The sequence below is a fragment of the Lates calcarifer genome, linkage group LG2 (genome assembly GCF_001640805.2).
Source record: "Lates calcarifer isolate ASB-BC8 linkage group LG2, TLL_Latcal_v3, whole genome shotgun sequence".
Lineage (NCBI taxonomy): Eukaryota > Metazoa > Chordata > Actinopteri > Centropomidae > Lates > Lates calcarifer.
In genome coordinates, this window is record NC_066834.1 from 2,009,337 (window position 1) to 2,070,284 (window position 60,948).

The window sequence follows — 60,948 nt, forward strand, 5'->3', positions numbered from 1 at the left end:
ACAGTGGATGTCTTGGTAACTGGCCAATGAGCACATAACGTGTCTATGACTTGAACTGAGTGTAGTTCTCTGTGTTAAGCATTGTTTGTGGTCCTTCAGTGTGCAATGCAGTTTATTGTTACAGTAGCAGGGTTCTTTATGTGTTTTCTCTCTCTCTCTCTCTCAGGAATTTCAAAGTTTTACAATGAAATGAATTGGTCACAGTAATAAGATAGGATCCATCCAATGCCATTCAAAATAGCCTGATGAAATCTCTGGTCTGTGAATCTCAGAGTATTGTGTTGTGTTTTTGAATTTACTGAACACCAGTTATGCCAACAAAGACTTGGTTTTCTAAGAAACGTTTCCTTATTACACAGGATACACAAATAAACCACCCTCTAATTCCTCAATAATTAAAAAATAAGCCTGTGCTCACCATTACATGACTGGGTGTACTGTGATGAGCTCCAAGACCTCAAAAACACTCAGATAGAGGGAGAGAAAAGGAAACCTTTGGAGTTTGCAGTGTAAATCCTTTCATCATAACGTGTTTGAGAGAATAAAGCACTCACACACACACTTTACATGACTTATGACCATTTTCCAGATCATATAAAGTTTTTACATTTCCTACCTTCAGACATCTGTTTCACCTCCTTTTTCATATGATATGAAAATATCTTGAGGATACCTGTACTTTTTTTTATAGTTCTCATCACACAACTAACTCAAACAGGCAAGATATTACAAAATTCACATTTCATTTAAAAATACAGGAAGTGATCTAGATAATTAGCTTAAACTGGTACCTGCTTTAAAACCTATTTCATCTTGTGACTACAAAACACACATCTAGAAATTAGCCTATTAACAATTGCCTATTTACAGCCAAAAGAGAAACAAGGCCATCCCCTAATTCCTTTATCTGCCACCTGTCACCTACACAGTAAGTTCAGTATTCTTTGGCTTTTTAGCCTAGGTTTGGTTCAGTCTCATTTTAAAGGTAAACTTTCCTTATCAACTTTACTTTGGCTCTCTGCCATTTTGTTCTGGACAGGTACTGGAGTGTAGGAGGCCGGAGATTACTGAACATTGTTTTGGTTTATCAGACAGTCAAGCTGAAAGTGTGAGCATCGCAGTGAGGGATGATTCTCAGTGGGATCGACAATAGTACCAACCCTATAACATGATGGACAGACTTTGATTCACTGTTACATAGTAAATTTAGCTAAATCCATTTTAAAGAGCATTATAGTCACCAAATGAATGTAAATGTAAAGACAAGCAAAAATAAAATCAGGAGGAGAATTATCCTTTAGGAAGGTGTCAGAACAAACTAACTCATTCCAGCTAAAGTGACACGTGTTCTCTTCAATGCCATTAACACATTTAATTATTTTTTAAAAGATTTGACTTAAATAGTCTCTGGGTAATTACAGCAAGTATGTCTCTTGTGCAAACGTTATTATTATGGGTAGCTGGCGAATTATGGAACTGAAGAAATTAGATTTTTGCCTTGACACAGGTCTGCCTTTATATGTAATGACCTCCCTGGCCCAAACACACTCTTCCATGCACAAAACATAATGTGCATTAGTAGCGTTATAATGATGGCATTCTTAAAGCACATCATAAAAACTATACAGAAAATCTTTCTTTCATACTCTATATTTATAATAAATGATTCAGATAATTAAGTAGTGCATAATCTGAAAGCTGAAATTACACTTTGTTACTATGGCTGTGCCATTTTTGACAAAATTACTGTGAAAAAAGTGGTGATAATCAAATGGACAATTAGTTTTTAAGTGAGGTCGCATTGCTCAGTGCTCATTTCTTACGTCTACTGCCCACCCCCCATCAGTTCACTGCACCCCCCCTGAATACAAAGCCTCTTATGACCACATTAATGCAACTAATTACCATGTCAATCACAAGTAATGCTTATTAATTGCCCCTCAGAAAGGGGCTATTTCAAACAGTGAGTAGTGCCTTTAAAAGCCCACTGAAAGGCTGACTGTAGGCTAGGTTATGAGAGAGAGAGCCATGTTTCAGAACTACTGCTGGCATTAGTCAATCTGCTGTCCAGATGTCTTCCACAGGTGACAGCTGCAATAGCCTAACAAGCAAATTAATCACGGAGCTTTTGTGGCGCTTCATTTTAGGGAAACTCATTTCGTTTCATAAAAGGCTTCATCTCGTGTGAAAAATGACAAATTGCGGCCATGGAGTGATGTGGAGGACCAAGCAGCCGGCTCTCATTTCTGCACCATGCCTGCAAGGTACTGAAGAATAGAGAGGCACAGAGATAGAGCAAGGGGAGAACTGGGCCAGAACCAGCGACGCAGTAATGAAGCCCAGCTCTGCCCCTGTGGGCTCAAGTTCTGACGAGCCTCACAGGTGGCTCGGTCAGATTAAAACCCAGCTTGGTCGTAACGACTAGGCTTTGAATGAGGGGATAGACTCTGCGGTCTGTCAGTCATTGTCCTGAAATTGCAACATGAAGAACATTTTGAAAAGCTGGCACAACAAGGATTTTAGGGGCTGGGCGTTTTCTTTGATTTAAACCCAGATGGCTTGTTGCACTTCAACGCCCTTTTTGGTTTATATGTGATGTTTTATCCCAGAGTTTAGTGGCGGTTTAGGAATTTGGGGTGTGTGTTATCCAATAAAGAACCAAAGTGTGGAGTATATTTTATTTTAGAGCAGGCGGCCCTGCCTATGTGTTTGGGATAGAGTTGGTAACAGATGCATAAATCTTGACGAGCTGTCTTTCCAAGAATAACGACAGCATCAGTCACTTCACTGCTCAAAAATGGTGTCGGATTTAATGAGAAACATCATTGTTCACTTCCTGTTTTTCAAGTGCTTTTGACCTTTTAACCATGACCGCAATTGTTCCTTAACTCTAAGCTGTTTTTGTGCAGAACTCTACTATAACCAAACTCTAATAATAACTGTACTGGATCAGAAAAAGGAATACACTGACAAATGTTGTTGTCCTGCTGAGACCATTCAGAAAACATTCCTATGTATTGCTCTGAAGGACAATTACAAACTATGTATTTTGGAGGACTCGTTGAGCGTGAGTGGGTTTGAAATTGGACCCATTTAATTTGTACAAACACAGTGACCAGAGGGCAAACCTAAAGTGTACTCCATGTTTAGGGATCAAAAACTGACCCTTGTGTCTATATATTTAAAGGACTGTGGAAATATTTTTATGACAGAACATCATGAGGAATGTCACATCACAACTTAAAGGTATTTCAAACAAAAGCATGGAAAATTGAAAACTCACAATGGCCATACAGAACCAGTGAATTAAACTTTTTGGATTTAAAAGCTTCAGAAACCCATTAATACAAAAAGGAGATAAATCCTTGAAAGCCGTCCAACAAAAACTGTAATTATCATTGTCAGTAGAAAAGAAAAGAGCACAGGGAGGCAAGAGGATTACACTCCTTCACAACAGAGGAACGTTCTGTGTTTATTTCTCTTCATTTGTTGAAAGAAATTCTGGGGTGACAGATGTCAGCAACACTTTATAATTTAGCATAATTATCATGTTCATTCTATTCTGCTGGTGCATATTGTATTCCACCTTCTATTCTTCTAATTCTCACTTCAACTTGTTCTCATAGCGTAGAAAGTCATAGTCCCCCTCTTGAATGTTTGACCATGGCACATACAGGGAGTCTCTCGCTTAATGGATTAACAAAAGCAGATTCCTCGACAATACAAAGAATGTCTTGCGGTATAAATGAAAAGTTTTCATTTCGTGTATCTTGGGTGAAGTCTTCAACAAACTTTCTCAAACAATTTCTACCTTGCTATTCAGAGACTTTTGACCACATTTCTTAAGGATTCTTCAGTGTAGATGCTTATGTCTGTAACGAGTGCATCAGACTTAAAGAAAAACCTTTCGCCTCTCTTTTAAAAGAACCATATTTCTACCACTGACATTTACTTCCTTAAGCCCCTTTCTCTGGTTAATACTTATATTTGAGTTTTAATTTGAGGATTGTTGAGATGAATTCTGTGAAGGCTGTAGTTGAGTTAAAATGTTTCAGAAACATGGTAAAGACCGAAGAAGTTACCACATCTAATCCAGAAAGTTTATTTTGAAACTGAGCATTTTACAGGCAGCCAGAGAGATTTCCTAAAAGATATAAAGATGTATATATAACAACATGACTACTCCATATACATTATACATGCCAGTGAACCTACTCAACTCTGACTCACAAGTCAAACAAAATGGTGTTGTTTAAATATCACCACTTAAGGAGTTCAAGGAGGCAACAGCCAACCAGTAAACGATGGCTGGATCTTGCCTTGCAGAGTACACACTGCCATGGGGACTCCAGACCCTGATGCCCAGATGCAAACGCCTGCCCTGAGACTGAGATACGGCCAACCCCTGACTCTTCAATGTGGCCCCACTGGCAGATACGCTCTTATCAGGACAGGCTGGAGCATACGTCTTCCAAACACAGATATAGAAAACGGGGGCCTAAATAGTGTGATAGGTGAAATTCTTGGCACAGGTGACAGTGTATGACCTGCTGAAGTGCAGTCGAGATCAGACTGCTGCAGATGAACAGGTGAGGGCAGGTGTTTTGTGGACAAGAGCGTGTGATATGTTTCACGGCTTGAATCTCCTGACTTATTATGTGTGTTAGTTTATGAACTTCTATGAAGCAGCACTGAAGGAAAAGATTGACATTTTTACTGAAAGAACACAAGATTGAGTCCATTCCCATATCTGATTGTAAAGTTAGCCAGTTAGCTTAGCACAAAGATTGGAAACAACTCTCCCTATAAACCCCACTGTGTGTCATTTTTAGTCAGATTAAACAAATGAGACATAATGTGTTCATTAGTGAGCCCCCCCGTTTCCCTTTATTTCCCGTCTTTATGCTAAGCTAAGCTAATCGCTACTGGAAGTAGCTTCATATTTATCGTACAAATATGAGAGTAGTATTTATTTTCTAATTCTTGGCAAAAAAGTGAATAAGTGTAAAATTAAAATATTTTAAATACTGTATTAAAGTTGGAAAAAGAAGCTTGATTTTGAGTTGTGTTGCTTTAGGGTACATAAACATGGGAATGGTTTGGAGTGTGTGCCAAAGTACGAGTGACGGGGTGGAGTGAGAAAGAGCAGGACGTGGACTAGTGTTGACTTTAAGATATGGCAATATACAGGAACACACACATACTCAGACACACACTCGGACACTCAACACCCCCCTCCCCTGAGGGCCTAGAAGCTAATTAGCTCCTAAAGCATTTATTTATCACAGATAAACTGTCAAACAATCTCACTGGCACATCCCCAACGGAAATAAGAACTACTCATTAGTTTGTTCAATTAAGCTTTCTTTTCCCACTTCAGCCTGCCCTCCCCACATCACCACTGCTACAAGAATACACTTTTTCATACTGCAAAAGTTGCTCTGCTTAAGCAGATTTCTCATGTATGCACTGCAGTAAATGTGGAAGCCCTCAACATCTCTGTTTGTTTGTATGTGACGCAAAATTAGATTTACCTAAACTGAATAAATGTATGTGGAAAGACCTTAAAAAGATAAGAATGACTAGGAATCCTAAAACAACCCTGGGAGATTAGCTCACAGTTTCCATTTTACTGTAACCGCACTCAGAGAGGAAGCCGTCTGTTGGTGCTGTTGAATAAACTCATGAGGTGAATTCACTTCACATTGCAAACTTTTCCACACGAAGGCCTGTTTGGGATTTATTTTTGAGCTGAATGAACTGAATTCATATTGTTGACTCTGCTGCATTTCATTTATGCAGCATGACAACAAGCTGGGACCAAATGGATCGAACTCGGTGTCGTGACAACTTGGTGTCAATAGCCAATTATTCAGTGTGCTGAAATAGTACTTTTGAGCTTCCATCTGTATAGTATTTGCAAAAAAAAAAAAAAAAAAAAAACATGTTCTTATTTCAGGGTGGATGGATTGTGTTTGATCTGGAGGCTGAGATATGCAGCTTATACTTTCTGATGCAATATAATCTTTAAATACAACCGAGGAAGATGCCAGGCGGCTCACTTGTATTTAATGTTTAATATAATATTAAATGTGCTGTACAGTAGTTTTAACAGTTTGAATAAAGTGCCAGTTTAGTCTTCATTTCTTCGTTGCCAAGAATTGACATATTTCTCATACAGTAAGGTTAATTATTCATTTACGTGCACTTATGTTTTATACTTCATTTTCCAACTATTATTCAGTCATTCTGTGATACACATAAAAAGTGACAAAAGATTTTATTATGAACTGTTCCTTTTCTTGTTCTGACTCATTTCATTAAATCATTAAAAGCTGATTAAATCTTAAGCATCACTGGTATTTGAATGTCAGAGGCATTATAGATTTGTCGAAGTAACATTGAAGTTGTTAGAATCATTTTCTTAAGGTCAAACCCTCATCACAAGTAAAGGTTACAGATATTCCCACCGATTCCTGTTTTTCCCTCGCACACCAAAATACTCAGCAGCACAACAGTCATCAACATTGCATGGAGGCAAACTTCTCTGGCCTGCTGATGAATGCGCTGAACTTGGAGAGGGGTTTTACTTTCCTCAGGCCTGAGTATCTATCCCCTCAAGACAGTATTTCCGAGACACCACGAAGGCAATATTGGGCCCATTCCATCACTCTAATTCACTCCCTGCACATCCATATTTCATTCGGCCTCGGCTTTAATGAAAGTCATGGCAACTTCACCACCACTGGAGTCTCTAAGCGCACACACTGAACAGAAAAAAATCATAAATAAGGACATTGGCCTTCATACAAAACAATATGAGAGGGAATGAGGCCCCAAAGTTGGGTGGAGAAAAGGGAGGGGAAAGGGTGGGAGGATTCAGCTGTGCTGCAGTCGGGGAGGCCATCTGCCTGGAAGAGCCTGGCTATCTCCCATCCCCAGTCCCCACTTTTCCTCCCTCTGACATCCCCCCTCCCTCCTCTGCACAGACAAGTGCCTGTTTATCCCAATGCCCTTCAGAAGACATTAGCACAGGTCTCATGTGCAATCCTGTTATCTTCCACTGGCCTGAATATGCTCAGATTTTAAGTAGGGTTTGCTGTGTTGAGTTGGGCGTCTGTATCCCCAGGAAGCAAACATGACATCCCCACTAAAAGGCTGCTGGGACCCCGGCTGGGTGGGGCGGCTGTTACCTGCATATGCATTGTGTTTATACAGCCCCCCCCTCGTGCTGGATACAACGCTACATTAGCTGGGAGAGCACAGTCTCATTTCCCAGCTTTAGGTCGTCTCTCATGTGACAGTAAAAGTATAAGAGTATAATGCTGCCATTTGCTTGAACCCTCTAATGTTAACTTGCAACTTCAGAAATTAAAAACAAAATGAAAATGGAGAAAAGAAAATGTGACCTTTAACGAAGGAGTAACTTATAACCACACTTGTGATAATGTACAATACTGTTGACAATAACACAAAGACAGAAATAGTCGGACATGATGCCTGGTGTGCATCACTTAGTCACCAACGTTTTTATTCTAGAAAATTATCTTAAAATATTAATTAGGGCTTCTGTCTACAAATCACTCCCTTTTGAAAACCGCGACAACACTGACATCACATGATTTCTGTTTAGATATGTGATGAAAGGAATTTGCTGAGGGATTACACTCTCTGTATATCACGCTCTCCATCTGAGAGTGTAAGGTAAGGAATGACCAACTCTACTTTCCTCCGAGCAATCAGGACCAAACAACCACCCAAACATCCGCAGTGTACTGTAAATCTAATTATGTTTGCCAGTCAGAGAGCTGATATTGCTCAGTGTCTCTAAGAACAATATGGTATCATGTGCCAATTTAATGGCTTCAGTAAATATGAAGTCAGGTGACGTTAGCCTAGCTTAGCAGAGAGACTGGAAACAAAGGCTCTCTTTGTTTTTGGTACAGATGAAACAAATGAGATGTAATGTGTGAATTAGTGAGCTTTAGTGAGCTTTGTTGGTAGGTAGATTTAGATAACCAGCTGGAGGCTGATGGACACAAGAGTGGTATCGATCTTCTCATCTAACTCTCAGCGAGAAACCAAACAAGTTTACTTCTCAAATGTGTGGGTAAGATACTAACATACTGAAACTGGACTACGCTAACGTCGCACAGGAATAGCTCAAGTTAAGCTGTATTTAATGGAAGTATTTTCAAAGCGTGCACCCGTTGCCGGTGTCCACTTCCTGCTGTCTAACCTCTGCTCTCCTGCACGATACTGCAGGTAGCAGCACTCGCTCATTGGATATGCACCATCCCAACTGTGGAGCTTAACTGATTAACACAGCCAGTCACCAGATTAATGAAAGCTGCAAATTATGCCATCATTACTCAATTCATTATTTCTAAATAATTACACCAAACGCACAGGATGAGACGAACACAGCTGCTGTATTTTAGTCTGTCTCTTTTCTCCTTGTTTTAATGGAAAACAAAAGACAGATGGATAGACAGACAGACAGACTGACAGACAGACAGATAGATAGATGACTTAGCCCACTCTCATTTATGTAAATGGGATGGACAAAATAACAGAAACACCTACACCTCTCTCAAACAGTTTCAACAAACCCGAATCATCTGGTATTAAATTAAACAGAAAACGTTCATGTTTCTCTAGTTTTGCTTCTACTAAAAGGCAGCGTGAAACATCCTTTACCTGCATTTGCTGAAATACAGTAAATGTATCAACAACGTTTCAAGTCAATGGTCTAAAAACAAATACAGATGAGTCTATTATCCTATTACAGCCACTCAGAGCGGTATGATGCAGAGAGAGATAAAGAACAGACTGAGCCCATCAGGACATTAAATGGGGCCAGCTCTCTCACTCTCTCTTCTCTGCTTTCACAGGGAACCAGCAGAGCAGAGGAGGTGGCGCCGCTACAGTATGCAGGCCCGGGATCACACAAGGCCTGCAAAATTACACAAATAAATTGCTACCAAACTCATATGCTGCTGCTGTGTACATAATATAACTGCACTCAAATCAAAAATAAACAAAGTCGGAGCGAGGACAAATCATTTTCTGGAAATTAAAGCAAAAACAGTTGACACGTGAACAAAACTTGACATTTAAATTTTTACATCATCTCAAGAGGCTTTCTCATTTGAACCTGTAAGCTATTGAGAATTTTTTAAATTAAGAACAACATCACTATTTCAGGGGGAATTTATACTAAACATTAACACTCTGTAAAATCACTGTAAAAATGTGTCACATTTTGTTCTTGTGTGTGTCCTACAAACACAAGTGGAAAGTCCTGTTTCCTTCAGGTGAAGACTGGCATGTAATGACAGAGTGTTTTCATTTGAAGTGTGGGTGTAAAGGGGATAGTCGCAAATGAAAATGATGGTGGTGGTGGTGAGGGGGGGAGCACATTGCAAATATCCCCTGAAGCTGCCTCTTTAAAGAAGCAGGCTCAGCATAAGGTATTCACTTTGCAGATAAAGGCGTTCTTTCCACTCATAATCAACATATACAGTAATGCATCATTTTCTAGCAGATAGCAAGAGAAGAATTAGCTCAAATTATTTTAAGTTTTTGTTAATTACTTTTGGAGCCTGAAGCTGTTCACTGCAGCAGCTACTGCCTCAGAACTGCTGGAAAGTTTACAGTCGCTCGGTCACATTAGCTGACTTCAAGCACTTATCATCCAACTCTAAAGCAGTGCTTTATGGAGCATCCCGGTCTTTATCTGTATGTACACCTCCAATGTGATCACATGGCTAAATGATATTTCTGCTAACACTCATCCCTTAAATTAAAAAAAGCAGTGGGCGTGCATTTCTGTGGGAATAATCTAATACTCTTGATCTCAATGGGGCATTTATAGAGGGTTTTATAACTCTAATTATCTTAGCCCATTACAGTATATCAACTTTTAGTGGTTCATTGTATTCCCAATATGCATCAACTGGACAGATGCCTCTCTGGCACTGAATATTTATCTCAAATTAGAAGGCACAGAGGCTAAACTTTGGCTGAATGCAGTGCTTTATGCCTTCATAATTACGAACATTATATACCGATTTTGAAGTAGAACAGCACAGATATTGTTGCTGTGGCACACACTCTTTCATTTTACTCAGTCACAGGGAGCTAAAGCAGCATGAAGGCAGCCTTAATGTAGAAAAGTGACACCCATGTTTTCATCCTCCAATCTCAATCAGGGGTTACAAACATTAATGATACTACTGATAACTGGCATGGCAATCTAAACCCAAAATATAAACAGATAAACATGTAAAGACAGAGTCGGGTCAAAGGCTGCGGCGTAGTTTGTATTATTGAATGAAGCCCTTCCCTTTCTTTGAATGTCGGTCGAATGTCTGCTACTACAAAACAGTGAGTTCTAAGCCATTTATTAAGTGTGTATGCACTGCTTATTAATGGCAAATAGCAAGGGTTAAACTGTAGAATCACCCTGCCTATTTAAGATGAGAGGTGAACTGAAATGTTGTTACTGTTTGGAATAATTTTCCGTTGAGTATCCCCTGAAACACGGGGCCCCCGCAGCACAGCAGCCGGTAGCTCAGCCCCTGACAAAGCTGTTAATGTTCTGCAAAGAATGTGCAAATTGCAGAAACAAGTCCAAGTGTGGGCAGAAAACACTTCTGGTACTTAGAACCAGTGATGGAACAAATTTGGTCAAATTGGTAAAGTGCCCAAAGGGAGGAGGGAGATGTTCCACGGAAAACCAATTCCAAGCTTGGGTGAGCTCAGGATTGTTTGGAAACTCTCCAATCTGGGGGCCTGCATTGAATTGCGTGTCAGGCAGAGACTGTTAAATAAGATTAGAATAAGGACCAAGAGAGCAGCACAGGTACCTCACAGGATGGCTGTGTGATGTCGAACCAGTTACTCTTTAAAAGCTGTACATCAGGTGAAGCAGTATTGGAAAAATGCTACACGAGACGACATGTAAACTCACTGGACAGTCGCTGGAAACATGAGAGGTTTTTAGTGCATTATGAGCTCTGTTTGGAACAAGTCCTGTTTCCTGCTTTGATTTATTCCTAGTAGCACCAATTAGGCTTGGCCCACTCCTGGAGGAGTTGAAAAGCTGACGATGGATATGTCATGGGATGGTATGATCAAAGCAGAAAGAGAAACAGAGAGAGAAAGGAATCTCATTCAGTTTCATATTTATTAGGCCTTCAAGACACTTGTATTACAGCTTGTAAACGCAGCCACTTCCAAAAAATGCAGCTTAAATCATAAAAAAAGCAAAACGAGGACCCTAGAATGAAATGAACAGACGCATTAACATCTTTTGATGAGGACTCCAGCGAGCTAATGTGACAGAGAGATCTTGAAGCCTCCTAACACTGACTGATCTCTGGCTCCTTTCCTTTTGGTTCAGTTCATCACGGGCAGTGAATCATTATGTTAGAAACATTTTAAAGAGGTTTTACTCACTGTTATTTTCTGTATTTTACACTGAATGGCGCTGGTCACAGTAATAACCGACATAATGGTAGAGTGGGGGAAATTTGTTCTATTCATATCCTGTTATTCAGACTAAAATGCAATGAGGTGATACTGTATGATGAAATATAGAACACCAATCTGGGAGCTCAAGTACATAAAACAACTGTAAGACAAGCATGCTAATCAAAAACAGACAGGTATTAATATTTCTGATTTTTTTTTACAGAGAACAACCAGGTCCATGTAAACAGGGTCTGTATGTGTTGGAGCATACACATAGAGCATATGTATGTTTTTTTATTATTATTTTATTATATCATTTGGAACTTCATATCTGCCACATTAAACTCTTGGACTATCATTGGCTGAACTAACTCTGCAGATACAGAGCAATGATAGTTCAGAAGTTCAATATTCACCCTCCATTTAGCTCTGGAAAATATCAGGCTACGTTCACCAGGTAGCTGCTGACTTTGTCTGTCTGCTGTTACCTGAAAGCATCTGTATACTGAACCTGGAAATGAGCCATGAATCCAAAACAATAATGTGAAAGATGCTAAAAGGCTCCACAGAGCTGAGAGGAAGTGCAGCGTCAGGTGATCACTGTGTCATTTGAACTGTTGTTAGTATATAAACAGTGATTAGTGCAGCTTTACATGTACAATTTGAAAACATACCACTGATCTGCTTATAAAAGCTAATACTAATAAAATACTGAAGCTGCAAAGCCACTCTATAATCAGAGCTCCTGTATAATGGCTCCTGGAAACTATGTGCAGTGGTGGTCACAGATTCATTGTTTCCTACATATTAAACGGTAGTAGGTCTAAGCTGGGCCTTACACCAGACTCACAGGGAATGAGGGTACAGTTTTGGTTCATGTGAAGTGAGCTCATTGTTAATACAAGGATGTGGAATTAACAGGCTGCCTTTCTTCCTTTCATCCGCAACTTAGTGCTGTTTGACTGAGACAGATGGGGAAGGTAAATCAAGGCAGCTGAGTGGAGAGCACTGCTGACAGCACATTAGAGCCTCTCTCGATGAACTGTCACAAGTGCACAGTGAAAGTAAAGTTTGATCATACGTGGCTGCTGTCCTGTCAGACATCCTTAAAAGCAAATGGGGCCTAAGTGCTGCGGAGCTCTGAATGAGCCTGAGATGACAGTTGTAGCCGGTGCAAAGAGAGGGCATCGGCACTCCATCCTCCATCCTGCAGAAGGACAATGAGGTGAGGAGGACTCTGGCAGCGTTTCTCGCCCCGCGCCCTCACCTCCGCGGTAAAAGCATCTGACAAAGTGTCAGTCTTCCACATCATCATTCGCATCATTAAGAGCTGCGACCAAACTTTTATGCTGCTTGTGCAAAAAAGGTCATAAATCTGTGCAAAGCTCCATATCTCCATTAAGTAAGCACATTTTCCTTACCAAAATGAACAGTTTGATTAAAAAGCAGTTTTACCATCATTATTGAGGATGGCCATCTTTAATGTTATGTGCTTATAGAGGCAAACTTTTTTCCCCAATAGTGGCTGAGACAGACTTAGAAAGACTTAGATAGCTGAATGGACACTAGCAAATATGAGAAGAGGGGATGACATGCAGGAAAAAGTTCTGCACACTGCACACACTGAATGTAGCTTTACTATCATAATAACTAAGAACTATTGCTGCGTTCCTTTTACATCGGAGGTCAGAAAGTAGGAGTGACGTCACCTACGAGTTAACGGCGTTCCAGTAGAGAAGTCAGAAAAACATGGATGCTCACAGAGTTGCTCTTTCATAGTAAACTACTTTTAATTTTACTTTTTATCACTCTTAGTTTAATATCACTGTTTTTGGCACCAATATATCAAGACAAAAATGAATATGTGTTAACTTACTTGGCAATAAAGTCTGATTCTATAGACAACTTAAAAACAAGTCAACACCTCAGTTAACATTAGATATTAAGGCAAACACTTCTCAAAACTCTGTTCAAATTTAACTGATTGAGAAAGAGAGAAACATTAAACCATGAATGTGATCTGTTTCAAACATATTCCCTACTAGCCGTTGTTATTGCTAACAACTGTTAGCAACACCAGTTGATAACAACGCTCTATGTGGTATTTTGCTCATACAAACAGTAAAATTTGCAGAGTCTTCACACCTGTGCACAGATGTCATTATTCAAGTCTCAGTTGTGAGTTAATGCAATGGCAGTGCTTAGACACAGCTGGACACTGGTTCTGGACCACTGAGAGCTCCAGATTTCGTTTTTTGATCTGAGCTACAGCTGCCTGCCCTGACCTCATCTGTTTCCTCTGTCACTTCACACATCGTCCAAGCTGCTCCACCAGCCGACCTCACACTTCAACCTTACTGTTTTAGCTTTTTCATCATCAGTGATGACATTATGTCATAAACACGGTCATATTCATCCCAGTGTTATACTATATATATAACAATCTTTCTGCTCATTAGTTGTAAGTACTACTAAGGAAAAAATTCACCTCCCAAAGTTTCTTCCTGTTCTTTGCTGTTCTCTGGTCTGTTCTGAGATCAGCTGCTGTTGTGGACCCTTTAAAGTTAATTGAGACATTGCCTTGATATTGGCATGATACTGAGACTGAGCTTTACAAACACACATGATATGACATAGAGTAATGAACTAAATAATGATCTTCAGTCATTACTTTACAGGTACTGGTGTTACACATAATAATGTATTATAATGCACTGAAGTAAAACCTACATGTTATAATCAAGATACTGCTATTTACATTAGTTCTTCTGTAGGTCCTGATCTGATTTAAAATAACAACACTATGAGACCACAAGAGTCTGTCCATGCTGCTCCATCTTAATGGACCTGAAAGACTGAAACCTCTTAGAGTTTAAGTTTGTTCTAATGCAGAAGTCACTTTAATTCTGAGTCTATTTGGATTATTCTTGTATTCCTTCGCTGTATATCCTTTTGGACATCATGTCAGACTGGCCTCTGTAACGCAGAGTGGTTACACCACCAAACACAGGGTACGCCACCACAACCAACCGAATGTGACGTCGGAGAATTTAATCACTGCAGCATATTTTCTCCAATCAGATAGAAATAAAAGGCTTAATTAACATCTGTCAGTGCCTCTCACTGAATCAACTCACAGAACACAGCTTTTGCCTAAATGCATACACATAGCTGCAAACTTTTAAAAACATTTTTGTGTATGTTGTTTTTCACTCATTATTCCACTAAGCATTCACAAAGTGTAGATAAATTGCAGATTAAGCATGATTAGATGAAGCTTGATTACAGCTTTTGAAAACCCTAATCTGTGATAACTGGGGCTTAATTTGTCTGATTGGAAAGCAGAACAACTTAAAGAAAACACAATGGGACAGTTACTGTGGGAATAGTCAGAGGCCTGCGCTGATATATCTTTAATGAATAACTTACGGGCCCTTAGACCAGCGGTGGGTAAAGCCTTGTTTACCTCAGCCCAAACCTGCACTCCAACACCGTATGCTACTTCGCTCTTCCATTAGGGTGTGTGTTGAGGCCTGGCGCAGAGGTACTTCTAGCTGTAGGAATTCAGTCCCCCACATATTCTAAAACCCACTTTCACTTGCTTCCCAGTCAGCCAGCATACCTGATCTCTGATGCAAAAGAACACTTTCATAAGTGCCCTGCTGGTGAGGGAAAACACACAAACAAAGAAATATTCAGACATAGATTGAACTTTGTTGTTCTCAACCAATTTGTTTGGTGGGTGGTAGCAGGCAAATGGGTTGTTGTTCTGCACACTTAAAAAATTTACAAGATGGGTGAGTAAAACATGTACATTGAACGAGGGATCATCATTATGATATTAAAAATGTAAAGATTTCTCGAGGCCTTTCAGAGTCCCAGTGTGAGCACGTTTCTTCTGCGCTGATGCTTTCAGTGTTGACCATTTAACACTGAAGTCATAACTGCCCTCAAGGGAGTTTTTCTTTAACAAAGAGGATAACCTAGTTCAGAAACATCGAACAAAGGACAACGGCCACGGCAGAAATGGTCCGCAAGACCAAGTCATTGTAGCTCAATGCTTTTAACGTCACTGTTCCTGAGAGAAACATCACCTCGCGTCTAAAAGTGGGCCTGAACCAGGAGAAACAGCCATTAAGAGCAATTCAGCTGCATGAAAGTAGTGTCTGACAGGTCCTCTCCCAGTGACAGATGCCATTATAACCTGTAAAATGTGATACTGGCACTTTAAGGTTATGTCATTTTACCCTTCAACTCTGGCAGCCCATCTGTTCGATTCTAAGGGCACGCTCCTTTGTTTTAGGTCAATATCAGTTACTTACGAATTTCTAATTTTAAATCTCCTTTGAGGAGATACTGAAGAATATTTTCAGGCTGTGAGTCTGCTGGCCAGCTTGAAATGTGTTTCTCTGTGTTCCATTGTTTTTTCATACATAAAGTATAAGGTTATTATCCTCTCACAACAAAACAAAATCTATTTGCCCTGTTTCTGAAAGCAGTATAGTTTCTAAATCCTTGAATCAAGACTCCATTTCTTGAACTGCAACTGCTTCAAACAAGAAGCTCTGGGAAAAAAAATACTCAAATTTTCATTGTCACCACAGTTCAGATGACAATTATGACAGCCCAGGTTTAATCATAGAATCGGGTAGTTCATTTTCTCAATGTCAACATGAAACCTTGTCAAAAAATGAATTCTGTCTTTCTCTGGGGAGATAAGCAGGCTCCAGTGCACCGGGCTCATTCAGAGGAAAAAAACTTGCAGGTCACAAGGCAGCGACTTGCATGTTTTCTTATTTTTTTTCACCCTCTCGCTCTATCCTCCCCCTCTCCTTTTTTCTGAAAACCACCCAAGAAGAGATTAATCATGAAGGGAAAACTCAACTTCACCCTCTAGCTGCAGGTCACAGTTCTTATTTCGTGTGGAATTGGCTTTCGGAAAGCAGAAGGCCTGCCCGGGGGGCAGGGACCTGATATGAGAGGAATTTGAGAATGAAGCAGAGGGGATTGATTAGCCCACTTCATATCCCACACTCCGTAAGCACAGTCCAGCTGCAATCTAACACACCGCTGAGCTGAATAGACAAGAGAAATTGGATTCCTTCCTAATATTTAACCTTCAAGTCAGCTCTAACAGCTGTTGATGGGTTGCTCTCCCAGGTAGTTACAAGAGGACTTTTTACATGTTACACAGAGAGGGAATAGCAAAGTGGGAATGTGATGACTTTTCTGTAGGTTATTCAATTACAATGGTGCAAAGAGCAGCTAGGCCATTGAAGCACATCATCTGCATGCAACTGCACTGAGGGGTTTAATTTTACACCTCTACAGGCTGTGTAAGTGTGTGTGGGCACACACATATACACCACTCATACTCACGCTGGCAAATGTGCACACACGCACGTGCACAAACAAGCGTACACGTGTATACACACACCAAGAGCAATTAATGCCACAAAAGTTGAGTGTGCGGCTAATGGATGGATCATATACTGCCATAATGACTTACTTTGATGTTGGCTGTCAAAGTAGACCTATTTAGACTCTGAGTGAAAGGCGCTTGAAAATATCCTGTAATGCTTCCATTCTTTTAATCTCTTTTCATGGGCAGATGTTAGAACAAAGAGCGATGGCATCACTTCCTTACCCTTAGATCTCTAGAGTGACTACCATTTAGATTCCTGGTTTCCTTGGTCTGCACTCAAATCCAGATCAATGCATTAAAATACGAAGAGCTGGCCGATAAACGGTGCATCTCAGCGAGTCTGTGACCACATTAGGCACCAATGAATATTTAGCGGCTTCATTTACAGGCCAGTTTGATCATATCCACCCACCATCTCTGGTGCCAGTCTTTGGGAAGTGTTGATAAGAGAGCAGGATGTCATCAGGCTCTTTTCTCAAGTCATTAAGCCATACAGTTTATTCCAAGCAAAGTGTTGCCCATTTGAATGAGCACATTAATGTCTTATGATAATTAAGTGCTTGAGTTGCAGAATTGCAGAATCGGATTCATTAGTAGAGTCACACATTTTTTATTAGCACCTTATTCTGTCCCAGAGCTGCAGCAGTGCCTGACAACATGCAGCTCTCCCCCTTCTCCACAACAAGGACTAGAAATTTAAATGCTGAACTTCCACGAGTAGAGAGGGCGTATTGTAAAACTTAAAAAAAGAAAAAAAAAACAGGTAAATTTAGCTGGCTTTTCATGTTCCCCGCAAGAATTTAGGTCAATTTGCTGAGGCATATTTCAGGCACAGGAAAGCAATCCAATAAAGTAGTCTGGTACAAATCTATAGATAAATGGTGCTTCACATTCAATTACAGTGAGGATTTTATCTTTACTTTTCAATGATTTTGTCAATTAGTCAACACAGTGTTTCTTAATTCATCAAGGACTCTGGCCTAGTATTAGTCAGTGTGTAAGCATTTATTCAATTAGCAAAGGCAGGGGGAGAGAAGGAGAAAGCACATTAGATGACATGGATGTTTTTTCGTTAATACAAATCCACTAGTAAATGAACGATCGACATTCTACTGAGGACGCTTTTCTGTTATTTGAGAACTGGGTTGATGGGAAAAAAAAAAAAAGTCCCTTCCTTCTTGAGTTTTGACACATTGACTATCGAGCAAACACACAACACACCAAACCAATCCACCAGGGAGCCCATGCAGAGACCATGAAGCTATACTCACAACGCAAATTAATTGGAGGAAAAAAAATAACTAATTCTGACATTCCCTGAAGAGGGTCTTTCATCTTATAAATAGTGGCTGCAAACTTGAGTTTGCTTAAGCAACACAACACCACAGATGATAGGATTCGTTTGGCTCGACCCCAAGGGCCCAGCATGACAAAGAACACTTGTTTAGCAACTGCATAACGGGGTCCCAACATGGGCCCGTGACTGTGCCCAACCTCACCTAGAAACCTGCTCCATTTGCATTCTGCCTCTCCAGACGCCCGGCGACAGAGTCTAAGGGGATACAGCGTCCCAGAGATGGCATTGGAAGCTCACACATAAATTAGTCTTTATTCCCCCATCTCTCCTCCCCTTCTCTTCTCCCACTGCTGCTCCTCCTCTCTCCCCCTTTTATTTGTCCCATGGCTTCATCACATCACAGTTCATGCAAAGGAGAGAGTGAAATCCAACTTTAAAATTTTCTCCATCTAATTACAATCTGTATTTACTTTCCTGTGGCTGCTGTGTGAGCCGGCGTATCGGCTTTTTAAGTCTTGAATCCAATGTTTAATTCAGCATTGAACATGTCCTTTGGAATAATAAAACAAAAGTGTAAAATAAAGTTCATGCCAAATCCAAACCAACAAAGCTGAGTCCCCTACTTTAAACTGGACAAAATGCATCATGTTTACAGCGTACTAAACTTTTTACGTCACATGGTCGCTGAATTAGTGCACTTACTTGCCTCAGACACAAATATCCTTTTAATTTCCCATGTGAACATTTCCCTTTTACCATAACACATGAAAATTTTAGTTTCAGATGTGATAATGATGCTGAGAGCATGTGGATTTTCCTTCATGCGCCATAATATTTTTCATTGCACTGCTGTTTCCCTGCTAAAAATGTTTTCTCAAACCCTCTGAATATAATACATACAACCTGTATATATGTGAATTTGATTCTCTAATTTGCTCAAAGTCAAGTTAAAAACTTGACCTGGCCAAAGTGTGCCCTGCCTCTTGCTCAGTATTAACTGGAACAGGCCCTTGCTCTATGTGACCATGCACAGGATAAGCAGATTAGAAAATAGACGTATTCTGGCCAACTGACGTTCAAAATTATAACCAAATATATCACAAACATACGACTCCCACTTTTCTGTTAATACTAAAGGCCCATTAGAGGGGCTCTACTCTACTCCTCATGTTAACAGCACACCTACAGAGCGATGACAAATTAAAGGAAATAACTGAATAATTGAGTGGGAAAACATTAACAATCGCAGATGCTTTTATGCAGGACACACGGGTCACTGAGTGGTTTCATGAGTAATAAAATGAAATGAATCATGTGCCTTCACAGGCAACACTTCTCAACCCAACTCAACATCTATGGATTCTGGAGCAACATGTTGCACGGCGCTCTCCACCACCACCATCAAATCACAGAATCAGAGAATACCTCAGCCCTGTGGTGGAGTTCAGAGACTTGTAGAAATCTGTGGTGGCTCCAAGACACCAAGACACATTATGTTGTTTTTTTCCTTTAATTTGTCAGCCATCTTGTGTGCTCAAATTGCTAGGCTAGCGCCTTTTACAGTGGTTGTAGTGTATTAGCAGCTAGGAAGGTGTTAACAGTGGAGAGTCCACAGAGGAAAGAAACACTCCTTCCAATCTGTCCATCTAATGGGAAAAAAGGGAAGACAGAAGACCACTGTGGTGTTGACTCTGTCAAACACCGCCCCCACCCAGTCCCTGCCTTTCCAGACAGTCACACTCGTGGTTGGCACATCATTTGCTTTTGCCACAAATGTGATCATTAATTTACCCTTCCCAGTTAAACTTCATATACCCATGACACATTTTTTTCTCTGTCTAATTAAATATAATTTTGAAGCTCTTTAAATCCAACTTCATCCAAATGCACAATCTAATTTTTCATTTGCTTTTGTACATGATATAAGACATCAAGTCAATAATTTATTAAATTACTTTTCCCATTCATTTTCTTCTATCTATAATTGATCTCTCCAGTTGAAATTCTGTTGTTCCTCTTACTCAGCCAGTCTGTGGAGAGGCTGCGTGACATCACTGCGAACAGGGCTCGTACCTCCCCATGCCCTCACTGGAAAACACACACACACAAACACACACACACACACACACACACACACACACACACACACACAGCTATAGAGCTGCCTCCTTACAATGTATATACACTGCAGCATTTTATAAACTCCATTAAAAGTGTGATTTCCTCTCTTAAACTAAATACATTATTTTTGGGTAATTCATTATGACGATTGCTTTTTTGTGATGGTACCTTTTTATTTATAAATATAACTATTTAAATAACTACTTATTTTAAGCTGGTATCTGAAAATATGTTCATTAAACTGTCAATAGACATGATGGAGTACTGTAAAACACAAACACATTAGCCATGACTGGAGATGCTCTCCATGCAGCCTGCTGCACCTGTTCTTGGTTTGCTCCTCCAATAATATACAGAGAACAGTCAGTGCACTGGAAACACATGTTTTTATTTTCACGCATCAAAAATCAAGCCCAGTAGTATCATGCTTTGCTAGCTGGTGCTGTTTTTCTTCTTTCTGTTCTGTAGACACCTCCGCCACTACACAGGGCAACAAATAAACAAGTAAATGAAATGAGGAAACTGACATTAATGTGAATAATTTGATTGTTTGCAAGCAATTACTGGTAATTGTTGGTAATTATTGGCGACTGAAAGCGACCTCACCTTGACAATAACAATTGGATTTTTTATTGCATAAATTAACCACAAATGTATAAACCTGCACTGGATATTACTTTGAATGATCAACTGATAATTCCTCTCTCCAACACTGTCAGCACGGCAGCAATGCTACACAGTAACATGATAGATGAACTGAGACGTCATGGCTAATCACTCCTGTTTCTGTGGGTTCCACATCATTTCACTGATTGCTCCTCTCTGTGAAGTGCTGCTCAGGGAGGTTATCTCAGAAGTTCCAACAGAGGACAGAGAGAGGACTCCAGTCTGGCTACTTCCTGGTTCCCGTGAAAACAAAGCATTAGAGCCATTCTGGATTTGCATCCACTGAATGCTTTCTGCTCACTCACATTAAAACGTCTACTAGAGCTGGCTCAGACAGGTGGTTCACCACTATGGAGTTGAAAGATGTTTATTTTTATGTTGCAGAGGTGCCGTGAGATGAAGCGTCCTCTGTATAGCTCTCATGGGAGTGGCTTACAAATACAGCTCGCTGCTGTGCAGCTACTCTCTGTGTGCCAAGGTTTCTGCCAAGATATGAGTCGTCTTCTACCTAAATGACCTTAAGATTATTTTGTACCGGCCTCCAGCAGCTGATGCTGAACCTCATCAGGTAAGAAAAGGAGCAGAGCTTCTCATGGCTCATCAAGCAGGTGCTTCACTGGGGAGTGGATCTGACGTCTTCCCCACTAAATACCAGACCCGCTAAGTCCAGATGCACAGCAATGACAGCTTTGATTCTCATGCATCTTTTAGGTTTATTGGCAGCATCGCTCAGTGTTTCTCTTGGGTCTCCTGCATATGAGGTGCATGCAGAAATGTTGTGAGCATCTGGGGTTCGGCCCCAAATGTCACATGCAGCCTACCCGTTTCCAGTCAGCCAAGGCTGATTCACTGGAGAGAACCTAAAGTTCACTCTTTTGGGAGCGTGTCCAGCTCTGTATCTGTGTTCACAAGCTGGCTCCTGATGGAGAGCGACTGGACCTGCATGACAGCTGTTCTGTTTAACCCAGGGTCTGTAAGGCTATAACTTATGGTACAGATCCAGTGGAAGCTGCAACACAGCTTCATGTTTTGATTCAGCATCAAACAGTTGTGGCTGGCAGGCACATACTGCGATGCATTAATGGATTAGGGGAAGTTGTAATAGTCAAAACTTTGGTGTGGCAGAAATGTACACAGTGCTCTACAAATATTTGAAGGTGTTAAAGTTATTATTAATAAATCCAAGTCACATCTGGAGTCTGAAAGATACTGGGCAGCCCTCTGTTTTTCCCCTGTAGTTGGTGGACAGAGGGAGTCAGTGGTGTCTTCCAGGGTTAGCCTTTGCCTCCATGTTTATACTATGCTAATATTTGTAGCTGGGCTGGGTTCCATCCTTTCACACACTTAGTTAGGCACAGGTTTGGAGCACATATCCCCCACCCCCCCACCAGAAAGGCACCTGTTCCTATGTAACAGGCTCATGTTGATTTTATGTCATGCAGGTGTCACAGCAGTGCGAGGAGGTCATGGTTTACCCCCTAAGCCTATAGAGAGTCTGTTCATTGTAACTGCAGTTCTACGATGACAGGCAGAGTGTTTGCCTTTTCACATTGACAGCACAAATTGCTGATTTGGTGAGTGCCAAGCGAGATCACGCCACCCCTAATACAGCGTCAATAAAAAGTGGGTCAATAATATAGTTGAAAAAAATATATGCTTACACTTATATACATACAGTAATTGTGTACTGATGCATTACCTTCAAAATATACTCATGGGTTACTTCATAAAAATAACAGTCAAACAGTATGTAAAAAATGTCTTCCAGGAATCAGTCAAGTGCACATCAAGTCAAAGGTGGAGTGAGATGAATGAGATAATTATCCTGGCTGTGACCAAAATAATTGTTGAGCGTTTTCTACCTGAACCATCCGAAGCGCCGGTGACGAGAAGAGAGGGAGGGTCAGCAAAAGAGACAGACGAGGAACAGTCTTGGAAAATTGGTCTATAATTAAATGTTTACATAATATGATGGTTCATTTCGGTTCATTTCAAAATTCAAGTGCTTCACTGAAACTATTTCCTCTCGCTAATTACGATTTCCTCCTAGACTGACATTTACAATGCAATCTTCAGATCTTTGGAAATGTGTTTTTGATTTATTATTTCTGCCTTCATCACAGTAGTTAGTGACAAGAAATGAGTTCAGAAAATAAGAGCTCAAATTATCAGGGCCTTTGACCTGTACAGCTGACTAATTATCGCATGTCGAAGAAAAGCTGAACATTTCTGACAACCACGTACAGTAGCAGAAGATCAGAGGAAGAAATTGTTTTATTTTTTTTCAATTCTCTCAAAATGTCTTTCTGCTGTTGAAATGAACTGTGGGGACATCAAACATTCTTGGATGCAAAGCTTTCAGAGGGAAGACAGACAAAATTATTCGATGCCATCTGAGGCCTACCAGTGCTGAGGATCACAATACAGCTGGTTGACACACTGGTGATTATTCATGGCACTCACGCTTATTAGCCTGGAGAGACTGAACAATGGATTTCTGTTGTGGGAAGTGAACAGTTAGAACTTCTAACCTCTGCCAAAACAATCCTCCTATGCATTTCTCTCAGCAGTGAAACAACGGAGGCCTGAAGGGACACAGACATCTCCGTCTCCCTTGGGTGTAATCCCACTTAGATAAATATTTGCCATGCAGTCTGAACATCACACAGGACCATTGTGATGCTCTTGCGAAGCTTGCTGTGATTGCTTTACTCCACCGCAGAGATGGATTTCAGCCTTCAAGTGACTTTCACTTAAAATGGTCCCTCTTTGCTAAAATATCTACAAGCAGGAAAGATATGCAGCTGAAAGTGGGATGAAAATCAATTTTTTAAAAATCAATGAAAAATAAAGGCATCTTGAATAATTTCACAAACATATGACCAAATATAGATTATTATTCTTGACATTAAAATATTCCAAAAACTTGAAGAGTATTTTTTACTTTGTGTGTTAGAGCTCTATTTCCTTTAGAAAAAATGAGGCAGGTGGGCAGAATATTGGCAGTGACACAAATGATATTGCTTTGTCTTTGAGGAGCTCCAGTAAAGCTGTTCTCAAAATATCTGCCTAACCTACGGCACGCCGGCCCATGTAGCTCGTGTTTTACCATCACACACATCCATCACTGAGTCAAGAATCATATCAATACTTGCCCATTTCCCCATTTGGGGAGAGCTGAGTAGATCAATTCATTTAAAAGGAACCACGGCCAGACATGCGTTTTAGAGATTAGAGCATATATTGGCTAGTCATCTGATGGAGGGTTGAAGGTTCATTAAGTCAATGGAATCCCTAATCAATAGGCAAACTTTAAGTCCAGGCTTTTATGGTAGAATCTGCATATCTAGTTACACTGGTGATGCACAAAGCACTAAACAGCCTCGGGCTTATTTTCATTCTGTTTATATTGTATTTCCTAACTGAGTATTCCATCCTTAGTGAAAAGCTAGTCTGACACAATACCCAAGTTATTTGTTACAAGATATTTCAAGAGGCTAGTAATCTATTTAGAAATGTGTGAGATGCAGTTTCCGAGAAAAGGTTTTACAAATCTGTTTCATAACCTTGGCGCTGCGATGAGGCTCTGAGACAATAATAAAGGGGAAATATTGGCGAGCGATAATTTCTTATTCCATTCTCAAAGTCAAACAAGTGGTAATCTTAGATCGTCAAAGACAAAGGAGAAAGACAAATGTCAAGCATCAAATGCACGCTGTCATATCCTTACAGTACTGTCTAAATGACAGTGGGTGAAAACTCACCACAGTCCTCAATCACTGGGTTTATGTAAATCCCGCAACTCAAGTTTCTGTCTACAGTCCAGCGTATCCCTCTCCAGCTAAATCATGGGGCATACTCTGGCCGTGATTCTTAAGTGTCACTTGTGTCCACCTGAATTATTGTTTGTGTGTAATGCAGGGGAAGATCCGGCACGCAATGAGAAGCGGTTGTGCCCTCTGATTGATTGTTAAGTGTTGTCCAGGAGCCCATTGCCAGCCTCCACTTAACGGCCTGCACAGCAGAAAGCAATCAGTGGCTGTTACTAAGGGTCTCGTGGGGACGGGCCCGGTCATGATTGATCTTCAGCGGATCTCTGAAGATGTCTCAGAGAACTGGGTTTCACCAGAGCCGTGCTCAGGTCAGAGAGAGTGCCCTTAGACTTGAAAGTGTGGCATCACATCAGCTGAAAACTTTGTTTAGCTCAACACAAATAAGTCACAACCTTTTTTGTTTTTGTTTTACTGATGTAACTTTCCCTGTTGGGAGCAGATGAAATGTCTCGGTGTGTCTGATCGTCACTGGTGTTGCCCTATGAGGCATTTTAATTGGCATGACAAATTGTGAGTATTTGCATACATCATTCATATGGTATGTTAACTGCAAATTGCTGCATGAAGCAGTGTATTATAGCCACACAGTAAATCCCGGTGGATATATTGCATGTCTCCCGGCACTATTGTACCTGAGGACACACACATGCACACACACTCATACACACAACCACCTCTAGTACCAGGCTGTAGAGCTGTCGGCTCTCCAGTGGTGTGTCAATGTGTTCAGTGACCACAACGCCTGGTGTTAGTCTCATTACAGAGGGATCAAAGGGGACATGAGCTTCATAGCAGCGGGAACTCTCTTCAGCCCCCTGAGAAGCATCTCCTCCTCTAATCTCAAAGGTCACATTTAGTCATTCAAATATAAAACAGCATCACATCACTCACTCAAACACCCATGTGACCTGCTGGAGCCTTCGCCACAGCAAACAGAAAAAAAACAGAGAATGTAAAACTTAATGTTGGACAAACTGCTGTTTATCCTCTGGCAATAATTAGCCTGCTTAAAATTATGGTGATGACCCTGTTGATATTTAATCTAAACTAGTAAATGTTGCTTTTAAAATATTCAGTTAATAATCTGAGGTCCCATACCACACACACACACACACACACACACACACACACAGAGAGATAATAATCCTCATTAAGAAGCTGGATGAGGCTTTGTCCCTGATCACTGAAGATCATGAATTGTCCAAACGCTTGGTGGGAACTTTGAATCCTGTGAAGACGCTGTTTCAACAAAGCTCTGATGTCAGGGGTTAGGTGAGTTAAGGGAACCTGAATTTGACATGAAGCCTTGCAAAACACACACACGTGCATGTGTGTGTGTGTGTGTGTGTGTGTATCTCCATTCTTCTTTTATTTCTGTTTTTTCTACTCTCATATATTCTCACAATATGTTGTTTTCCTATCACTTCCTTATAACCTGTTACATGTACATATTGTGCAGAGTACTGCCACAGACAAAGACACAAACACAGTGGTTTACAACACAATGTTTCACAATTAACACCACATCAGTGATCTTTGTCATGGAATTTAGTTTTCATTCTTTAAATGACACAGTGAGTGGACAATGATGGTGGCAGCTAATAACATTGCAGTGCCAACAGCAGTTCCTCGGGATCTGAGCAGCTGTTCTGCAGTCTATATTGGCCTGTTCTTCAAGTGGGGAAAAAAAAGAGCAACCTAGATGAGAATTTTGTGCTTCAGTGGCTATTGAAAGATGAGGCAATAAACTGCTAAACTTGAGTAATCACACACTCCCTGAGGAATTTCTCAAATGGGGATGGTCAAAAACCTTGAAATTTGAGCCCCTCGCACGCGGCACAGGCTTTAACATTTGATGAGATTCATTATTGTGGGGAGCTGAATACAAGTGTCTCCTGATTACAGGGCCCACCATTAAAAGTTCCCACCAGTGTGCATTTCCATGGTAGAACGTCAATGGGATTAAAATCTCAATTCACTCCAGTCAATTCTCCAGTAACAAGATTTCATTAAAAGCAGGCAGGGAGGAAAATGGACTAGAAAGCACTGAAACAGCTGGACTATAAATTATAAAAATGTGCTTTCTGCTAACTGAACACACCTTCAGCTTGCAGATGCATTATTATTTAATGTTCAGAGGAGCTGGTTTTATGTAAATTGGAGTCTTCTATTCTCTTCAGTCCCCTTCTCAATGCCAGGTACTTCCAAACCAAGCAAAGGGAGAGATTATGCAAACCAATTAACATATGAAAATAACGTATTAATATACTGTCTCTGAACTGTATCCAATCAGTTCCTTTTCACTGGCGTGTGTACAAAACAATTAAAATTAAATTTATACTGCTCTTCCTTAACATATTCTGCAGCAAATGGAATCAGTGAGCAAATGCTGACAAAAGTTTTACAGGCCTCTGTTCTTCCTTAAAGGCACACCGACTTTAAGAATATTTATAAGAAGCCATGCTAATAAATTCCAGTCTTTGTTTCTCCCTAATGATGTGTGCATCTGAGACAAAGCAGTGAAATCCATAGTGGTAGCCAGGTGCTAATGAATGGCTTACATTATGCTGTCCACTAATTACTACTGCACCGTAAATAAAACACAAGACAATCAATTAGTGGTAGACGTGTGTTTGTTAGTCATGGACAGCAAGTTCCTCCAGGCCAAGGCTTTGCAGCAGAGGGTGTAATTTTGAAATGGATGCTATGAGTTCAGATAAATCACATTTTGAATGTTTGGGAATGCACTTCAGGCAATCTATTCCTACTCGTACAGATTACGAGTAAATTAATATCTACACAGGTTTCAACCGAGGTGAGTAAAACGTGAAAATGCACATGGAACAGAAAGTCCTTTCCACTGAATTAGACAAAAGAAATCCAACAGGCGGCTATCATCCCCTCTGCCTTTTAATGGAGCTTTGCAAAAAGGCTTTCTCCTCCACTTCATACAAAGCTCCTCCAGTTTCCCAGACACCAACTGGCTGACGTATCACACTTGATTCAAACCAGAGCAGGGGAAATCAGAGTGCATTAACACTGCATGTAGAAGGCACTAACTGAATGATCCCAGCATTATGCGGCCTCTGGCCTGGCCTATCTGCGTAGTTTGATGCATAATTTGAGCATTAATGTAATTTACATTTTAACACAGTCCCAAAAGTAAACTGATTAGTTGATAGTTATCTTCTAATGTGCCAAGAGGACCCACATGTCACTTGCGTGCAGGCAGAGGGACAGGATTACACATAACAAGGTTGGCCTTGCAGGAACACAGACAAAGAGACAATGCCTGCCAGAAGGATAGACACCAGAGAGAGCTACCGCACACACACATGCACACAAAACACACACACAAAGTCGAACGTAGAATCTTGTGAAGTAAATGGTTGTCGTTCAGGTTTGCTAGTGTAGCAATTCTGTCTAACAGGATCCATCTTTCTTCTTTATTTTCAAGGACCTTTAAACAGATCATACCAATAAGGAGAAAACTGTTACAATAAATCTGGAGGATATAACAATAGGTTCTCCGTTGTGCTTGCAGTCTTTAAACCAGTTGGTAACGTCACCAAATATGTGTTTGTGCAAAGTTTCAGGAGTAGCTGAGTTGCCAGGCGTCGTATTAATCAATCTAAAATTCAAATTAAGAAACCTATTAAAAGTATTTCTGGGCCATCAAATGTCTTTTATCTCTGTCCCGGCAGAGTTCCTTCTTTTTCATGGGACAAATTAGTGCCCCCATAGATGACAGAAGTGCTTTAAAAAAAAGTGCAACAGAGTTGCAGTCCCATGATGCAATGCTCCCAGTGGTTACATCTGCTCCATTCTTTCATCTTTCTCCATTGTTAGGTGGGAGCTGTCACATTAGGAGGAGAATCGTGGCTCCTTCCCACCCCCAAGTACCCCCTTTTTTTCCCATTCCAGCAGTTGGCAGGGTGGCAGGCCCATACAAAGGAGCGTGCACCAGGAGCACAGAGGGGAGCACCGTTAGAGGAAAAACAGTTTGGGAATTAAGGTCATTAATTTTCCACTTTCAAGGGCTGCCACACAGACGGAGATAAAGTCAGCATAAATATTCCGCCGAAGTTTCTCCTGTTTTTCTCCTCTCCCCATTTTCATCGGCAGCCCATTTATCTCCATGCTGTCAATTAGAGGCAAAAGCAAAGAACTAATTAGGAACTGTGCAATTTTAATTAGCTGTTTTGATAATTAAACTAATTGGTTCCCTTGTGTTTCTGCAATGTGTGCTGAGAACTTTTTTGATATCTGGGCAGCAGATTTCCCATCCGCTGGTTAATTAGTCACTTTTGCATTAAAAAGGAGCCTTCCTTAATAGCCTTAATTTGCAGTTGAAAAGAGAATCTACCATCAATAATTTGTGTAATTGGTAACCGTTTGATTGTAATTTAGAGGCACGGCCGGACAGCTCGGCATGTCTAATTCCTAATGACTAGGATTAAAGTTGGATTAACTGTTTGGGAAAGGGATTCACTCTCCCCTCTTCCCTACCCACCAAATGACACCTTGTCTACATTTGATTGGTCATGAAATTCAAATTGACTAGGTGAACAGCAGGGCTTATGCCCTTCTTATTACTTTCTATATGGAGAGCCTGTCAGGTTACATCAAAAATATTCCAATAATTCCTACATTCCACCCACTGTCTCAGGAGCTCCACGAGGAAGAGAATAAAAAGAGGTTGCAGTTTATTGTGTGATGTGTTAAACCTCTGCTATCAGACCCATTTGTGTACAAGTCTGATGGGAAAACATAGCTGAGATCAGCCACTAGGAGGAGCAGCGCATTCAGTCTCAGGGTAACAAAGTAAAGTAGGTCTCACTGTTAATGAAACTTCATTCATGTAATAGGCAAAGCTTTTCTCTCTGAACATAAAGCGTCATATTAAACATAGTGTACATTCACACACATCAACTGAACACCTGGCTGTAAGTTACAGGCCTCAACGTAATGCAAAGATGGTGACATTACCATACATTATCATGTCCTATTACTTACCAAACCGATGCTACAGTAGCAGGAACACCGGGGGAAATCACACTGATCGTTTACAGGTGTCAGATTAATGCTAGCATGAATTTAAATATTGCTAGAAGCCGGGGAACCTGGACTAAAAGCACATCATTCAGCATTTTAACTATCAGGCACCATCTCTATACATTTACAACACCGGGGCCGGTCAGTGGTCTGATTAAAAAGCACCATTCATCCCACTTAGCCAGAATACAATTAAGGGACATGGCTTTAAAAGCCCAGCCCTGAAGCCTCTCCCCATCCCACATAAAAGGAGCACTCTCCACTGAGCCTTGCCTGTAAATATCATGTTTGATATGAGGTTTTAATCTGCTTAGCCATTCTGAACTATAGAATGGGCTCATCCTCTCTCTGAAACCCCTGTCCAATGGCTGTGTGCCTGAGGACGAACAGGAACACAACACTAGTGCGCTATCTGATTAGGTGGGGTTAATTACAGAGCACTGTTTTGTAGTGGCTGCGTTTGAGAGCCGCCCATAAATAGATGGGCATGGGTAATGCATGCTCAGAAATGAATTTTAATTAACTGTGTATCAGAGAGGCCCACTCAGGGGCTTGTTTCTAGTTTGCACTGACCCCACTGTTGGGTGTGGAGTGGGAAAGGGTCTGCACCCAAGACACTGTGACGGGGGCTGAAGAGCACACCACGGCCTCCATGAGCCATGTATCATACACACACACACACACACACACACACACACACACACACACACACACAGTTGTGTCTTTACACAAAGGTAATGTGGGTAATTTATATTGATGAGAACTACCCTGATTGAGAGTCACTGTGCAACCAGTCCATGATCACTGCTGAAACAGGAGCTGGACTGAGACACATGGTCTGTGCAGCTACTCCATCTCTTCAAATGAGAACCAAACATCACTGACACGTTAAAAAATTCTTCAGCTACATGATTTTCTATAAACATCCTGGAGAGCTGGTGAGGTAATTGTGATAAATTCAGAACACACACACCATTTTTGTGCCCTGTCTGAATGATCTTTATATTGCCCCCCCCCCAACCAACATTCAAATGTCAAATGGTTGTTTGAAGCCAAGCACTGACGATACAGAACCATTTCCCCCCTTTTTCCTTTCCAGTTTTCTGTGTGATTGGATTAATTATGTGTCACTCACTTTGCTAGAGGTCAGCAAACATACATTCTTGGTCATAAGTCATCAATCTATGTGACCGTGGAGATGAAAAGTCAAGCATGTCAGCCAGGAAGCTGGACAGAGAGGGATCAGCCCATTGATTTCAGGGCCAACCCAATCTCACCACAGCCTGCTGCCCTGAGAACTGAAATTATCCCTATGGGCTATGTACAGTGGAGCTTTATACCTTACATTTGTGGTGCATGATCACATTAGCAGGGCCTATAAAAAATGTGGTTCAACTCAAAATAAATGCACTTCTGTGTGGATGTGGTTGTTTTTACTAAATTTAGCTGACACGTTTTACTCACCTCCGCCCGGTTTAAACACAGAATTCTAGTTACACGAACAGATGAAGTCTCACTGCACAAAACTGCACCAAAATACAGCCCCTGATCCAAAATAGTTTGAGAGTAATTATTATTACAGTTACAATGATTAGATGATAGGGTAGCTGATGTTAATGTTCTTAGAGGAGGTTTGTAATATCTGGTGCAAAATGTTAACAGAAGGCAAGGACAGACTGAGCAGGCTCACACCACAGACAGCCTGCTGGCTCGCTGACGAACCAGCATTATTGTAGCTATACCCCACTCCACTCTCCTAAATGGCTAATCTTTGTTGGATCTCACCCTTAATTGGTTAACAGTCTCCGCGGGGCAAGTGAAAGTGGTGCTATTTAAGGCTCCACCATGAAACAGCAACACTTTCATCTTGGCAATAACAGGCAACAATTATATTACCAGATTCGAAACTGAACCTTCTATCTACCCACTAATCAAAAACGCAGCCCATCTGTTGTGCTGCCTCTTTTGAAACTGCAGCCTGTATGATAACTGAGTCTGGACACTAATTAACTGCTAAATAGAACCGCAATTAGATGCTATTTCTATTAAATTCTGTAGAAAGAAGGTAAGGAGAAGAAACACAATAAGCGCATTTTATGTTTACTCCAACTGTACCAGGCACCGATGGAGCAGCATCACTCTCCCTCAATGCCCCCCCTCCTTCTCCCGCGTGCGTGCGCACGTGCATCAATACAACCTTACGTGCATGCGCGCTCTCTCCTGCTCTCTCTCCTGCTCTCTCTCTCTCTCTATCACGCACATTCAGACTGGCAGGCAGACCAGTCACACACACACACACACACACACTTTCCCTTAGCTGTGCTTTTGTGTTTTGTCAGAATTAATGAGAAAAGTTCCCTTGCCCTAGGGGTAATTAGTGTCCTTGGAGTTAAATAAGCTAATACTTAGACACCTCTGGCACAAGCAATTATGTTTGTGTATTGAATAATTGATTCAAAGAGGGGGGAAGGGCTGCTAATCAGATCTGAGCATAATGAATTGATTTAATTAACAGGGGAATCCGAGGGTCTCGGGAAACTGCGCGCATTTATTCAGTAGCAGCAGAGGCGAGCGCGGCACATAAACCGGCAGAGAGGCGGCGTGAGTTTGCTTTTAGCAGTTGTCAGATTTGCAATTGGATTTGTTTGAATATAGTTGCTGTTTCGGGAGCAAATGAGAAGGAGAAAGAGAGGATATTAACAGCGAGGAGAGCTCAGCCGTTCAGTCTGAGCGTCTGATCCGTCCGTGTGTGCACACTTACAGATAGGCGACACTAGATTTATATCGCTTTTCATTGTTTTTGCCTTTTGATTCGCATGGAATTTATCAAAAGCAACCAACGCTGTTTGACGCTATTTATTTGCATTACAGTTCAGTCCGGATAAGGGGGGATCTCGTCGCGTATTATCACCGTATTCCGCGTATGAATTATTATTGATAGGAGGAAGAGGGAAAAACGTGCAGACGGTAATTCATCTTTCCAGGCTTTTTCTTTTTTTGGTTTATCGAGGCTTAGTCTAGTCAGCCGCGCGTTTCAAAGCCATTTCCAGGAGAAGCTGTGAGCAGACCGAGCGGTGCAGCCTGCTGGAGCCGAGGACGGATCGCCCGGGGAAGGACTCCTCGTTCCTCAGGACGATGGTGTTGGACAAGGAAGAGGGTGAGTAACATCTCCGGCCGTAGGATGCTAGAACCTGGGGGAGTAACACGGCAAACTACTGACATTTTACACGTTAAGTGTTTCCACCAGCCCGCACTCTCTCGGTCGCCCCGGACCCCGCCACGCACCCGCAGCCTCCCGCTTTTGTATTGGCTTTTTTCCAGCCCCGTTTAATCACGACGGGCTCCGCGTTTTTTCGCGAAGAAAACCAGAATTCTGTGTCTGCTTTCTGTGCCGTGAAGTTAGCGGGGAGGGTGGTGGTGGTGGTGGGGGTCCACTTACACACAAAATAGCCTTCCACGAGCCAAACTGCAGTTTAGTTTAGAGGAGTTGCGTGTTTATTTAGAGCAGATTTTTGTGTGTGTGGCGTTTTGAGTTTGAGGAGACTCCAGCACAGACGCTGCGGTGCATGTGGCTCCTCTTTTCTTTTCCTCCTCTTAAGTGCTTTTTGCGTCTGTGAAGTTAGCGAGGCAGCCTTTGACATCACCGCGGGATGGGAGATGACAGCAGAGTGCTTTTAACTTGATTGCAAATTATGGATAGCGCCGAGCGACGTTCACTCACTTTCCATCCAAACAGGCCTACTTGCATTACTTATCTATTTCAATGTATTTAGGTTAATGGGTGAGGCAATCTAATTAATTTTAATTTAAATCAAACTCGCCTCTAATGAAGTCCCATTTTGGATTTGAACTGATGTTGAGACGTGCCGTGCATTCATCACATTCAGCTCTAAATGCTGCTCAGTGTATATGCACTTAAATACATTTATGCAACACGATCATATTCAGATGGAGACGATGCACAGCACTGAGGCTTTAATGTGATCTGAAACGAAGTTATTCTCTGATGTTTCTCTTTTTCCCTGACACTTCTCTCAGAGTATTCTGAGGGTTGTTTTGCTGACAAATGAGACCACCTGCTGACATGCACAATGGCAACCTCCACTAACCATAAAACACATTTTCTGGTGTTATTTCTCAAAGTACAGTGTATTTCTCTTGCATATTCGAGTTTGTCCGGGGCTCCTCCTCCTCCTCCTCCTCCTCTAAAAGTGATGGATGCATTTGTGACCCATTATTTATGTTTGAAAATGGATATTTCATATCTCTTAGCAGAGCATCCTTTCACTTACACATCTAAAAACCAATAAAAGGACTGCGGCAGAGACATAAATTGGTCTGTCTGGCTGAATCCATGTTGTGCTGTGCTAATGTACCCAAATTAACTCAACTGTAAATTGTCTCCTTTGGAGGTCTGTCTAGCTAAAAGTTCCCTATATGATTCATGATTCAGATTGCTTTTAACAGTTATTGGCTAAGCAATATGGTAAATGTACAAGGTGATGCAAATGGCATTAGTGGGAAAGGATGCACAGGAGCATGTAATGCAGTCAATACTACATTAACTACTGATGCCCAATTACAGAACCAGGGAGAGTGGCTTTTAGGAGCATTAGGACTTGCAGAAAAGCTGAGATCACCTGCTGCTCATTGCCTAAAAGCTTCACCCTTTATTTGCTGGACCCGACCAGCAGCTCCAGCATTTTGGCCAGGTTGTCAACAAGAGCTGCTTGAATCTGGTCTCTTTCACTGTGGTGCCTCTTAGCGTTTATTGGCTCTAAAGTTATAGGCTTGTCAATTCAACCTTCTTGTCTAATGTATCCACTTAGTGCCTGCACAAATGAACGTGTGCGTACGTGGAGAGGGAGGTGTGGGTCCGTGTGTTTTGGGTGGCCACATGAGTGTACGTGTATGATTACTGTCTGTTTCTCTTGATTGATTCACTATTATGCCTTTGTGTGTGCTGCTTAAGTGTTCGTATTTCAGAGCTTATGTGGCCCATGAAGCAGATCATCAGGGTGTCTGGTCTTATGTTCAAAGGCTGCGATCCTACTCTGTCTTTGGCAGACTGTTTTTCAACTCTGACTTCTCTTAGAAAAGTCTCTGTGTCCCCTTATCTCAGCTCCACTGAGAAAATCTGCCTGTTACAAATCACTGCTCACTTCAACATCTGTCTAATAAGAGTCAAAAAACTTTTATTTTAACTTACCAGGGTCAAACCCAAAATATGTCCTGTTAGTTTCATGTTGTTTGTAGCTTCCTCGTCTGTCAGAAGTTACACACACATCTCACACTGATCACTATATTCTCAGGTGATGCAGTCATTAACTCGTAATATGCACTATCTATTAAAGCACTGAGTCTGTGAGAGCACGGAGCAGGACTGTAAAAGGAATACAGGCACTGCTCCGTGAAATGACCTAATATGCAGGTCATAGTAAGTAATGAATAGCAACACATGTACCAAAAATATTCTGTGTCAACATTTTATTTCATCCTACGATATGAAGGTTCCAATTTGCGTCTAATTTGAGAGGAAAAAGCAACTCAGCCATTTTCTCTCCTCCTCTCATACCAACTGCAGGAGGAGAAAGTGGGTCCACACACTGAAGGCATATTTTTGCTGAACATTAACACAACTACAGTAACACTCTTTTACAGACCTGAGCGGAAGGAAAAAAAAATCCTCCAGCTACTGATAAATTTCTGGTTACCTTATGTTTGCTAATTTACGACCCTGTTATCATCCTGTCCAGTGAAATTTGTAAATTCATAAAGCATGTGACTGAAAAGCAATGCTTCAGATGAAAACAGACTGGTGATCTGTCGGCTGCTGTAATAAAACTTGGGCTTCAGGCTCCGATTTTTATTTTGAAATAATAAGAATTGCTTCATTCTTTACCGGTGTTACCATGGTAATACTGTCTTGTAGCAATGTTATATTGATTTAGAAAGTGGACATTAATATTTCTTTTCTGTTATTTGGTTTCTGAGGGTTGATTTCTAATTTCCAGTTGGAGATTACTTTTATATGTTCCTTAAGTCTTTTCACTTTTCCAAAGGAATGCAATTTGCTCCCCTGTATTTGCTATTTTCTCAGCTTATTGGTTTGCTCTTACTTCAAAATTAAACTTGCCCATTTCAAATATTGAAATTACGTCTGGTTTTTGTGCTCTGGGCCCTGAACAATATTACAAACACATTGCTTCGTTTGATATTTCTTAAGTCACTAATCTTTTTTTCTTTTTTTATATAAAGCTTTATTTCAGGCACCTGCAATGTCTGGGCTCCACTTTTCCAATTTTGTCTTATACAATTGTCAGGAGATAGTTGTTGATGCATTAAAAGGTTCCTTTTCATTTGCATACACATGACAGAATAGTTTAAAAACATGCAGCATGCGTCTGCTTGATACAGGTGTGATAATCATAGCTACTCTGCATTGACATACAATGTAATTTGTGTCCTCAGTGTTTTGCTCAACCATATTATACCAGAGCTGATTTATCATTTTAGCTAAAGCTCAGAAAAAATTAACACAAAATCACATTTATGCCATTTTCAGATGAGTGTTTAATTCCATCTAATCTCTTTCTGATCTTACAAATGCAGAATTCTCATTGGAGGCAATTTCGTCTGTCACCACTAAACCTCTAGATCCCTATCAGTCCCGATCGTTTTACATCTACAAGTGCGGGAGATGTGTATCATTTTCCATAATCTTAGCGGAATTCAAAGGGACTGAACTGAGACTTAAGAGACACGTGTTAGCGAGCGCACCCCACCTGCCTTCAATGTAGATGGCTGCACTCATCACACAAACTTAATTATGCACTCTTGAGCTGTAAGAGCATCAGCTCTTTTATTACTGCCAGAGGCCGCATGCTAGCCATGTTATCTTACATTTTTCACAACAAGGATGTGGCTATACCACATTCATCGCAGGGAACGGACGATCCCTGTTGTGTTAAACAAACTCTGACGCTGTGTTTCTATTCACTCCACATGATTTTCTCATCATCACAAGGAATTTATGGTATGTTGTTGAGTTGTGTGTGGGAAGAGTGAGGTAGAGGTGCCACACTGAAACATCCTACGAACAAATAAGAAACTCTAAGCCACAAGGGCATATGCACATCAGTCCAGAAACCTTTGACAAAATTCCACAAATGCGCTGACAAGCAGAGATGAATCATTACTTTAAAACACCTTGGAGGAAACTCGTTTCTTATCACGAGTTCTGAGACAAATGCAGATGTGCACACAACTAATGTTGATGTTGCACAAACAGAAAACTAAAAAAATACATCACAATAATGTCATCCATAGTTAACGCAGTGTAAAAATATTACTGTAAGCACATGTAACATGTAAGCACAGTATATATAAATCCATATATTTGGTTAGAGATGTGTTTGAACCTGTTGGAGGAACGTCTCTCTGCCACTTGTCACTGCAAATCTGACTCTTTCAAGCTGCTATTGACTTCACCCATGTTGATGTGGGGAAAAAAGTATTCATACACTGACGTTTCTACAAACACACATGCTCCTCCTGACACAGCTCATCAGTTTTTTTCAAACAAAGTTATTTATTCGCCTGTTTACCTGTTGTGCACTCTCTGTTCTGACTTGCTCGACATTCTCAGTCACTCTGTAAAGTTTATTCTTTCCTCTTCTCCTTTATTCTGTCATCACAGGCTTAGTAAAGCAAGACAGCAGAGATGGGAAAGAGGAATGATAATGCAGTAAAGTTCTTGAGATGAGCAGATGTCAAAACTATAATGTTGCCCACTCTGGTTCTTTAGCAGCTGAGAGTAAGTGGTGAGATGCACAGATATCCATTTCACTTAAGAAAAACAGCACGTCACCTGTTACACTCTGAGGCAACATTAACACTCTGTCTTCTTAATTCTCAGTGGAAATCAAAACTCTAACACTGTCTATTCAAATATTCAAAGTACATGATAATGTGCACACAATGACACTATGAGAAAATAGTTTATAAATTCAGACATACTAAATATTATGCTACACAAAACCCTAATATTTCTTCATGCAGAAATAAACAATAAACATGACTGTTTATGTCTGATTACTATAGTATCTCAGTATTATTCATGTGTAAACTGAATCTCAAATCATAATTGCACTGATGTCTCTTAATGCTTTCCCGTGTCTTAAAACAAACATCTACTACACTACATTTCATTCAGTATTAAACAGATCTGCTTTAATCCCTCCTTGTAGTCCCTCGGCGCATATTTGTTTAAATAAAGGGCAGTGATATATGCATGTACATTTGTGTGTTACAGCCCGACTGATACTGCTTTTTTAAAGCCAATCCCAATATTGATATTTTGGGAGTTTAAGAAGAACATGATTCGATGTATCAGCTGATAGGATTTTTTTAAAAGCATCACAGATACAGATTCCTTAATTTATTTTTTAATAAATGTGACCAAAAATACGGAGCGTGACAGTTTACAGTTGAAAAATAAACCTGTCACTTCTCTCTAGTGGACAAACTATGCAGAGTTTCTAAACGACCTGAAACCTACTTTGGCACAATTGTACTGAAGTCTCTTGTTATTTAGCGGCTGACACATACACCAATATATCTGCAATAAGCTGATAAGGCATTCATCAGTCTAGTGTGTGTGTCTGTCTGTGTGTGTGCACCAGTTGTGGTAGGGAGTAGGAAACCACAGGTAAATGGTGTGTGGGGGTTTTGAGGTGAAGACTGTGGTAAAAATGTGTTAAAGAAAAACGATAGTATTTGATGAGCTTCTCGTGGAAATTCCAGTTTAGAGGCAAGAACGGCAGGTGACAATTTTCACATAAATGCATGTGCTTGTAAGTTGTAAAGCAGGTGGTTGATTTGAGTAGCAGCTGCAGAAATACAGATATATTATTGTATTTAGTTTTAGGAGAAGTCAGCTATTTGAACTGGCCTGTTGTTTTCTCTCTATAGTGTAAACATCACAGAGCCAGCATCTTGTCCATGCCATGTTTCCCATCTGCCAGAACCCAGCTCATTCTTGGTGTATGGTGTGTGTGTGTAGTGTATAGTGTACAGTGTGTGGCTCTGAGGATGGCAGTGGTGGCTGGTCAGTAAAAGACACTTTGTTCTTGTGGGTGTAAGGAGGGGCACAGCCTCTAGGGGCTGCTAGTGGGGCTTTTAGACTTTCAGTCTTGTTTCACTCTATTGTATTCCCATTGCTGTGTTCAGTTTTAGTGTCAAATAGTAGCCCTGCCAGTAAGTGAGAACTTAACTGATTCTTGTTTAATCTCAGGCCAAGACATGTTAAGAGTTTCCTCTCTCAATACTGACACATTTACCTTCTCCTAACCTGCGTTCACTGTAAGAAGAAGATGTTCTCCAGTGTAGTAGCATAAATTATTTTAATCTTACTTGACAACTAGTAGTTTTATAGGCTTATAACATCCAGTTCTTGTGTTTACACAGACATTTACAAACTGTATGTATTTCTAATTCAACACAAAACGACCTTTACTTGTCTATTTTTGAAGAAAAAAAGTCACAGGAATTTATTTAGGTTAAAACAGAATTAAAAGCCTCCTTAAAGCTACTTTTCAGTACAAGAATCCAGAGAAAAGAAGGGTGAAGGCTTCAGACTACATTACAGCTATCTTGTTGGTAAATAGAAAAGCCTGGGGTGCCTTCTTTTAAATAAGATCCAACTTGCTGAGAACCAATCTCTTATTGGATGACCTTCACTAAATCAAATCTTAAATAGCTAATTAAAGTCTGTGATTAAGGGGGGTAGTTCTTTGCCTCTTAAAGCTAGTAGATTAGCTTTTGGATATTGAAGTTGTTGATTTAATCAGCTGCTTAACTATGATGTTCGCAACTGCAGATTCAGAGGCAATCGACAGCCACCATCCACACACATTCCCACTGAACTCAGCGTTGACTTAAATTTGTTTCTCAGACCTTAGACCCCCCCCCCCCACACACACACACACACACACACACTCCCCCACACCATTCCAATCAAATCACATCTCTTTTCATTTCATTTTATTTCATTTCAGTTGAACTGTCGTCTCCAGTTGAATTGCCATTTGATTTTAGCCAGTAACAAGAAAGACTCCTGGAGGAAATAGGGTCAGTCTTTATATTATGAGGTAATATAAAAGTGTTAAAAGGAATTCATTAAAAGCGAGCCATTTTCCTAATCAAACATCAGCCAGCATAATCTCCTCTCGCACACTTTAAGATATATGACATCACACCCAGTCCTCATGAAGACCTCTTCCCCAACTGTGCACCCAACTAACCTTCCTCATTATTTACCCCATCAGGTGTGGGAGTAGGTGCCTGAGTGACATTAGAGGCCTGTGCTTCCAAATAACTGCCCCCCCGTGGGGAATTTGCATTATTCAAGATTAAAGAGCCTCACACAGTGCACCACAGTATGGTGTTCCTTCTTCCCCTCCATTTTCGACACACTGAGGACCCTGAATGGCACACCTGTCTCCTGGCATATCCTTTGAAATAATAAGTGTGCAGTAATTGCTGGGGAGTGGGGAAGAATTTGTACATCACATCCTGACCTCGTGAGTGACACAAACTTTCGAGGGCTACATTTATTCCTCTCCAAATGCATTTTTAATGTGGACTAAAAAGTGTTTGCGCATTATTCTGTCCTGGATGGCGGAAAGTGTCAGCGACAGGTCTAATGGTTTGATTTTTTTATTTTATTTTTTTCTCCCCCTTACCAGGAATCCTGGAGTGGCACAAAAGATTCTTCTATCAAAGTTTAAAAGTATATAGTTTGCGAACAGACAGATTTTTCTTTTATTCAATCTCAAATGCTGGCAAAAAAAATGTCAGTTATTCTCACACCTACGGTATGAGGATTGAAGATGAAGATGCATTCACATTCTCTGTCACTGACAGCTTGTACTTCAATGAAAAATGGTAAAAACCCAACAATGCGTCCACATTTGATTGGCTAGTTGCCGTGCCAAATCCTTTCCTTGCTCTGTCAACACTCTGACAGTCCTCCCTCCTAAAAGGCTCTCATGGGTTTATTTAGGCTAACCCTGCCCGATAAAACCATGAATGTTTGTGTCTTTTTCTCCTCCTCCTCGTTCATCATATTCCCCCTCTCCTCATTTTCTTTCTCCGTCTCTTCCTCCCTCTGTTTCTGCTGTTGACAGTTTACCTTGCAGAGCTCTAATCTCACCCTACTACTGAGCAACCAAGTGTTGGAACAAGTCGCCTTCTGTAATAATTTGGAAACTCTGCCAGTTTCATGTCTCGAAAAAAAAAAAGCAGCAATGAATTTAATTAGAAAGCTGTTGCATATCGCTGTGATACATTTCTTTTAATTAACCCCATGTGAATAAATTAAAAATAATAGGGGGCTGAAAAGTGTGGAAAAAACACCCTAATGAAGTTTTCCGTTAATTGGGATGGAGTCTGCAGCCAAACCACAGTGAGCAGTGAGCACCAGGAGTTAACAATGCCTTCTGTAAGCCTCAGAAAAGGGCCCAGGGCCTTCGTGCTGACTTCAAGTGTAAGAAATGCACCTCTGACGTGATGGAAATGACCGTGGGCTGGGAGAAAAGGCAGTCCTGTTCCAGGCTGCTCTGCTGAGACTCCCCATGCCGCGCTTGAAGCTGGGCCAGTGTTATTGCAGCCCTAATGCGGCTGACTCATTTGGAGCGGATCAGGAGTAATTATGGTAGGGAAAGTGGCTGCCGACCGTGGGGGTCAGGACACTTGTAACATGTGAAAAGAGCAATTATTCCAGGAGACAAAACCCTCCCTTATCCTGGGAAGTGCCAGGGTCAATGCAAGGGACGGCTGGGCTCCGTTTCACCGGGGCTTATTAGCCGCAGCAAGCTGCAAAGTTTGAGAGAGTGCATCTTGTTAATGAACAGTCCCCTCCTCATCCGCACCAGCCCTGTCTGCTCTCTCTCCCAAATACTGTGGGTGTTAATTATGTCATAATCATAGCATGCACACAGTCCCAGAAATCACCTCACAGACCCCAGCATTCATACACAACCATCTGGAAATGTAGCATGCCGTACAGTAACATAGAGGGCTCTTACAGCAAACTATAAGAAAAAAACACAGGCAGTATGAAATGTAATATTGACTTGGGCCTTGTAAGAAACTACCTAATTTAAGAGAGAGTGTGTGGGTCTGTGTGTTTCTCTCTGTGAGTGTATTTGTGTGTTCATGCATATCTTTTACTCCCTGCATGTGCTCCAACTAAGGATAGGAACATGAATCAGACAGTGAATCAGTGGTCTCTATTTTGCTTATCATTCAGAATACACTCATCAGTCTGCTTTCAACTGGCATGTGTATTCCAGCTGATATTATTACCAGATGTCTTGTATTTTGTCTTGGCAATAGAGAAACGTGTCTATGGGCTCAATTACAGCAATGACGGAAGCTGAATGAAAGAGGCTGATTCATGCACACAATGGCAAGACATCTGCATGAGATCCCTATTAACCCTGGTGGCAGACACCTTGGCCCAGGGTCAAATTTTATTTGGGATTGCCATGGACACAGCATTTACAGTGGCAGCTGAACCTTAAAAAGAGAGAGGAGGGGGGGGGGGGGGGGGGTGAATCAGCCCTGTAGGAGTTTGTATAATTCAGTACCAGCACAGTCATTTGTGATTTTGAACCATTTTATACTATACTCCCTGTTTTTGTCTCTTACCATCGACTGATAATAGAATATAGAATAAAATATAATATAATGTGGTAACTTCATGCAGCAGTGCATTGACTCTTGATGTCTTGCACAGGAGTGCTGTGAATAAAGTGTTGCTGGTGGTGATGATGATGATGACAACTTGTTCCAGCTAAGTACAATCATTTGGAGATGTAGTATCTAATTTCCCTGAGCATCCCAGTCTGTGTATTCACCACGCTGGTGGCTAACGCTCTCTTATTTGTTGCAGCTGGGAGCTGGAATTATAGGGGCCCCTGAGAGGAGGCCCACCCAGGGCCAGCTTCCACCTCCTTGAAAGCCAGACTCCCTCCCCATGTGTCAGGAAGACTGAGTGATTCCCATCAAGATCCTTTACCTCCCCATGAACCAGCAAAGTCTGCATCACACCATGGCGTCAGTGCTTTTAATTGATCAAAAGACATTTAATGAAACACAGAATCAGATGTGGCTGTCACTTCTGCCATTAAGGTTGAGTGCCTGTGAGAGCAGCTGTTCCATTGAGATCATGTGCAGTGAAGGATATGAAAGAATATGTGAGTCGGTCTTCTTACAGTTCTGCTGCACGCACATGAAACTAGAACTGAAGTGAGGAACTGATTAGCTGATCACCAATAAGATTGTTTGGCAACTATTCTAATAATCGATCAGTTAGTTCAGTAACTGATCAGGCAACATTTGCTGGTTCTAGTCTCTCAGATGTTGGCAAGCAATTTGAAGATCTGCGACTATTCTGAACATCTAACAATCATTTTTGTCACTTTTCAATTTATTATATATTTATTTATTCTTGTTATACATGACAGTAAACTGAATGTTTAGATCTGGCAGTCAGACAAGACAAGCTATCTAAATAGATCAGCTTGGCTGTGGGAAATATAATGATAATTTTTCACTTTTTTATGATGAATAATTGATTAATTGAGAAAATAAAAGAGTCAGATTAATTGATAATGAAAGTAATCATCAGCTGCAGCTCTTACATTAAACTATGTAATAGAGGAGAGAGCAGAAACAGAAGGATGTGTCAAATGTATAAATTATTGTTGTTATTCTCTGGTTTTGCAGCTATAGCAGTTGATTACAAGGCAATGACCAGTCATGAAATTACACAACATGGCTGACGTCGGCTCCAGGATTCATGGGAAACGTATCTGTATGCAGCATAATATCCAAGCACTTTTTTTTTTAAATCTTAGTGATAATCGTAGGAGAAAAGAGTTTGGTGCAAATCTTTTCACACACTCCTGTCTGGTCTGAGGACATGTGGGTCTGTGTGATAATTGTATTTTTCTACTTTCAAACATTTCCTTGAGTGCTCCAAACAGCGTATTTTCTTTTAAGACCTTAAATATATCAAATAGGTTAGCAGACTGATGTGATTTTTTTTCTGTAAAACGGAAGTCTAAATGGGGTAACGTAGAAATCGGATGCTATCTCTATAATGGAAAATGTATGCTCTGACAGACGGCTTGGGCTGAGAAAAACTAACTGTACATATTCTTGAAAGATACAATCTTAAAGAAAGTAGATGGATGGAAGAAGAGAGAGATGACAGGCCTTTACACACAGTACTAATGGCAAATTAAATTCCTTCTCAGGAGGGATATTTGGCAGGGCAAGTGCTGTCTCTCCACTTTGAGGGGTAAAATGCATCCCTTGTTGGAGAATGAGTCGTGATGTGAAGAGGCATGCTTTTGGTGACATCAAATGACACTGGAAGGTCAGTGGCACTTGTATCTGTTAAATGGATTGGATTAAGTGGATGCTGCCTCTTAGTCTGCTGCTTCCTTTCATAATGCAGCTTTTCTTTCTGGGAGGTGGCAAGCAGGGGAGGTTCTGTTGTACACCACAGTTTCACAGAGCGCCGGGAGTGGTGACAGGTGCAAGAAAATGTCTCGTGGCATTAAGGGAATTGAAAAGACATTTACTTTACACACTCATTTTTTTCTGTCACTGCTCTTTGTTTAGTAGGTTTGAGCTAGTGCTTGCTACACTACTATTAAAGCTGTTTTTCCAGAGGCTGCTTTGGTAGAAGACATCAAATCCATGTTTGTTCGCTGCAATGGCTTCAAGAGAGAGGCGTCAGTTGAATGTGTGTACTGGTTTCCAGGCAGACGTTAGACATTCCTCCATTGAGACATCCCTTTTACAGTCAAGCCTGAAGGACCAGGAGCTATGCATGAAGACATGAATGTCAGACTAAGTCGCACTAAGACACAGAGAGTGTTGTCATTTTGATGATGCCGAGCAGGGTTTTTAACCAAAGTGTGCATCCAATAGAGGGGGTGAGCAGAACACAGTAATTCCAGGATAGGTTAAGCTTTGGCCTTTTCAAATGTGATGTAAAACACACACGTGATATGTAAGGAGTGTGTGGTGGGTGGTAGTCTCAACCAATTAGGAGTAGTTCTCTGGAGGTGGAGGAACGACCTTTTTGTATAATTAGTTCTCTTATTTAAAGCAAAGATTTTGAGTAGAATAACTAATTAGGTGTCATAAAAGGCAAATTAAAGATTTTTGTGATCCCCAAGGGAATTGAAGCAACTCTTTTCTTTTTCTTTGCACACATACTGAAGCACACACTCACACACGTGTGTACACACACACACACACAGAGAGAGGCATTTTCTCTCTCCTCATTAAGACTGTTTTTAGTTCTGTAGAAACCTGTCAGGCGAGCACTGCATACCTGCAGAGAGCTCCCCTAACAAGCCATGAAATGCAGGTAGAAGAGTCCGCCCTTATCCAGTGTGGCTTGAATTTGAAGCTTTTTAGCTTCATTTACACTGAACACATTGGTATTTATAGCAGGTTTTGTGATCCTAATGTGCCAGCTTCAAGGGGCCTGTTTTGGGGAGAGAGGGAGGTGAGGGAGCTGGAGGGCAGGCAGAACACTAATTGATGGCTCCCATCACCAGCACTGGACCAATTAGCCTCTCCTTTCCACTTCTGATAAAGAAATAAGACGGCTCAACACCAGCAGAGCACTTACTGACATATAAACCAAAGCCATAAATTTGACTAACAAGCTCTCCTATTTCTTTCACCTCTTCTTTAAAAGGGGAAATGCTAATTATATTACATTCATAGCATTATTGATGTGTGGATGGCCAAAAATTGCAGAGCAAATCTGGATCCAATAAGGTACTTTGTGAGTCCATTTTACGTGTGCAGATCTGCATGTGTGTGTGCTCATGTGAGAGACAGAAAATATGCTTTTCTATGCCAAAGAAGCCCTTTGAAAAGTGGTGTAAGGTTTTTGTGAAAGAGAGCGAACTTGACAGGCTTAGCTGAGGAAAACAGCGCACAGAGTGAAGCAGTCCCTTGTTACCAGCGGAGGTTGTGTTTATCACTGAGCAAACCACAGCAGTTACAGTCAAACAGCAGATCCAACTACAGAATGACCCCATTCACACTTAGCGTTACGCTGTCGCAACTGTGCATACTGCTAAAGAAAGGGAAGTAAAAACTTTATTTGATGAGGACAAAATGTGCACAGATCTTTACAGTGCGACAGCAAAACATGACATTTCATGAGCAAGTATAACGTGTGTTTAAAATGGGCCTTTATAGATAGCCACACATACAAAATGCTGGCCTAACCCCCTGTGATGCAGAGTGTCCAGTCTCTTTTTTTTCCCAGAGAGAGAGAGAGAGAAATGTGTTTTGAAAGTAGAGTGGCAAGTGGCGTCCACTGTGTGTTCTTTTAGACGGATCAATAGCTCAGTGTGTGAGAGAGTGTCTTAAGAGCTGTTGTCTTGTGCTTTCAGCTGTGGCAGACCTGTTAGTGCTACAGAGGGGAGCTGCGCGCCCCTGCCTCTGTACCAGCAGTGGCCTGAGGGGGGCTTTTAGTCCAAACACAAATGTCAACCACACATAGACTATTAGTGTTTAGTGCAGTTATTAAATGGACTTTATTTGTCCTTTAGGAGGCTAAAAGGCGCACTTAAAGGGGACCTGCGTGACAGCAGGGCAATTTGCGAGTTTGGTAACTTAGGCTCGCTCGTTGCAGACACATGAGTACAGATAAGTGTAAAAGGAGGAAAGGCTGTAATGCTCCGAGCGGGGAACATTGTGGGTGTGTGTGTATGTGTGTGTCTGTGGTTTGCGTGCACACGAGTGTGTGTGTGAGTCTGTGTCTGTGTGTGTACGTATGAAACAGCGAGAGAGTGTATGCTAAAAGGCACTTAGGCCATAACATATCTCACTGGGGTCTGGTAGCAACGTTTTTGTGGTCAGAGGCTTTTTAAAAGGTTAATGTTAATCTATACCAAACAAAGCCCATGAGGAGCTTTTACAGCCTTGGACAGTTGAGTGAAATGGGCTTTGATGAAATGGTAGGTAACTAACATACAACACAGCTCGCTGTAAATACCACAGGAAGCAAAATAAACATTGTGCCTTTTATCCTCAGAATATACGAGACATGCCCCTTCCTCTGAAGCTGGCTGCAAGTGATCATGTAACTTTTGTATTACAGCATGTTCTTAGTGGAACAAGTAAGTCAGGGCTTGGTAGTCCAATGTGACCTGTGTGCCTATCTACATGGAAGAATGTTTTCTTTAATGCATATGAAGCAGGTAGGCAGTGTGCTGTGGCCGTGTGCAAGGCCAGGCTTAGACGCCTCGAGAAGCAGCCGCCTTATCAAAAGAGAACATGAAAAGTCACTCGTGTTCCTGGGCCGTAAATCACGCATGGCTGTTTGTCTCCTTATCACTACAGGTGTGCCGATGCTCTCCGTCCAGCCCAAAGGGAAACAGAAGGGGTGTGCTGGCTGCAATCGCAAGATTAAAGACCGCTACCTGCTCAAGGCCCTGGACAAATACTGGCATGAGGACTGTCTCAAATGTGCCTGCTGTGACTGCCGCCTGGGGGAGGTGGGCTCCACCCTCTATACGAAAGCCAACCTCATCCTCTGTCGCAGGGACTACCTGAGGCAAGAACGACACACAATCACCTTTCTCCACTCACAGCAAACACAAAAGCCGTGCCATTCCAAGAGCTGTAACGTGAAAGGATCACAAAGGTGTTTTTTATCCTCCTGGTAGCGTTTGCTTTGGTTTCTCACTGTGTTTCCTGTGACTCCCAAACACAGAAATCTAAATCAATCTAAATTATGCAAAGATTCTTCAACGTTGTAACCACATCACAGCAAAACCTAAAATGTAGTCGTTTGCGGTCATATTCTTTTAGAGCATGCACACAGCAGAAGGTAATGTTGTTTTGGGGAAACTGGAACACAGGCATTCTGCATAGGAGGAAAAAAAAAGAGCATTTGGGCCATTTTTGGAGCAGCACGACTTCTTATTTACAATCTGTAAAATAATACTAACTGAGAAATACTGTATCATTTCTAAAAAAAAATACAATAATAACATGATACAAAATGCACTGTCAGACTGTAACTAGAAGATAAGCAGTGGATTATGCTTGGCTATCATTTACAATAGGTTGTTTTCATAGTATATATAATCCAACATGTGTGTTTTACTGTCCAACAGTGACCTGTTGCTAACTTTGACAGACTGGTGCTACTGATCGTTTCTTTCCAATCCTTTATATAACTATCAATTTTATCACTATAACAGACACATGATCAGGTGAATCAGTTAACCTCATCAACAGTTGTGTTATGCAGTCACTGCTTTGTTGTCTTATAAATCATCGTATTCTATGTTTATATGTTTATCAGTGTCATATTTCTCCAGTGTTAGATGTCTTTTTTTTGTTTTAACAACAAGTTTAAACCACATTTGTTTTTGCAGTGTTCTTCTTTCATATTTTCATTTTCGCTCCGTGTTTACATGAGCACAGGGGACTTGTGTCATGGAGGAGACTGGTTCTCAGTTGTACCAGAGCTGTAGGCTGCGAGAAACCTCCAGGCAGGCTTGTTGCTTCATCAGTGTCTTTGGCTCTGTTTCTCCCCCCTTCAGATGCCCCTGCCATCTGCTTGTTAAATTAAACATGACCATTTCCTGGGCGTTAAGTCACATTCCCAATGAGGTCCTACCATTTGTCTGGAAGGGAATCCCCCCGGGGCCGACTTAGAGATGCCGGTGCCCTAGGCCCCTCCCTTCCTCCCTCCCAAAAACTTCCCTCCCCCTCTTTCCCTTTCTCCATTCCCCTCCTGCCTGCTCGTCTCTCAGCTCCCTCGCTGATATCTCCAGCTCACTGCTACCCACTTAGGTTTGGATCAGTTTATTATTCTAATTCGAGAGAGGAAATTAAAAAGGAGCAGCATACTTTCAAAATCACTTCAAAAATCCAAAGGAAAGAAAACCTTAATCAAGTTGGTTTTCATCCTCTCTCACTCATGGATCTCCATGACATTTCACTTTCATCTCAGCTCTTCCTGTGACCTGGAGGAAGCCCGCAGCCCACTCGAGAGGCGCTTAGGGACGTTAAGTTGAGATAGGCCATTACCATCCATCAGTTCCCACCCACAGTTAATGCTTTTAAGATGCAGTGAGAGGTCCACTAAGACCTGATGTTGCCCCCAGAAGGGGCAGATGGTGCAGATGAGGTAATAATAAATGGGCAAATGACCAAGAGAAGGCAAAAATGATGAAGCTCAGAGTTTCACTTGGTAAAATACATCTGCTGAAAGGACAGTAACCCCAACCCCCCCGAGCCATAAGTGCCTAACTGGCACAGTGACGGGAGAAGGAAAAGCTTTCTCGCACATTAGACCAGTAAGATGTAGAGGTCAGAGAAGGGATGAAAAAGGGAGGATGACATATGAAATCAAGAGTTAGGAATACTAAAATAAGAATAAAAAGGAAAGAGGAGGAGAGAGCTTTCTGTGCTCCTCTGTTGCCCCGAATTGCCTAATGAAATCCATCCCACTCGCCTGCTCTTCAGCCTGCGACAAATGCAGAACACTTAATGGCTAGAGATGCTTGAGATGAATTCTATTATGGAACAAATTAAAAACCTTGCCTTGCGTATAGAGAAGAGGCAGTTTGAGAGACCAGAGTACTTGAAAGTAGGTGATGCAGCCTCCATCCGGTGCCAGTTTCCCTTTCATTCCTCCTTTTCTGTGCAGTTAAGACGCAGGCTCCCCTCACCTGCAGTAATGAAGTTAAATCTGTGCGCTGAATTAGCCTCCTGTATTTCATTAAAAACAAGCGGGTGGATCAAACACACTTTGGTTATTTCCCAGGGTTTGGAACCCTGCCATGCTCATATTAATTATTATAGGAGCTCCATCTGTGATTGTCCTTCAGTGGCATTAGCAACTTATTGAATGCACTCACGCTTTCCTGAATCTTACACTTCAACACACACAAACACTAAAATGCACACACACCTCAGCCGGTGTCCTCCTCTGCCCTCCAAAGCATTGCACCAACAAAGTTCAGTTTCTCTCTGACGTTCAGTGCACCGTATCAAGAGAGTGTGTGTTTTTTTAGCAACTTGTCCATACTCTTTCATTATAATGGAGAATAATAGATTAATTAGGCATTTCCTTTATGTCTAAAGCCCAGGATGATACGACTTCACCAGAGGGTTGACAATCTAGTCATGGTGTGATCATCAGGACTTGAAGCCTGAAATCATTTAATCTTCTATTTCATATATTAGAGAGGACATAATAGTCATCCACTTATCAAAATGGGGTATAATTAACTGTAAGAGGAAAACGTTTTAAAGATAATGAACATTATAAGTTATCCACAAACCGGCGAAATAGCAGGGGGAAGATGATAGCTCCATCTGGATGTGACTGTTTTTCAAATCTTTCCTCTCCTTACTACTTTACTAAGTAAAACAACTGCTCTCCTCCTGTAACAGTTGCTCTCTCTCTCTCTCCCTCTCTCTGGGCAAGACAGATCTGAACAGAAAGGTTTACGCTTTCAAAAAAGACACAACTGTTGGGGAAGGTCAGAACATGCGATGCATGCATTAACAGCTTTCCCTTTTATGAAATCTGACAAACCCAGTGCAGGCAGGGACGTCTCAAAAGAGCTCAGAGAACAGGTAGAAAACTTCAAGAGCCACAGCCCAATCTGAAGAAAGCAATACAGAGAGGCAGATGATGCACTGCAGGAGCTTTAAGGGTTTGAAGTTAGCAAAGCAGCAAGTTGAAAGAACTAAAGAAGGCCCTCTTTTCTCTAAAGACCCATTGTAATAACTCAATAACAGAGGAGGGAGAGCTGAGCTTCTTTACGTACTGCCGTCCAACTCTGCTCCCAACAACTCACATCAGCACACAAAGTTACATTTTTAGGCACTAAATAAGAGCTCTGCCGAGGAGTACAGAGTGCTGAGCTGAAGGCTGCAGGAAGCAGAGATTTAGGCAGGGGTACGTGTTGTCATAAACATCATCTCTAGACTTAACATTGAACCAAAAAAGGACCTTGAACTAAAATTAAATGCAACTATTATGTACCAACCAATAAAAACCAAGTAGATAATTAGATAAACTGAAGCACAATGGAGATTGGCATGTTCATGAATTTTAATAAAAATACTGGTCATGGCACATCAACATGTAGCAGCAGGCCTGAAGGAAATACCACTGCTAACTCTCAAAGCTGAAACAGTTTGTCCATTAATCAATTAGTTGATCGACACAAAATTAAACAATCCACCATCATGATACTCAATTCATTTTTCAAGCAAAATATTCTCTGATTTTTGAGAATGTGCTGCTTTACTTTGTCACATGTGATGGTAAATTGAATATCCCTGAGTGCTGGTCAGAAAAAACAAGACATTAGAAGTTTCTTTTGTAAATAAACTATACCACTATAGTTACTATTACAGTTGCAGTCCTACTAGCTATTATGTACCATAAAAGGGGTCATATAATATCAGAACACAGATGATGAAATTTGAAAGTTCCTAAAAACACACTCATCCAGTAAACAGTGAGTCTGCTTTCACTTTCTACAGCATTATCCTGCTCAGAAATCCATGCCAGAATGTCTCACAGGTTGTGGGGAGCAATCCAAATCAGCACTCCTAACCCTCTAATCCATTTAAATGAACCACAGAAGCCTCTATTCTAAAATAAAACTTTGTGTGCTTCAAACCTTGCTACAATGCTTACGACTGATCGACAAAACCTGATGAACTGAATGCTATGAAGAATACTCTCATATTTTCCAGAAACTCACCAATCACACTCTATTTAAATAGAAATGCTGAAAAAAAACTGTGTTAGTGTTGAATTTTTTTCACTTTTCTTTTGAGAATATTGATTTATTTAATCCAAATGACCAGGGAAATTGAAGTGCATGAGCCACTGCACTCCTACAATACAGGACATGTGTCAGAACAATATGTGGGAATTCTGCAGGAAATTGTCTATTCAAACAAAAAAAAAAAATCTATTGTAAATGAAATGAATTAATGTTTTCCGAGTTAATCCACAACTTATGTTCTTTGAAGACACTGTTTCAGTGCTATGAAGCATGTCAAGTTTAAAGGGGAAAAAAATCAACTGCATTAACATAGTTTTCCCTTTCCATATACAGCATACTGAACTGTACATACTGTGTATGGTTTCTTATAGAATCCTTGATTAGAGTCTGGTAAAACATGACAGTGGCAGACATGACAGGCTAAACAAGCTAAAAGCCTTGTGTGCTGGTTCACTGCTTCACTTTCAAAGTCCTGAATGGACATAAATGTGCCAAGTCTATTTCACTTTGTGTCGCTTACGTCTTCATTTTTGTGGTAATATGCTGCATTCTCTCAGCTGACATTTAATCCCTTTTAATGTGCCTCTTGACCATGTTTTGGTCTGAAACATTCGTTGCTCACTATATGTAGCGCCTCTTCAGCTGTTGCTCATGAGACTGCCGCAGTGGTGGTTCAACTCTGGTTGCTTTTAGCTTCATGGGAGCAGGAAGAGAAGAGTGTAATGTGTTTGAACAGTTCTCTCAGGCTGTAATCTCCTCTTAACACGAGGAGCTCAATTAAGCCGTATGTTGATGCCACGTTATAACCCAGACACATCAATTGCTGACTGAAGAACTGTGTGAGTGGAACGCAGCCGTATCCAATGCACTTTCTTACATGTCAACTCACACTGATTTTTTTGTTCAAGAAGTGGTTCCTTTCAGGATGATTAAGAGAGACCAGTGACATTTAACATGTAACAGTATGTTGGCCTTTTGTCTGTTATTTGAGTAGCTAATCAAAAGTACTATCAAGTATCTAAAGACAGTAAAACCCAAAGTGTGTTACCTTTCACCCTCTTTTTGTGGTCTCCAATCCCAGGCTGAGATAAACCTTGAGACATAGAGGACATTATACAGCTGTTTTGCTGAGTAGTACTCAACATGACTAGTAAAATGAATTTTACCCAATTTGTGAGTAAAATTGCTATAGTGCTCCTTTAAAATGTATAAATATAAGTCAGAAATGTAATGTAGGAAAACTCTGATCTGTTTTTCAGTTCAGCAACGGAAGCAAATATAGCAAAGCCTTCAGTATATATACAGTCCTTTTTTATTTAGCAGTATTGTTTTTATTCTCCTGGCTTTATAAAATAAATCTTTTAAGTCAATCAAAACACCCTGTACTCAAAATATCCTGTATTTCTGCTGGGCTAGTAAAGTTAAAGTGCTGCATACCTAGAGTAACAGGGGTTGCATATGTAAACAGCTCTGCAGAGGTGAGGAACTTCTTGGCGAGTCATAGTAAAGCAGAAAAGAGGTTATACCCACAGTATTTGGTTTACTGGTTTGTAGAGAACAGAGATGTGGTTGAAAGGTAAAAAAAACTGTGCACAGATGTCACACCTCTTTGAATGAAGGTAGAACTTAGTGTCAGCAGCAAGCTGCGCTTACCCACCAGGCGTTTTCACAACCTCTATGTATCAAGCGAGCACCATGTCCACAGCCCAGCAGGGTGTAATGGAAATGGGTTAGAATAATCCTACAAGCTGTTATAGGTTTGTGTATGTCATTCTGTAAGTGGCCGAGGCTCTGTAGGCTCCTTTACAGCCTCAGGTCTCTGAGGAAGAGAAAAAGACATCACCGTGTGACACCCCCCCCTCCTGGTGTAGGAGAGCTCAGGTGTGTTGAAACCTGGAGCAATCGCTGTCACTCAGGACTGTCCTGATGACTCATGAGGCGTGAAGCTGTGGGTTATGTCCAACTATTCGGTGAATGGTAAACAAAAGAGACGAGAATTAACCCTCATTTTGTAATTACATCAGAAACTCAAAGAATCCAGTTAAGCCAAAACTTGACCTGAGCTTTGTGCACAGAAACTGATCTCTTGTAACATAAATGTTGGAATGGTAACAAGGTCAGTTTCTGCAGCTCTGATACTCGGTCCATTTTTGGATCAATACTGAATGTGTGAGAATTGTTAAGATTTTTGGATGAGCAAAAATCTATTTCTCTATGTGAAGGAAAAAACAAACAAATTCTTAGTGTTACAGAGTTCCCTGTGGGTGGCAGATGTCTACTGTATGAGAACATGCAGCTTTTTTTACTGAAACAGTAACCAGTTGTAACAATGTCTCTGTTTAACACCCCGTGAATCCCTCTCATGGAACATAACAGCCTTTCTCCCTCTGTTTCTGTCTCCCCTGCTCCTCTGGGGCAGTGGCCCCTAATTAGAAGCAGGGCTGCTGGATAGACGTTTTCTTTAACAAGGTGAAAGCAACTGAATGGGACTAGCATAAACGAGGCAGAATATCAACACGGTGACTCCTCTGTCTGAGCCCTACAAGTTTGGGGAAAAAGTGTTTAACATACTGTTGGAATGGCAATCTGCTGTTGCTTTATCCCCTCTTGCGAAGCTGTGAAACGGTCCTTTTGCTTCTGCAGAATATATAAATCTATCTGTGCTTCAGAATCTCCAAATTAAACAGAGGGGCAGGCGCTTGGAAAATGAAAATGTAAATCTGACTGGGAAAAGCATTTGAGGTTCCTTTGCTTTGAGGAGTGAGGAGATCTACACCAGTGCCTCCCTGCTCTGTTTGTGACCTTTATCATTTGGCTCTTATCTAACAGGCCTAAACAAGCAGCAGTGTGAGGTTTGAGCTGCGAATATGTTCAGCGTGAAACATTTAGTTAACTCTTCAAGGTTACATCTCCTGTCATTGTCTCAGGCTCGTCTTTGAATGAAAAAAGGGAAGACGGAGAAACAGAGAGAGAGAGGGGATTGAGCCTGAATCCTTGTAACAGAAATCTTTTTGAACTTATGACTACATTATAGAACGTAGCCTCTTGTGTAAAAATCCAGCTGGCTTAGGTTGGAGATACAGTAGACTCATTAGGGTATTTTAGTTTTGAAAGAAGAAAACTTTCAACAGCTCAAATGGTTTGCCTCAGACCTGTTTTCATTTCTTTTGCAATGTGCAGGAGGAGGGGGGGTGCGGGGTGTTCTTTCAAGAGGGAGATTAAAACCATGTGATCATTTTAATTAGATCATTAGCCAAGAATTAAGATCTATGTTTGTAACTCTCATTAACAAAAATACAAAGTGGGTGCCAAGAAAGATTTGTGCATTACATTCAATACATTTCCATTTTGTCCCGTTTCCCCTTCCACTGCAGCATTTAAAAAATAATTTTTTTTGCTATTGTTCTTGCTGTCAGTACGTTTTTGTTTGCTCTTTTATTGCATCAAGGTAAAGGGAAGGTGGGTTAATCTCTGTCTGTGCTCTCTGTCTTTCAGGCTCTTTGGTACAACGGGGAACTGTGCAGCCTGCAGTAAACTGATCCCAGCCTTTGAAATGGTGATGAGAGCCAGAGATAATGTTTACCATTTGGACTGTTTTGCCTGTCAGCTTTGTAACCAGAGGTAAGAATGGGGATCATAACTGCACAACAACACTGCCTCTTTAAAAAAACATGAATGGAGTGTTAAAAATGGCCAATAGCTTAAATATTAGGAGGTGTTGAAAAAGCTCTCTGGTGCAACAGAATTTTTCTATCTTATTATATTACTGTAGAATGGGGATCATAACTGCACAGTTTGTAAGTCTGGGGTGGGGGCGTTGTGGTTGTCTTCCTGTGTTGAAGCATAAAGGTTTCGGTACTGCATTTGTAATGCCCTGCTAATTATTTTCTATTGTGACACACTGCCAGCAGTTTGTCCTTGTTTGTGGCTAGATCTGTGAATCTCTTAAAGCCAGAGGGATGTAAAATTAGCTCTCATGAAGCACAGGAGCTACAAAAATAAAATCCTCCAGAGGTGTCCTGCTGCATAAGGGAGAACGGACCTACACAGGTGTGAAATGGTGTTTCTGTAGAGATAGAAACTATTATGAAATTGGGGTGAGCACAAAGCCTATGCTATGATGTACATAGAATATGACATACCCAAATATTGCTTTTCCCCATTAATATACTGTCAGTAATGGCACCTCTCTGGGAGCAGAACGTCCTTTGCATGCTTGTCAGGGGTGCTCTGACCCTGTTCTTCCACACAGCACAAGCCCATTAACCTTCTGCAGGCCAGATTCAGTTACCATAGTGAACACCTGCTGTAAGGGAATTATGACTGCAGTCTCTCTTCTCAGCTGGCAGACATGAAGCCAGGCCTCATCTGGCACAGAATTGCCACGGCCGTGACTACTTTACCAGCCTGGCACATTACGAAAGCCAAGCTATGCTCGGCTATATTCTTATCTTCACTCCCCTTCAGTCACATTATGGAGCTGTCTCCACTGTGTCGCACAAACAAACAGCAGCATAGAGAAGAACATCAGTAGGGCAGGCTGCTATGTGTTATTTTCCCTCTTCAATTGACTCTGAGACTGAGAGGAAAAACATTTCTGGAGCACTGGAACCAAACTGGTGTGTGAAAAGCTAACCCCGTGGCAAGAGTTTCCTTGGAAACTCTCACGGTGCCAGCGCCTTTTTTTGCCAGGCCGAGGAGAGCTGACCTGGCTTTCAGCGGGTGCCAGAGCTCGTGTCTGCTCGCTTTGAAATGATAGGGTTTTAATCAACTTTCATTTGAAGCCACACATTTATGATGACCATCAAAATGGGCTTTGAATCCAACAAGGCGCGGATGTGTCAGCATGCATCGGGTAAAACGTCTTGAGCCAAATGTGTGCAAGCAAAAGAAATCATCATTACCTGCTGATCTTAAACACAACATTTTCACTGGCAGAGCAGAGCAGAGTGGAGTCAGCCAGACCCCACCCCACCACACACACACACACACACACACACACACACACACACACATACACACAGCACTTTGTCTGTCATAATGCCAATAATGACCGTCTTTGTGTTTTCTAACAACACTTTCGCCCTTTGTTTGTTTTTGTCTGCCAACAGGTTTTGCGTGGGGGACAAGTTTTTCCTAAAAAACAACATGATTTTGTGTCAAATGGACTATGAGGAGGGCCAGCTGAACGGGAGCTTTGAGACACAGGTCCAATAGTTGGGACCTCATGGCAGCAACAATCGGCTCCACACTTTACACACGAGATGGATGTTCTGCTGCACTTGGAAAAAGACAAGCGTCCGTCTGCTTGCCTGCAATACTTTTTAAGACCCCTTTATCAGTCCCTAAGGACTCTATTGTAAATGTTCAACTTTTTGCCCCTCCCACACCCCAACACTGAGCAGTTACAAATTTTGATGTACAGTTGTGCCTGCTTAGCTGAGCACTGTATTGCTTGTATGTTTTGTGAAATTTGTTTCAGGTTTGTTTTCTTTTCCTTTTAGAAATGGTTCATTGGAGGGTATGTACAGTCTGTTTTCTCTGTATATATAAACTGGAACATTTATTTTATGAAATGTAATGCAATTTTATTACTAGTGTGAATTAAAGATTCTTAAATGTTCATAGTGAGTTTTTTTCTCTTGTACCAAAACCAAAGTTGTTGGAGGAGGTTGGCCCATGTGTTGATATGTAATCATGTGTCCAAAAACTGCAACGCTATAAAAAGCCTTGCAGGAGAAAAATATATTTGAAGTCCTTCTTTAAAACATGATGCAACAAAACAAGTTTTATTACATTTTGCAGAGTTCTGATGGAATTAGAAATGCTGTTTAAAATGAACTAAATAAGATTTTATTTGGAATAAAAGAATGCTTCTCCAAAACTGTGTTGTTGTGAACGTGCAGGTGTCATGAAAGGGAGCTGAGTCGAGCTGATCTGCTCTCGGTGATTCATGCTTCACTAATTGCCATCTGATTATGAGGGTGAATTGGCCTGGAAATGAAATGCAACAGCAAATAAATTAGAGAGAAAATAAATGCTCATCGAGTTTGAGCTCATTCAAACTCATCAGCAACAGAGGTACAGGGCTGTATTAAAAAGTACTTTTCCCAGAAGACTCTGTTAATGGAGCTGTGTGACACTGTCTGTTTATCTGATGAGGTCATATCTGATACACACACACACACACACACACCAACAACCAACAATACACCAAGTCTGCTGGAGCTGTCAAATATTCAGCTGATCCTGATAATTCGTCTCAATGACTTTGCTTATTTCGTGTAGTTGTATGAATTAAACTTGATTCTGACACTGGCTACCATTACCATATACTGTAAATTACCAATACTATCACTATTAGAAAAAATAATGCCAGGGTAAATGATTATTTGCTGCAATATAACATGCTGTGGGTGACATATGTGTACCTGTGTTTCTTCCTGAAATATTAAAATATTCTACAGATCTGATTGATTTTTATAGACTAAGACGTCTAAGAAAGGTGTATGACTGCAGGGTGACACGACGAGGCTGTAATTTATAGTTTTCTGGACTTCACACAACCCTGAGCCATTTATACAATGAGCTGAAACTAATGCTTATTTTCATTATAGATTAAGCTGCTGATAATATTCACGATTAATCAAATAACCGTTTTGTGTATAAATGTATACTACATGGTTTCAGAATGGTATTTTCATATTGCTTGTTTTGTTTGACCAGCAGTCCAAAAACCAAAGATATTCACATTATAACTATGTATTATTCTCTTTACATTACAACTATGTAAAGAGAAGATTTTGATCAATTAATAACTTCAGCTCTAATTTATTATATTTAGAATTTCAGAGCCACTGAGGGTCGATTTAAATTAATTCAGACACGTTAAAATCTCCTCATTGCTGTCATGTTACCATTAGCAACAATTTAAACAGCCATGTTTTTTTACACGGTGAAACAATGGCAACTAATTAGAGAGACCAAACATCAATATTTTTTTTTCTTACCTCAAAATCTGAGCTGAATGCAAATGGGCACAGCTTAGAAAAATGAGGAGCTCTTAGATCACATCATCCATTTTGTTCAAGTTGAGGTTCAGTATCAGGGTAATATGCCATACATCAGTCTGGACAGGGGCCTCTAGCCTTTAATTTCACTCTGGTACAGTGACATCACATGTTATCAGACCTCTTATGTGACATGTTAGAGCCTGAAAACCAAAATGGTATGCAGTCGGTCATCTTACATCACTAGCTTTGATTTAGTGGGATGTTATAAAGCAGAAACCTGCATGATAACCTTTCACTCTCCAGTGCACAGTATATGTAATGCAGTCTGCAAAGAAAAAAATCACTGCTTTAAAAACAGGTTGCACGTCATGTCCACCTGTGTAAATGCTCATCTGGCAAAAGTGTATACTGCAAGGACCATAATTATAGCAGTACATTACTAATAAAAGAGGCAAGGTAGGGGAGTTTGTCACAGGTGCACGCAGCCATACGGCAGGCTAAATGTAGCTCAGCTGATGTATGAATGTGCTGTCAGGGGCATTGAAAAGGCCTACAACAATTACAGAATAATTATAAACATTTCATTTGTCCAACCTCCACTGCTGAATTAGAAATTATCATTCCACACAGTATCCTCCCTCCTTTTTGGAGGAGACAGGCAAACTTCACACTTCAACCCAGGTGTGACATTCTGTAGGCACTCTCCAACAGCAGGACACACAACAGCAATATAATTTGCTAACACATAAATCAAGTGTGCAAAGAGCATTAATTAGAAATTCATTAAAAATTCAGACTCACCGGCAGGTGTGCAAATAAAGGATTAGGTAGACATCAATTATACCACATAAGAGAACATTTTAATTGCAATTCCTGGATTGATTTACAGAGGGAAACAATCAGGCTCCATGCAATATGGCTGATTGCTCATTTTCCGGAAAAATAATGAGGAAAACACCTCACCAGGTAACACTGTCCCCAGCTGTAAATTCATACACACATACAGATTAACTTGTGTGTATTCTATCATGCACGCACATGCACAGATACATTCAGGCTTATATATACATATTTATAACCAGCGTACATGCTCACAACACACATTTTAATACTAATCGTATAATAAAACACATGCACATGAAACAAACATGGCACGCACACACTCAGCCAGAATTACAACACGTGACACACACACAGACGTGCTCACACACATAAATACACATGCACTGCAGCTTGGCACTCCCATCTGCTTGTGTTGGTGGAGAAGTTCTTAAGCACCAAATGTTGCGCTGTTATGACTCAAGTTTGTGAATTCTCCAACCTCCTCTGTGTTCCTGATTACTGCATTATGGCATCTGCTTAATTAGCTTGGCTTGTGTCGTATGTTGCACACGAGGGGGTGTTAAAAAGTGCCCTTCCCTATTGCTCATTATCTGCCTCGATTCATGTGATGTATAATCTCTCTTGACAGACATTCATATTGACATAGGGACAGCTGTCAGCAGAGCGTGGTCATAAAGGGTGCACATAGAATAAAAAAAACACAAGGAGGGCAGATATGTGGAAAGCCTGCCAAAATGCTAAGTGAAACTACTGATTCTGTGTTTCATTTTTGCATCCATCAACACTGCAAGAGCTCTAATTATACTGAATTTAATTTTATGGATGAGAGTTTTTTGGGAGAAGGAACTGATAGTAGGTTATGCATTTTGATTACTACAGGTAATATTCAAAGTAACCTCCTGCCAGTGTATTTTCTAAATTGGTGCAGTGTCCAACTCTTTGGCGAGGAATCAACCTCATTATTGCCGTGTGGGAAATTGTAATAGTTATCTGCATAACAGTTCTGGACAATCATTTCCATTCCACAATATGCTACTTTCTTAACAGGACAAAGTGTGTAGATTGGAAATGTTTCTTCTTTACAAGTCACATTCTGTCAAGTAAAAAAAACCGTGACAATCATACGCAGTGTTTCAATAATGAAAGCACCCCAGCTGGGCTGTGATGGGACTTGAACTTACAGATGGAAACTTGTTGTCATCATGACTAGCAGTGTAACGATTCTGAAATCGAAACCGCGACACAAACGCGAACCATGATCGAGTGATTATGTCTGCGGTAAAAGTTAGGCTGGTTTAATTAGCTCAGTATGAATAATAACTGTGACTGCTGACCCCCT

The 60,948-nt window shown here is 40.9% G+C and overlaps 1 protein-coding gene across 1 annotated transcript; it reads left to right on the forward strand.

Annotated features, from left to right (window-relative positions):
• The first annotated feature begins 32,145 nt into the window (after nucleotides 1–32,145).
• lmo1 (LIM domain only 1) lies at nucleotides 32,146–57,376 on the forward strand. Its single transcript, XM_018685004.2, has 4 exons — nucleotides 32,146–33,032; nucleotides 47,327–47,540; nucleotides 55,249–55,374; nucleotides 56,865–57,376. Exons 1-4 carry the CDS (start codon nucleotides 33,011–33,013, stop codon nucleotides 56,968–56,970), a joined length of 468 nt encoding a protein of 155 aa, XP_018540520.1. The 5' UTR covers nucleotides 32,146–33,010; the 3' UTR covers nucleotides 56,971–57,376.
• The last annotated feature ends 3,572 nt before the right edge of the window (nucleotides 57,377–60,948 follow it).

Bases quoted from the DNA above. Each gene is read 5' to 3' on its own strand.
- lmo1 (XM_018685004.2), top strand. From the start codon at position 33,011: ATGGTGTTGGACAAGGAAGAGG. The intron at 33,033-47,326 runs GTGAGTAACATC...TTATCACTACAG, and splicing joins GGTGTTGGACAAGGAAGAGG to GTGTGCCGATGCTCTCCGTC. The intron at 47,541-55,248 runs GCAAGAACGACA...TCTGTCTTTCAG, and splicing joins TGTCGCAGGGACTACCTGAG to GCTCTTTGGTACAACGGGGA.